This window comes from Lissotriton vulgaris, chromosome 8, assembly GCF_964263255.1.
Source record: "Lissotriton vulgaris chromosome 8, aLisVul1.2, whole genome shotgun sequence".
Classification (NCBI taxonomy): Eukaryota; Metazoa; Chordata; class Amphibia; order Caudata; family Salamandridae; genus Lissotriton; species Lissotriton vulgaris.
In genome coordinates this window covers 1,345,713,139-1,345,785,227 of record NC_141696.1, presented here as the reverse complement: position 1 = coordinate 1,345,785,227, position 72,089 = coordinate 1,345,713,139, and positions in this window count along the sequence as shown.

Genomic DNA, 72,089 nt, shown 5'->3' with positions numbered 1-72,089 from the left:
AGAGGCAAATGGAAATATTGAAAACATTGAATTCAAGACACCTGGAGAACTGTGTTCTTTGGATCCTGTGAATGTATGCAGGTACTTCAATCATAGATTTGAAGCTATGATGTCTTTCATCACAAATAAAAAGAATCCACCTCTTGGAGAGGTGTTGGATTTCTTCTGGAGAAAGGAGTACCAAGCAAGAGGTGCCCCTCATATACATATGTTGCTGTGGATCAAGGATGCACCTAAATTTGGAACAGATCCGGATGACTTAGTGATGAATTTCATCGAACAGTATTCTACGTGTGCTGTTCCAAACGCAACGGAGAAGAAAAGTCTAAGAGAACAAGTTCTACGTTTCCAAAGCCATCGTGGAAAGTACTGTCGTCGTAAATTCAGAAACAAGGACAAGTTTTACACCAAATGTCGTTTCAACTTTCCACGACCGGTGATTTCTAAAGGAAGAGTGAACAGTTTGATGTCTTCGCTGCGACATAATGTGACGAGGAAATCACCCAAGAATACATACAATTTGAAAAGGAACGAAGAGTCCAAGTACATCAATGACTACAACCCAGTGATTTTGTCCATGTGGAATGCCAACATGGATATACAGTTTGTGGCTGACAACTGTATGGCTGTGGCTCGGTATGTGACATCTTACATCACCAAAAAAGAAAAGACCGAACTGAAGGATATGTGGGAGGACATTTCCCATGAAAAGAGCCTCAGCAAGAAGTTGTACAGTTTCAGTCTGAAGATGTTGTCGCATCGAGAAATCGGAGCTTACGAATGTTCTGATCGATTGTCTTCAGCAAGTCTCTATGCCAAATCCAGGAGTCTCGTTTGGGCGAGTCTTGGTCTTGCTGCAACGCGAAATCGAGTTCTAAAACCTGTTCGGGAAATTGAGTATTTGGCAGAAAAGGAACCAAACAGTACCGACATTTTGAAGACCAACATGTTGGATACATATTATCCAAATCGAAGCAGTCACCTTGAGAATGTTTGTCTATATGAGGTTCTCCAAAATTATATATTCAAGAGGAACATCAAAGAAGATATTGAGAAAGGAGTGTATGCTGTAATTGGAAGTGAGGGATGCCTGGTCAAGCAAAGAAAATGCCAATTAGTAAACCATCGAAAATTGAGTGGCGAATCTCCAGAAAAAAAGGAGTTTTTCTATTTAGCACTTTTGCAACTTTTCAAGCCTTGGCGTGCAGAAGAGGAACTGCTTGGAGATTTCCTCTGTTACGAAGACTCTTTCAATGCAGCCAAGGAGTCCATAGAATGTCCTGCTTTTTCTAGATATCAAGAAATGCTAACTTTGGAAATTGAGCAGGAAGCAACGATTGCAGCCGAGATTGCCAGAGACAGTTCTCAGGACAGTCAGAGTTCTGTTTCATTGAGTCAAGATCCACTTGGAGGACCTATTATCGAAAATGAAGCTGCCACTGCTATGAATGAAGTAGAAAGAGCCATGGCACATGCTCAGGAGGATTCAGTTAACTTACAAGACTTGGAAAAACAACTCAACGTTGAGCAGAGGAAAATATATGATGAAGTTACCAAGGAAATTGAGCACGGATTAAGTCATGAGAAGAAAGAGTGCTCATGTACGTCGTTGAAGCCTGTCCGACTGTACGTGAGTGGAGAAGCGGGAACTGGAAAAAGTTTCCTCATTAAAGCAATCTCTTGTTATTTGCAGGAAAGGACTGAGTCATCGCTGTCTTGTGTTGTCACCGCTCCTACTGGACTGGCAGCACATAATATTAAAGGTATTACTTTGCATCGTCTACTGATGCTGCCGGTGGAGCATGACAACAAATTACAATACAACAAGTTATCTGGAGATGCTTGCTGTGAAGTTTCAAGAGTTTTGAGGAAAATGAAACTACTTATCATTGACGAAGTAAGCATGGTTTCCAATGTCATGCTTGCCTTTGTGCATTTGAGAATGCAAGAAGTACTTAAAACTGAATATGATGTCTTATTTGGTGGGAAACATCATTGTTTTCGGAGATCTTCTACAGCTGACACCAGTAAAAGGTCAACCTGTGTTCAAAATACTCACGCATGAAGATACCAGGAAGTGCCTAGGGAGCATTGGCAACGTCAATATATGGTTAAACTTCAATTATGCAGAACTGCATCAAAATATGCGTCAGGCAAAGGATGAAGATTACAAGAATATTCTACAAGATATTAGAATTGGAAAAGTGACCGAGCATGGGAAAGAAGCTTTAAATGCACGATTACTGTCAAATTTATATCCCAAACAAGAGATTGTGCCTGAGAATATTTTTCAGAAAATTACTGAGAAGAAATCCGGGATATGTCTCATGCCAACTCTTGCAGAATGTGCCATCTTCAACAACAAAATGTTGAATTTAGAAAAGCAAGAGATTGTGAAACTTGAAGCTATCGACAAATTAGAGCATATGGGATCAACTATTATTTTGTCAGAAAATTTGAAATCAAAATTGGATTCATTAGAGAAGACTATATCTAAGACAGCGGGTTTTGAAAAGACTCTGAATGTGTGTTTAAATTGCCGAATCATTTTGAGACGGAATTTACATGTAGAAAGAGGTCTGGTAAATGGATCAATGGGTAATGTTGTTGATTTTGAGAAATACAGAAATAGAGATGGAATAGAATTCTTAAGAATTAAATTTGATGGCATTGAGGAAGTACAGAGAATTGCTCGTTGTTCTGCTAGGTTTTTGCTTGTTAAAGACTTATATGTTCGCCGTAAACAGTTTCCTGTTTGCTTGGCATATGCGGTGACAATCCATAAATCGCAAGGTTTAAGTGTAGACTGTGCATTGGTGAATATTGGCAGTTCAGTGTTCAAGGAGGGTATGGCATATGTGGCATTGTCACGAGTTAGAACTTTATCGGGATTGTACTTGATTGACTGTGATGTCACAAACATTTGTGCGGATCTAGATTGTGTTAAGGAATACAATAGGTTAAGAAGAGAGTATGCGCCACATTTGCCTCAATATCCTTTGTTTGAGAAACGTGTGGTAGGCCGGAAACGTAGAAATAGCAGTAATAGTAGGGAGGTTGTTGCAAAAAGACTAAAAGTCAATGAACCGAAAGTTGTTAGCAGAAAGAAAGTGGATACTGTTGAAGAGATTGTTGGTTTTCAATTTGAAAACAGTTCTGGTGTCAACTGCTATGCAAATGTCGTTGTTAATGTTCTCTTTTCACTAGAGAGTTTAAAAGAACAGATTGTGTTCAATTCAGAACAAAGTTTATGCTGCTTGTTGAATTCTGTGTTAGAGAAATGTAGCACTGATCGAACAAAAGTAGAAAGTGTGTCTGAAGTTCGTTATCTGTTAGATAAATGTTCAGGTCAAACAGACTTCTCTGAAAATAATCAGCAAGATTGTCAGGAGTTTTTAATGTATATGCTTGATATATTGCAAGATGAGGGTGTAGATGTAGATCAACTGTTTGGGCTTTCTTATCAATGGCAGCATGACTGCGAGAACTGTATGGTATCAAGTACTACTAGTGTAGACTCAGAAAGATTTATATATTTAACTTTGCCAGACAGTAAATCAGTGTCCTTTAATAAGCTAGTAAATGCAGCGGATCACAACATGGAGTGTAGCCAATGTAAATGTGATATGATGTCAACATTATTTATACGTAGATATGGCCAGTATGTCATTTTAATGATGCAACGATGTAGGCCTGATGGATCAAAATTGTCAACTTTAATAAAAAAATTTGTGGCTTCTCAGCTGTCAATATCAGGGAGGACTTTTGTTACTGTAGCAATTATCTATCACGATGGTCCATCAACAACATCAGGACATTATACAGCTTACTTAAAGTCTGGAAACGGCTGGTCATTCTGTAATGATTCTGTTGTAACTTTCAAAAAAAAATTGCCGTTTGACCTTAAAAATTCTTACCTGGTGTTTTTAAAACCAAAATTTTAAGTAGAGGGAATGTAAGTCTGCAATGCTGTCTCGATTAAAAATCCAACTATATAAACCTGATGCAAGTAAGTCTGCTTCATAGTAAGCAGTATCAGTGTCATAGGAAAAGGAGAACATGAGTGACAAAGAAGAGTAAGATATTAGTAGTCCAGGATTGTGAAAATAATCTCAAATATTTTATTTTTGAAAGTTGCGAAAATAGAAAATGTCGGGATTTGATTGGAAGAATTACAAGACTTGCGAATCGCGGCAACATGATTTGGCCTAGTGGAAACATGTGATATAATGAGAGAAGTTTTTTTTCTATGTAACATATTTCACGTATCGATGGAGGTTTTCTTTCAGAAAGTGGCGGGCTGAAAATATTTAAAGCACAACAGAGTGGATGCTGTTCATAGGAGATCGTTCGACGTCATTGAAAGTAAGTTAATTTTAAGGAGTTTTGAAATCAGATTTCTTAGGTTGTAGGGGTTTTTTAAACACAGTCATTTTGATTGTGTTTTTTTTTCCCCGCTGTTGCATGATGAATACCTTCAAGTCACTGATTTAAGTGAAATTTGATACATTCGGAGAACAGCAAAAATAAACCATTTAACATGTATAATTAATGTTATGCTTTTTGTACTTATGATATACATTTAGAAATGTGTGGTACATATGGGTAAGCTGAGTTCTGTAAATATCAATTTTAATGCTTAGAGTGCTGTACTTCTGGGTAGTGTTTTTTTTTTAAAAAAAAAGAGGCCTCACCTCAAAGAAAGCTCTTGAAAGCACACATCTTATTTGCATCCTAAAACAATCATTTACAATGTTAGACACAATTTTATGATGGCTTTACATCTTTTTTGCGCTGCTATTGCATCACTATTGTGAGACATTAGCAGTGCAAGAAAAACATCATGTTCCAAAATAGGCTCCAGTTCAGCAACATCAAGATACAGTTTCTTTCGAATATATATCTTTAGGATTGTGTAGGGGACGTAGAGAAGCAGAGACTTCTGTAAATGTCAAAGTTGTTGAAAAACTGTTTGTTTTTGAACCTTTTCCCTTGTCTTTTCTAATTTTTAAATACATGTTTTAATATTTTTTGAAATGTTTGTTCTTTGTTTTACAGATTGAAAGTATGAAAAAATATTTAAAAAAGGTAACAAGAATTATAAGGTAAATGTTTTCCTCTCTTTTTACCCGCAATGCACTGCTGATGATGTCATTGACACTATCTCTCATTTACTCTCTCTAGCTGTCTTTCTTTTTACATTATTCTCTGTTTACTTCCCTTATACTAACTCTTCTTTTTTTTAAAAAAATATTTTTTTAGTTCGCTTAAAGTTCGCGAACCGGTCAGCGAACTTGAAGCGAACCAAAAGAAATAGAGCTTGCCAGAGTGATAAACATTCTAGCAATTTTGTTTGAAAGGGGAGGTAGTTCTGAAAAGAACTGTTTTTTTTTGTTTTTGTTGTTTTATATATTTTTTTTTTTTTGAACATTTTTTGATTTTTTTGTATTTTTAGAACTGTTTTATGTTTTTTTTGTGTTTTTTATGGAGGGGAGACAACAAAAAACAGGCTTTCAAAACGGCTCAACTGGAGCAAAAAAAAAAAATTACTTTTTGGGTGCATTAGGGCATTTATGGTTTTCAAATGCAATGTTCATCAGGTTGACACTCATGTTGCCATATGACAACATAGCACCACAGTAAATACAAGATAACTTCATATGCTGGAAGTTGGGTTGGATGTTTGGCACAGTCTCTTGTGCCTCTCTTCCCGTCAAAGACAATGTGGATGTAGATCTTGCCACAGGAGTTGCCGTCGGATTGTCTTCAAGATCCCTTAACTCAGCCCGACTGTAGTTCAAGGGATGCCACCTGCTCATGTGACGATGCATTGTATAGTTCCCCATACTGTACTTCTTTTCTGTGCCTCTCGACAATCTGTGATCACAGATGAGGCAGGTGGCATATTTTGCATTCACTTTCTTTGATCCAGGAGGGATGGTGAAAAACTGCCAGATGAAACTGGTTTTTCGTTTAGAAACCCGGGGCAACTCTTCGACAAATTGTTGTTCCTCTCTGTCCTCTTCTTCTTCTTGCTCATCTTCCTCCTCTCTGTTAGTCATAATTTGACTAGGTGGTCCTCTCTTCTTATGAGGAGGTGGAGGTGGTGGTGGGGGTGCACCAGCTGCAGCAAGAATGGAAGCCATTGTGGAACTTCAGATAAATGGTCTTTCTCTCACCAAGATGAAAGTCAGAGTGAGGAAATAAGGAGGGGTTTACATGATTTGGGGAAAACAAAAGTTCTGAGCCAATGAAAAGTGTTATTTTTAGGTCACATGACCTAGTCATACATCATTTGGAAACCAAAAGTGAAATGAACCAATGAGAAGTTTTATAAACAAGTCACATGACCTGTTCCGCTTACGTTACGCGGCGCGCGCCGCGTCCCAGATCGCTTCCGGTTCGCGGTCCAGAGCACTTTCGGGAGCGCTAACGCGACGCGTCATTAGACGCATTACGCGATAACGTGATACGTCGCGCTTCCGCGACGCGTCACTGTTCCGCTAACGTAACGTTGACCGGTTCGCGGACTAGATCGCGGCATCAAGATGAGCTAACGGAAAGCTTCCCGGTTCGCGAACTAGAAGCGAAGAAAAAAATATTAAAAAAAAAATTATCAATAAATATCTAAATATATTTTGGGATTTAAAGAATAATACATTTTACAGCTACAGATGTTAGCTTTTAAAAAACCAATGAAATTCACCGAAAAAACCATAGGTTATAGACCATATATAGTTAGAAATTTGCATTTAAAAAACCATTGAAATTCAATGAAAAAACCATAGGTTATAGACCATATATAGTTAGGGATTTGCATTTACAAAACCTTATTTTACTCACACAAAACCATTGAAATTCCATATATAGTTAGTTGCACTAACTATATATCGCGCACCCGCAATCCACTGCTGATGATGTCACATATTACATCATTCATGACATGGTCAGTGACATCACTGATGACATCTCAAATGACATCACTGATGACATCACTGATGACATCTCAAATGACATCACTGATGACATGTCAAATGACATCACTGATGACATCACTGATGACATCTCAAATGACATCACTGATGACATCATGACACACCAATACCAGTTACTACATACGCACTCACTGATTCCTACGTCTACACACACATTCACTCATTCACCCATACAATCACTCATACATACAGTTACTCATTATTACAACACTATCATATGCACTCATACACCTATGCAGACACTCACACACTGCCACTCATCCATGGAGTTACTCACACACCTAGTCAGTCCTGTAAAGAATCAATCACACTTCCATTTCCTCATCTATACAGTTAAACACAGAACACCATACTTCAGTGACATCACTGATGACATCACTGATGACATCACTGATGACATCTCAAATGACATCACTGATGACATCTCAAATGACATCACTGATGACATCATGACACACCAATACCAGTTAATACATACGCACTCACTGATTACTACGTCTACACACACATTCACTCATTCACCCATACAATCACTCATACATACAGTCAATCATTATTACAACACTATCATATGCACTCATACACCTAGTCAGTCCTGTGAAGAATCAATCACACTTCGATTTCCTCATCTATACAGTTAAACACAGAACACCATACTTTTCACACATATACTAACACATACTTACTCTCTTATACAATCACTGATATAAGTACACATTGATATGCACAGAGTCACACACCTCCCAGCCAGCCACACACACACTCAGTCTTCCATACATCCACTCATTCTTCAATATGTAAAACATATTTAAACTTTACAAAAACACACAGACACTAGATGATGTCATCAGTGATGTCATTTGAGATGTCATCAGTGATGTCATCAGTGATGTCACTGACCATGTCATGAATGATGTAATATGTGACATCATCAGCAGTGGATTGCGGGTGCGCGATATATAGTTAGTGCAACTAACTATATATGGAATTTCAATGGTTTTGTGTGAGTAAAATAAGGTTTTGTAAATGCAAATCCCTAACTATATATGGTCTATAACCTATGGTTTTTTCATTGAATATATATATATATATATATATATATATATATATATTACCTACTGGCGGTCGCCAGTAGGTATATATAGTTAGGATTTTTTTGAATAGGGATTTCTGAAAATTCTATGTTAAATAACTTTGGCGTTGATGCACGGAATTGGCAGAAATTTTCAGGAAAATGGCACAGTTTGTTTCTGAGCGTCCCCTGAAAGTTTGGGGGGTTTCGTCAAGCGGGGGCCGAGAAAAAAGGGGGGTCCCATAACGTGTTTTTAACATTGAGTTTTCCATAGGGCGGTTGGACTCACTTTTAGCTCGAACGGCTGAATGGATTATCACAAAACTTGGCAAAATTGTAGGGACTGGTAGCCCGATGTGCCTTTGCTATGTTTCAAGATATATTCTCCAGTGGTTTTTACGAAAATTAACTTTGAAAAATATATATTGGGCTACATTGTGCTATATATATATGTTAGAGCCCAAATGTAGCCCAATGTAGCCCAATGTAGCCCAATGTAGCCCAAAGATGGCCACCAGAGACAAAAAAACATGTAGCCCAAATATCAGCCAGATGTAACACAAACTATAGCCCAGTGACATAATGTCCCAGAGTGTTCTAAAGAACAACTAGAGCGCTAACAGTCTTACTTATGACAAAAGTATGGCACACCTGAAGTCATCTTGATTGGAATAAAGTGTTAACACTTAAAACATTTAATTTGCAAAGGGACAAAATGAGGGGTTTCATTTTGCCATAGAAATGTTATATATTACCTACTGGCGGTCGCCAGTAGGTATATATAGTTAGGATTTTTTTGAATAGGGATTTCTGAAAATTCTATGTTGAATAACTTTGGCGTTGATGGACGGAATTGGCTGAAATTTTCAGGAAAATGGCACATTTCGATTCTGAGCGTCCCCTGAAAGTTTGGGGGGGGGGGTTCATCAAGCGGAGGCCGAGAAAAAAGGGGGGTCCCAAAACGTGTTTTTAACATTGAGTTTTCCATAGGGTGGTTGGACTCACTTTTAGCTCGAACGGCTGAATGGATTTCCACAAAACTTGCCAAAATTGTAGGGACTGGTAGCCCGATGTGCCTTTGCTATGTCTCAAGATATATGCTCCAGTGGTTTTTACGAAAATTAACTTTGAAAAATATATATTGGGCTACATTGGGCTATATATATGTTAGAGCCCAAATGTAGCCCAATGTAGCCCAATGTAGCCCAAAGATGGCCACCAGAGACAAAAAAAAAAAAAATAGCCCAAATATCAGCCAGATGTAGCCCAACTATGGCCCAGTGACAGAATGTCCCAGAGTGTTCTAAAGAACAACTAGAGCGCTAACAGTCTTACTTATGACAAAAGTATGGCACACCTGAAGTCATCTTGATTGGAATAAAGTGTTAACACTTAAAACATTATATTTGCAAAGGAACAAAATGAGGGGTTTCATTTTGCCATAGAAATGTTATATATATATATATATATATATATATATTCACTGAAAAAAACATAGGTTATAGACCATATACAGTTAGGAATTAGCATTTACAAAACCTTATTTTACTCACACAAAACCATTGAAATTTGCATATATAGTTAGTTGCACTAACTATATATCGCGCACCCGCAATCCACTGCTGATCATGTCACATATTACATCATTCATGACATGGTCAGTGACATCACTGATGACATCACTGATGACATCTCAAATGACATCACTGATGATATGACTGATGACATCTCAAATGACATCACTGATGACATCTGAAATGACATCACTGATGACATCACTGATGGCATCACTGATGACATCTCAAATGACATCACTGATGACATCACTGATGACATCTCATTTGACATTACTGATCACATCACTGATGACATCATTCATGTGATAATACGATGAACCTCTTCAGACTCTAATATAACCTTAGATACACTCAGTGTAAACAGACACTCACAGACTGTCACTCATCCATGGAGTTACTCACACACCTAGTCAGTCATGCAAAGAATCAATCACACCTCCATTTCCTCAACTATACAGTTATACACACCTTACTTATTCAAACATATACTAACACATATTTACTCTCTTATACAATCCCTGATACAAGTTCACAATGATCCATACAGCCACTCACACATTCACTGGCTCTTATGCACAGTTATTTATATATGTCAACTCTCACATGTACTGTGTTTTACATATGTACTTACTTTGACATGTAGCACTGAGATATCATTCACTCACCAATACACTCATGCACACAGTCAACCGCCCATACAGCTGTTTCCACATGCACTTTTGAACCCATACATCTAGTGAATCAACTGCTCACACATCTATGCACAGTCATACACCTCCCAGCCACCCACACACACACTCAGTCTCCCATACAAATACTTGGGCAACCAATCAATAACCCATATAGTTACTCATATAGCTACTGATCAACACATGCAGCAGTTTACAGAACAACAGACATAATGATGCACAAATTAAGACAGTTTAGTCACTAACCCATGCACTCAGTGAGACACATTTAATCACTCACTCATACAGTCAGTCATACACCTACTAAATCCTTCATCCAGACACTTATACATCCACTCATTCTTCAATATGTAAGACATATTTTAACTTTACAGAAACATACAGTCACTGGATGTTGTCATCAGTGATGTCATTTGAGATGTCATCATTGATGTCATCAGTGATGTCACTGACCATGTCATGAATGATGTAATATGTGACATGATCAGCAGTGGATTGCGGGTGCGCGATATATATAGTTAGTGCAACTAACTACATATGCGAATTTCAATGGTTTTGTGTGAGTAAAATAAGGTTTTGTAAATGCTAATTCCTAACTATATAGGTCTATAACCTATGGTTTTTTCAGTGAATATATATATATATATGTATATATATATATATATACATATATATATATATATATATATATATATATATATATATATATATATATATATATATATATATATATACATATTCACTGAAAAAACCATAGGTTTCACACCAGTTATAGTTAGGAATTAGCATTTAAAAAACCTATTAAATTCACTGAAAAAACCATAGGTTTCACACCAGTTATAGTTACCTGGAAATTTTACTGACATAAAACCATTGAAATTCCCACGTTATAGTTAGTTGGACTCACTATAACTTTGCGTGTAATGCACTGCTGATGACATCACATATTACATCACTCATGACATGGTCAGTGACATCACTCATGACATCACTGATGACACCATCCAGTGAATGTGTGTCTTTCTGAAAAATAAATATGTTTTATATATGTATATGTAAAGGTCGATGGAAGAATAAATGTTTAAATAAGTGTCTAAAAGGATGTTTTTTTAAATAAAAAATTATTGGTTAACTGGCTTATTAAGTGTATCTTAGTGAATACATATATTAGTGAGTAATGTTTAAATATTTAAGTATATGTATCAGTGTTTCACTTTGTGTATAAGTGGCTGCATGGGTTGGTAAGTAGCTACATGTGTGTGTATATGGGTTATTAGATGTTTTTTTAGTAACAGTATGAGTGTCTGTATGGTTTGGTGGGGGTATTACTTAGCACATAGATGCATCAATGACTGACTCACTGTTTGTATGTGTTTTGAAGACAGCATATTTGCAGGACTGTATGGGTGGATGAGTGTGTATATGTGTGTGTTAGTGAGTGAATGACACTAGTGTATTTATCAGTAATGACATATGTTTTAATCTAGTATATCTGAGTATTGATGTATATAAGTGAGTTTATGTGAGAGTGAGAGATTGTAAGAGTTCCTGTTTAAATAAGTATGTGTTTCTATAAGTGATTGTTTAAGAGAGTAAGTATGTGTAAGTTTCCTTAGAAGTAAGGTGGTAGTGTGTGTATAGCTGTATATGCAAATAAATGGATGTTCAATAGTTTATTTGCATGTGTGAGTATATGTGTGAGCAACTTTTGGAAGATTTTTGGTGTGTTAACGGACGTATAGGTGTCTCACTACATATGATGAGTGAGTATATGTATGAGTGACTATATAGAAGTGTTGGTGAGTGAGTGGATGTGTATATAAATGGTGGAATTACTAAATTGGTTGTTGTAACTGGTATAGGTATGTCCACTTTTTTTAATGTTAGTTTTTATTTTTCAAAATGTGTTTCAAGGGTTACTTTACAGTGAAAGTAGGTCAGTTTCTCTGTCACAAGGATGGTGTCATCAGTGATGTTATGAGTGATGTCACTGACCATGTCATGAGTGATGTAATATGTGATGTCATCTGCAGTGCATTACACGCGCAAGTTATAGTGAGTCCAACTAACTATAACGTGGGAATTTCAATGGTTTTATGTCAGTAAAATTTCCAGGTAACTATAACTGGTGTGAAACCTATGGTTTTTTCAGTGAATTTAATAGGTTTTTTAAATGCTAATTCCTAACTATAACTGGTGTGAAACCTATGGTTTTTTCAGTGAATTTCAAAGGTTTTTTAACTGCTAATTCCTAACTATAACTGGTGTGAAACCTTTGGTTTTTTCTGTGAATTTCATAGGTTTTTAACTGCTAATTCTTAACTTTTTATAGGGCTTCATACTTATGTACTTTTTAGTGAATTTCTAAGGTTATTTTTTAGCAAATGTCTATAGCTGAGAAAGGTATGTTTTTATAAAAATGAACCCTATATTGTATATTAATATAATATTTTTTTTAAGTATATTCGTTTTTTTTTAAATTTCACTTTGGTGCGCTTCTGGTGCGCGTACCGGTGAGCGCCCTGGTTCGAGTACTGGGGCGCGTTCCGTCGGCGCACTTTTTAAAAAAAAAGAAAAAAAAATAATGAGAAAAGGAAAATAAATAAGGGAGCAAAAGAAGAGAAGAAAGAGGAAGAAGACTAAAGTTGAAGTTCTGGGAGAATGTGAATGGGTGATGAAAGTAAAAGGAAGGAGAGTAAAGGATGGGGAATGACAGGTAGTGACAGAACTAGAGAAAAGGAACAGCGGTGACAGAGGGAAACAAAATAGCAGTGAGTGTAAGTAAAGAGGAGTGAAAGAGGGTAGATAAACGTGAACAAGGGTAAGACATGGGGAGTGATAGAGAGAAAGAACAGAGAGAGTAAAGGAAGGAGTGTCAGAAAGGGACTAAGTGAATCAGAAAAAAAAGGTAAGTGAAGGAGTTCAAATGAGCAGGGACACTAACAGAAGTTGGATGTGGTAGGAAAGTAAGGAAAAGAGAAGTAAACATGGAGGATAAGAATAAGTGAGGGAAGCACAGTAAGGAATTAGGAGTGAAATTGGGTGAGAGAAAAGTAGTGAAGTTAAAGCAAAGGGTGATGATAAACTACTTTTTTTAATCACACTTACTATATAATTATTGAAAACTTTACTCCATGTTAAAACTACACTTTGTATCTGTGAAAGACAAAAGAAAAAAAAGTTATAATTAGTAAAAAATATATTTTAAAATAGAAGAAACAGGTCAAGAGGAAAAAAAACAAAAAAAGTATACTAAGAAATAAAGCAAGAGTGAAGGATACAGAAACAGAAATAAAGTAATGTAGAAAGACAAAAAAGAGGGAAAAAGAAATAGAAGGAGAACAAATTACTGAAGATAAGTAAAATACTAAAAGAATGTGAGATATCAAAACGAAATCAGGAAAGAGAAGTAAGTAAAAGGAAAATGAGGGAAAGGAAAAGGAGTCTAAATGATGATCCATTAATAAGAAACAGGAATGGAAGGTGACTGAGAGTGAGTGAAGGGGAGTCACAGAGTGAAGAGATGAAAGGATTGAGGTTAAAATAAAATGATAGAGGAAAAAGGAGTGAGGAAGTAAGTACACAAAAAGACAAAGAGAAGGACTGAGTGAACTGCAGTACAATGAGTGAAGATTGCAAAAAGAGTAAAGGAGCAAAAGAAGGAAATAGAGGGGAAGAGAACTAAAGCAGTGGTACTGAGAGAATGTGAGAAAGATGAAAAGTGGTGGAAGGGAGAGAGGAAATGCAGACAGTTGAAATTGGATTGAGGAGTTGTGAATGAAGTGGAGTAAAGGAACAGTGATGAAACAAAGTGAAAGAAAGGCAGTGTAAGTGAGTAAAGAGAGCTAAATAAGGGTGGAAAAAGGAAAATGAGTGTGAGACAATGGGAATACAATATAAATCACACAATGCAAACTATAGAATATCTTATGCAACATATTACATAGTTTTTTTTGCTGTTCTCAGAATATATTGAATTTGACTTAAATTAGTGAGTTCAAACTCTTCATCATATAACAGCGGGAAAAAAAACCACAATCTAAAAGATTGTGTTTAAAAAAAACATAAAAACTTATAACTCATATAAGTACACTAATCTTTAATTCACTTACTTTTCCGTGAGGCCAAATAGAAGATAGTGAAGGTCCTTTTGGTGGAAAAAAAGTCTGCTGTTCTCTATAACTTCCATTTCATCGACTTCCTATGAAAAAAAATCTAAGAGCATCACACCTTACACTTTCCTTACGGCCAAATTGTGTCTGATATATGAGTATTTTTTACTTTGAGATCCACTTACAGTACCTATATGAGATAAATAATTTAAAACATTAGATTAACTAACTAACTAACTTTTATTATCTATTCCCGTCTTCAAAGGCCAATTCCCTTTACTAAAACTTTGGTTTTAAAAACACTAGGTAAGAATTTTTAGAGTCATAAGGCAAACGTTATTTATAAGTCAAATGAGAATCATTGCAGTAACTCCATCCTTTTTCACATTTTAAGTAGCATGTATAATGTCCTGAAGTTGTCGAAGGACCGTCATGATAAATAATAGCTTCAGTTGTAAAGGTTCTTCCTGAAATTGATAACTGAGAAGCCACAACATTTTTGATAGAAGTTGTCAATTTAGTTCCATCAGGTCTCCATCGTTGGAAAAGTAAAATGATATACTGACCATAACTTTGTATAAATAATGTAGATAGCATTGGATAGTTACATTGGGTACACACCATATTATGATCTGCTGCTTAACTAGATTTTTAAATGACACTGATTTACAGTCTGGTAAAGTCAGATATATAAATCTTTCAGTGTCTATTCTAGTATTACTTGATGAACTACAATTGTGGCAGTCATGCTGCCATTGATAAGAAAGGCTGAATATATTATCTACATCTACACCTTCATCTTCCAAAACACCAAACATATACATTAAAAATTCCTGACAATCCTGCTGAATGTTCTGTGAAAATTTATCTTGACCAGAACACATATCTAAAATATTTCGAATTTCTGTTACACTTTCTATTTTTGCTCTATCACTGCTACATTTCTCAAACACAGAATTCAATAAACCACACAATCTTTGATCCCGATTTTCAACAATCTGTTCTTGTAAAGTTTGAAGAAAAAAAACAACATTAACCACTACATTAGCATAGCAGTTGACACCAGAACTATTTTCAAACTGAAATCCAACAACATTTTCATCACAATCCTTTTTCTTTCTGTTTTGAATTACAGTTTCATCTACTTTTTGTCTTTTTGCTACTACCTCACTGCAATTATCCTCATGTCTTCTTTTTTGGCCTACCACACGTTTTTCAAACAGAGGCTATTGAGGCAAATGTGGAGCATACTCTCTTCTTAACCTATTGTATTCTTTAACACAATCTAGATCTGCACACATTTTTGTCTCATCACACTCAATCAAGTACAATCCTGATAAAGTTCTGACTCGGGATAATGCCACATATGCCATACCCTCTTTAAACACAGATCTTCCAATGTTCACTAAAGCATTATCTACACTTAAACCTTGAGATTTATGAATTGTTACTGCATATGCCAAACAAACAGGAAACTGTTTTCGGCGAACATATAAGTCTTTTACAAGTACAAATCTAGCAGAACAACAACTGATTCAATTCCATCTCTATTTCTATAATTCACAAAATCAACAACATAACCCATTGCTCCATTTACCAGACCTCTTTCAACATTTAAATTCCTTCTCAAAATGATACGACAATTTAAACACACATTCAGAGTCTTTTCAAAACCAGCTGTTTTAGAAATACTTTTCTCTAATGAATCCAATTTGGTTTTCAAATTTTCGGACAAAACAATTGTTGCACCCATATGCTCTATTTTATCTATTGCTTCCAGTTTCACAATCTCTTCATTTTCTAACTCTAACATTTTGTTGTTGAAGATGGAACATTCTTGCAGAGTTGGCATCAAACATATCCCAGATTTCTTCTCAGTCATTTTTAAAAAAATATTCTCTGGAAGAATATTTTCATTTGGATACAAATTTGAAATTAATCGAGAATGTAAAGCTTCTTTCCCAAGCTCACTTACTTTTCCAATTCTTACATCTTGTAGAATATTTTTATATTGTTCATCCTTTGCCTGTCGCATATTTTGAAGCAGTTCAGCACATTTAAAATGTAACCATATATTAACGTTTCCAATGCTTCCAAGGAACTTCCTGGTATCTTCATGCATGAGCATTTTAAACACTGGTTGTCCTTTTACTGGAGTCAACTGCAATAGATCTCCAAAAACAATAATGTGTTTTCCTCCAAATAACACATCATACTCTGTTCTAAGAATTTCTTGCATTCTCAAATGCACAAAAGCAAGCATTAGATTTGAGACCATGCTTACTTCATCAATGATAAGAAGTTTCATTTTCTTCAAGACTCTTGAAACTTCAGAACACGCATCTCCAGATAACTTGTTGTAATGCAATTTATTATCATGCTCAACTGGCAGCATCAATAAACGATGTAGAGTAATCCCTTTAATGTTATGTGCTGCCAGACCAGTTGGAGCAGTTACAACACAAGACAGCGGTGAATCAGTTATTTTCTGCAGATAACTTGAAATGGCTTTAATCAGAAAACTTTTTCCTGTCCCCGCTTCTCCACTTACGTACAGTCGGACAGGCTCAAATGATGTACATGAGCACTCTTTTTTCTCATGTCTGAATCCATGTTCAATCTGTTCTGTGACTTCATCATATATCTTTTTCTGCTCAACGTTTAGTTGCTTTACCAAATCTTCTAAGTTAACTCCATCCTCTTGAGCTTGTTCCATAGCTCTTTCCACCTCATCCGTGGCAGTTGCAGCTTCATTTTGGATAATTACTTCTCAAAAATATAAAAGCCATTCTTTTACCCCAAAATCGTTTTTAAAATAACTTTTTACAAACACAGTACAAGTCCTATGTACAAGCAATCAATTTCACTACTGAAACTTCACTATCTGCTTCTAAATATTCTCCATAGAGCAAACAAGTCTCTATATAAATTAAATGAATCATTACTTACCTTTAAAAATGCTTTGGGAGATTGAGAACAGTGTCAGACACACACACCAATTTTTCTTTAGCAGAGCAAAAGGTGTGCACTCAATACACTGAAACCAAGACTGGCATAGAAAATCTCTAATTCTACACATATATGCCTTATTTCAACCAATCAAAAGTCTTCCCGCACTATTTTCAAACCAACACCCTTCCACCTCTCAGACCTTTTTATCTGTTACTATAGCAACTCCCTCCTAACTGAACTCTCTGGTTCAAAAGTTTATTCTACAATGTTGCAAATTAAGTCAGAAAGGATGTTTGACGTCTCAATACACCAGCTTATCCAGGGCATTATTGCATTTAGTGACTTTTTCTTAACCATTCAAATTGCTTCTTACACACATCACAACCATGCACCCTAACTTTCTGTTTTCAACTAACTGAATCCACCAATCATTGCTTGTGATTCAACAGCAGGGAAACTCCACAATTATTTTTTTGTAAACTCCTACTGTTCCAACTGCCATTTCATTCCCACACTTCATCTGACTGCACCAGAACCTTCTCACATCATGTATTCTGTATGGATTATTGGACATAGCTACATCCACTGGGCTCAAAGGTATGCAGCAAGCAGACATTATCACAACCTTGATTTATCAAATGTGGAAATTAAGTGGATTGGCCAGAGAGGATTGAGATGTCATCAATTGATAGAATTGGTGAAAACCTTTTAACATCTGCCAAACCCTGACCTCTTAATAGTTCACTGTGGTGGAAATGATTTCGGCACTATGACTGGGGTTGGTCTGGAAATGCTTTTAAAGGACACCTTTGATCAATTGATGACACTTTTTCCACAAACTGCCTTGGTATATTCCAATATATGCCAAAGACAGAAATGGAACTGGTCCAACCAATTTTGTCCACAATTTGAGAAAGCACGGAAACATGTGAATAAATCTGTTTCTGCTTACATGAGAGACTGTGGAATGGGTTCAATATACAATAATAACTTGCGTTACAACATGCAAGACATCTACAGAGGAGATGGTGTGCACTTCTCAGATGAGGGGAATAGAATATTCCTCCTGAATTTAAAACTGTGCATTGGAACCTACTTGTAGGTACCTAAATCAGCCACAGAACCCAAAAGCTCTTTTCAGAGCTACCCTTCCTCTGATCATTCAAAACGTTTATCTTTTTTCACTATTTTTCACCAAAGTACGCTCCCTGGTACGCTTACAGGTGCGCGTACCGGGCGCTCCCCCGCGAAATTTTTCAAATTTTATTTTGTATTTTTGCCTATATGAGCGTCCTAAGCCCCCCTCAGAAAACCTAGAGGGTCAAAAAGTGTCTATGGTGCCCCCTTCTACCCATTCCCAACATTGTTTGTCCTCCATCTTCTGTCTCGATTGTACCGAAACACAAAATGGAGGACTCCCGTAACGCTGCCGGTGCGCGTACTGGAGCGCGCACCGGTAAGCGCTTCATAAAACAAGGTGGGAAAGTAATTTACAGAAAAACCACTGGAGACACTTTCATCAAATATAGAATAGGCCCTACTACATAGCAGTCCCTACCATTTGCCCAAATTTGGGGAAATTCCATTGAGACATTTAGGCTGCAGACCTGTCTAAATATCCTGAGGTAAATTACATGACCAAAACACATATGAAGTGTTAGATTTGACAACCAATTAAAAAGTTTCTTACATTTTCTACGATTATTTCCTGACATTTGATTGGTTATGTACATGAATATATATATAAAAAGAGAAGGAAACACAGCCATCTTGACTACTACTTCCTGAAGTACAGTTGAAAAGAAATTACACTGACAACTTCAACTGCTTTCTTAAAGGTAAGTTGTTATTTGGAAAAGTGAAGTATGTTGTGAACTTTCAGTTAATTTGAGAAAAAATATTCTGTTACTTATATACTATTCCACTGTAATAGAAATAGATTGAGATAGACTTCTCTGTTATAGTTATGGATTGAGTTAGGCTTCCCTTATATTATTATACATTTACTTAGGCTTTATCACATACACTTTTATATATTTCTAATTCCAGCCTAATACCATACACTACCCAAAGATAGCTTCACTATTAAAAAATCCAAACTGCCTGTCTGAACTTAAACACAACAGTGCCCTAACTCTACTGACATATTTTTTTTAATGCAATTTACAGCAACCGGTTCTGCGAAGGAGGCACAACAGGTCCAAAGCCGGCGCTGGCCAGAAATCCTGGCAAACCCCTTGCCACTTCAATAACCTTGAAGAGAAAACAACTTAAAACTAGCGTGATCTTGAAAAGGGAATCCCCCCTCTCACACTTAGATACACTTTAGGGCGTGTAGACACATAGCCTGCACTACACACCCACTAGTTTTAATTGCACACACCTTTTTATCAGTCCTGAAGAAAGCCAGCATATTGATAAGGCACTGGCTGAAACATGTTGACACTCTAAAGGACGTGGGAGGTCGTAACTCGCCTCTAACGTCCCACAGCCTTATTTTTAACCGCTGACGGAGGCCCAGGTAATAAAGTGTCTTTACCCTCTGGGTACTGGGACCCCCGCCAAGCCGTTTTAAACTCACAAACTTATCACCCTTCACCGCACACACAGTGACATACCTGCTCCACTGTAACCAGGCGTCGTAGCACACCCGGGACACGCTAGGTGTCACTGGGTGGGCCCGATGATGAAGCATGCCACCAACTAGGTTGGTGGGTGAGGGCTTTTAAAGGACACCCAGCCGGTGCCACTACCCCTTGACAAAACAAAACTGAGTCACCATGATCCTTAAAATATAAATATCATGTCAACCCCATTCTTAGCTAGTCTCTTTTTGATTAATTGACATATAAACCGGGGATCTGGACTAGCTATCTGGTCCTCTCTCTCCCTCTTGATACACGTACATAGTAAGTTTGCTCATAGTTACTTCCTTTCTCCCACTATATTATCTCCAATGTGTATTTAAGATCTCTTTATCATCTCCTGCCTCCATGTTGTTTCTGCTTTCCTGACACACTATGCTATGTTTTCCATATACCACAATAACTTCTGTAACAACATGCAAGATATCTACAAAGGAAACGGTGTATATTAAATATAGACTCTGCATTGGTACCAACATGTTGGTACTTAAATAAAAAAAAACAATAAAAAGAACAATTAATAAACATACAATTTTTGAATGTCTGTCATTCTTTTTTCCCCATAGTATGCTTCCCGGACCGCTCCCCGGTGCGCGTACCGGGCGCTTCTCCCGCAAAAATCGATTTTTTTTTGGGGGGGCCCTTTTAAAGCCCCCACATCAAACCTAAAGGGTCAGGGAGGGTCTACTCTGCCCCCTTATGATAATTTCCCCCTTTGTTTTGGCCACCTCTCATGTCTCGATCCTACCGAGACACAAGATGGCGGCCGCTCCAGACTGTTTAGAATGTTTACAGACACCCGAGAGCCAATCAGCTTTCCGTGCGTAAGTCGCGTGGCGCTCCCGGTGCGCTCCCCGGTGCGCGTACCAGGGCGCGCTTATAGATATATATATTTTTTTTAACCTAAATTACTCAAAATCCACTGGAGCACATATCTTGAGACATAGCAAAGGCACATCGGGCAACCAGTCCCTACAATTTTGCCAAGTTTGGTGGAAATCCATTCAGCCGTTCGGGCTAAAAGTGAGGTTGACTGCCCTATGGAAATTAACATGGGGAAAACACGTTTTGAGACCCCCCTTTTATCTCGGCCCCCACTTGACAAATCCCCCCAAACTTTCAGGGAAGAACCGGAGCTCGAAGAGGCCATTTTGAGGAAATTTACAGGCAGATTCGTCAACCGGCGCCAAAGTTATTCCAAATAGAATTTTGAGATTTAACATTGAAAAAAATCCTAACTATAACTACCTACTGGCGACCGCCAGTAGGTAATATATATATACATATATATACATACATACATACATATATATATATATATATATATATATATATATATATATATATATATATATATATATATATATATATATATATATAGCACGAGTCTTAGGAAAACACTTGGACTATCAGTACCATAATGCTGTGTTTTCTGACGCCCACAAGGGCGGGACTTGTAATGCCAATAAATCAGGAGCCTCCAATGAAACTACGTGTTCCCTGTTGTTGGTATAGCCAGTGATCAAGAGCGACATTACGCTCGAAACGCGTTTGGCAGCACATACTAATGGAGGATAAGGAGAAACTCTGCCGGTTGCTGCCAGAGGTGATGCGCAGTAACCCTTCCTCGTGTGACATCTCTATAAGGGCAACCTTGGTGTGTTATAAAAAAGCGTCTTGTCCGGTCGCAGAGATATCCCGCCGCGTGTTCAGCGGTTCCTTAATGCATGCAACCGTGTGCATCTGATGGAGTGAAAGGGGCCTGACCTCCGGAGTAGACTGGTGAGCGGCGCGGTCTTCTCCATGTTCCTACCATCCACTTGGATTTTGTGATGAAATAACTTTATTGGGACAAATATTATTAAAGAGAACATGTGACCCACATGGGTGCTTAATGGAGCACGAGTCTTAGGAAAACACTTGGACTATCAGTACCATAATGCTGTGTTTTCTGACGCCCACAAGGGCGGGACTTGTAATGCCAATAAATCAGGAGCCTCCAATGAAACTACGTGTTCCCTGTTGTTGGTATAACCAGTGATCAAGAGCGACATTACGCTCGAAACTCGTTTGGCAGCACATACTAATGGAGGATAAGGAGAAACTCTGCCGGTTGCTGCCGGAGGTGATGCGCAGTAACCTTTCCTCGTGTGACATCTCTATAAGGGCAACCTTGGTGTGTTATAAAAAAGCGGCTCGTCCGGTCGCAGAGATATCCCGCCGCGTGTTCAGCGGTTCCTTAATGCATGCAACCGTGTGCATCTGATGGAGTGAAAGGGGCCTGACCTCCGGAGTAGACTGGTGAGTGGCGCGGTCTTCTCCATGTTCCTACCATCCACTTGGATTTTGTGATGAAATAACTTTATTGGGACAAATATTTTTAAAGAGAACATGTGACCCACATGGGTGCTTAATGGAGCATGAGTCTTAGGAAAACACTTGGACTATCAGTACCATAATGCTGTGTTTTCTGACGCCCACAAGGGCGGGACTTGTAATGCCAATAAATCAGGAGCCTCCAATGAAACTACGTGTTCCCTGTTGTTGGTATAGCCAGTGATCAAGAGCGACATTACGCTCGAAACGCGTTTGGCAGCACATACTAATGGAGGATAAGGAGAAACTCCGCCGGTTGCTGCCGGAGGTGATGCGCAGTAACCCTTCCTCGTGTGACATCTCTATAAGGGCAACCTTGGTGTGTTATAAAAAAGCGGCTCGTCCGGTCGCAGAGATATCCCGCCGCGTGTTCAGCGGTTCCTTAATGCATGCAACCGTGTGCATCTGATGGAGTGAAAGGGGCCTGACCTCCGGAGTAGACTGGTGAGCGGCGCGGTCTTCTCCATGCTCCTACCATCCACTTGGATTTTGTGATGAAATAACTTTATTGGGACAAATATTTTTAAAGAGAACATGTGACCCACATGGGTTCTTAATGGAGCACGAGTCTTAGGAAAACACTTGGACTATCAGTACCATAATGCTGTGTTTTCTGACGCCCACAAGGGCGGGACTTGTAATGCCAATAAATCAGGAGCCTCCAATGAAACTACGTGTTTCCTGTTGTTGGTATAGCCAGTGATCAAGAGCGACATTACGCTCGAAACGCGTTTGGCAGCACATACTAATGGAGGATAAGGAGAAACTCTGCCGGTTGCTGCCGGAGGTGATGCGCAGTAACCCTTCCTCGTGTGACATCTCTATAAGGGCAACCTTGGTGTGTTATAAAAAAGCGGCTCGTCCGGTCGCAGAGATATCCCGCCGCGTGTTCAGCGGTTCCTTAATGCATGCAACCATGTGCATCTGATGGAGTGAAAGGGGCCTGACCTCCGGAGTAGACTGGTGAGCGGCGCGGTCTTCTCCATGTTCCTACCATCCACTTGGATTTTGTGATGAAATAACTTTATTGGGACAAATATTTTTAAAGAGAACATGTGACCCACATGGGTGCTTAATGGAGCACGAGTCTTAGGAAAACACTTGGACTATCAGTACCATAATGCTGTGTTTTCTGACGCCCACAAGGGCGGGACTTGTAATGCCAATAAATCAGAAGCCTCCAATGAAACTACGTGTTCCCTGTTGTTGGTATAGCCAGTGATCAAGAGCGACATTACGCTCGAAACGCGTTTGGCAGCACATACTAATGGAGGATAGGGAGAAACTCTGCCGGTTGCTGCCGGAGGTGATGCGCAGTAACCCTTCCTCGTGTGACATCTCTATAAGGGCAACCTTGGTGTGTTATATATATATATGTATATATATATATATATATATTTATATATATATATCCTTAACTTCACGCTTTAACTCCAACTCATGCGGGACAAACGAGCGTGGACCTGGTGATTATCGTGCTTTTCTTTAGTCAGCCATTGCCGCCATAACGCGTTTCGGGAGATCCCTCCCTTGATCACATGACAACCCAAAGGCATCACCATTCGCTTTTTAAAGTGCATGTGCAGAGCAGCGATTAATAAACATGGTAGAAATACTACTACTTTGGTACCTTTTCCTGATTACATTCCATATTGGTTGCTTTATACAATCAAATGAACATTGTAAATTCTTCATGAATTAACATTACTCCATAAATGGGTCCTTTCTACTAATGCCATATATGCCTGTAGAATAAATCATTGCCTAAATGCCAATAGTACCGAAGCATGCCACGATGTATTATTCTATCAACTTATCCTAGTGCCTAATAAAAAATAATAATAGTGCTCAACCATATAGTGAATAATTATTAATAACAATTATCAGATAGTTTCAGTTAGTCAACAAGGCGACATATCTTATATAAACAGTGTTATATGAATATACAGTGCACAGTGCTATAAGGACAGTCGATCCAGCCTACATTTCATTGTTATGATTACCAGGGTCAATCCTTTTCTAAAGTCATCATAAATTTTCAAAGTAATACAATTATATGTACTTTCTATATAATGATTTTAAAATCATGTCCCTAATGTATAATAAATATGTAAACCATGACTGCTATCCCTAAATACATATACACCCTAAAATTCTTATATTTACAATTGGTGAACAATACAGATGTCATAATGCACTCCCCTAAAACCTTGTCCGTCCCTTTATGTTTCTCATTTCAATTTTTCATCACTTTATAATAGCAGCATACAGTTAACCTTACAAATTCAAATAATGTGTTTATAGGAAGGTGTGTAGGTCTTCACTGACATTGAGACCATTGAGGTGTTTTGAATCAAACCTGAGGATATAGGATGTTTCTAATCTTCTAAGTTTGCATTCCCTATCACCTCCCTTCCGCAGAGGCGTGATAGTGTCTATTGCATAATATTTAAGATGCTTGGGGTCGCTATTGTGCCTTTTTTGGAAATTCTGTGCCACCGGATAGCTGTCATCTTTGTTACATATGGCACGGATATGTTGTAGCACCCTCTTATGTACAGGCAATTTTGTGCTTCCTACATAACGTAGGTTGCAACTACAGGTAAGTACGTAGACTGCAAATTTAGATTTACAAGTATATGTTGCCTGATTTCACAGGCCGCACAGCCCAACGCCGGGGTGTAACTGGTCATATTGACTCCATGCTGGCACGCCTTACATACAGCGCATTTGAAAAAGCCTTATCTTGCCGCCAACCATGGTACCTTCCCTTTGGACTCAAAATTGCTTCTCACCAAAGAAGAGCCCATATTATTATTTTTTCTAAAGGTTATCAACGGTATTCTAGGCATGGAACCCCCTATTACTGGATCAATATGGTCTTATCAATTTTTAAGTCGCCCATGGGTAATACTAAGCAAAAAAAAGTCTATATCATGAAACCCTTTAATGCAATGAATATCTTTTAGCTACTATTTGTTGGTTTTTAATTGTATTATTATTGTTGTTAAGAGGGTACTACATTTATGTTTCCAAATATTAAAACGGTCACAATGTTTATGAGCTTTACCTCGGGCGAGGATTTCTTCCAGCTTTATTAATTTGCCGGTCACGTGAAACCACTAGCACTATAAAAGCACTCTGATGGTAGCAATCAATGTTGAGTGAACAAGGCTCGTGGAGCTGAAACACGTCTTTGACACATCAGGATTAAAGAAATTTAAAGCACTTACTTTGGGTCCATGTCCATTCTCGGCAATCAGCGTGATTGTCGCAGTTGTTTTGGAACTTTGTATATATATATATATATATATAAATATGTATATATATATATATATTACCTACTGGCGGTCGCCAGTAGGTAGTTATAGTTAGGATTGTTTTCCATAGGAAATCCTCAACATTCTATTTGGAATAACTTTGGCCCTGGTGGATGAGTCTTTGCGAATTTCTCAAAGAAGATGGCTAGGTCCGCTGCGCTCCTTCCCTGAAAGTTTGGGGGGGATTGGTCAAGTGGGGGCTGAGATATAAGGGGGGTCCCAAAACGTGTTTTCTCCATGTTATTTTCCATAGGACCTTTAGACTCGGCTACAGGTCGAACGGGTGAATGAATTTATAAGAAATTTGCCAAAACTGTAGAGTCTTGTTCGCAGATTACGCTTTTTTGGAATGGTGTAAATCCGTTCAGTAGTTGTTGAGAAAATTAAAGTTAAAGCCAATTATATATCTATAGGCGCGCACACGTGTGCGCACCCAAGCGGCTGCGCGTGAGCGGAATTTTTTTTGGCTGCGTGACATCTGTTAACGTTCGATTAGAAGGAAATCAGGAAGTTTTGTCCGCCATTTTGTCACTGCGAGTAAATATATTGTTCATTTCAAAGCGTTGAAACATTGAAAGGGGAGAAGGTAGAGATTGTTTTGCTGCGTAGCTTTTCTCGGGGTGTGCAGTAAGGCCCTTAAACGCAAAAAGATATCATTTTTCCCCGAAAAAAAATACGGGGTGCGCGCACCCGGTCGCGCACACCTATTTACAAGAGTGTGAAAATGGAGATAAATCAGAAGTTTGAGTGCTTAGATATAAGGTGGCTCTGAAAAGAGCCCTTGTGTTAATTGAGTGTTTTCTGCATTTATAAGTAAGTACCGATGCAGAGCCTGATGTTGCAGAGGAAGATTCTGTTTCCCTCATTCGTGAAATGAACACCGTCTCTCCTATAGACCTCTTGCATGTGGTATCGCAAGTTGTTGTGGTAAATAGAACCCATGCTATAATCTCTGAGGAACGCAGAAACAGATTTATTTACATGTCTCCTTGCTTTCTCAAATTGTGCACAATGGTGATTGGACCAATTCCATTTCTGTCTTTGGCATATATTGGAATATACCAAGGCAGATCGAGGAAAAAGTGTCATCAATTGTCGAAAGGTGTCTTTTAGAAGCATTTCCAGACCTACCCCAGTGATTGTGCCTAGATCGTTCCCACCACAGTGCACAATTATAAGGTCTGGTTCTGGGAGATGCATAAAAGTTTTCACCAATGGAATCAATTGGTGACATTTCAATCCTCTTTTGGAAATCCATGTTATGTGTACATTTGGTAAGCTGAGGTTGCAAATTCGTCTGCTTACTGCATATTTTTCACTCCAGTGAATATAACTGTGTCGTATTAGCCAGACCTTCATTTTCAAGGGATTTGTAGTCGTCCTCCGATCGGTTCTGGAAGTGGAATGGTAGTTAGAAGTTGAAATTCTAAATAAAGAAAAAGGAAGAGGCTGGGTGTGGTTTAAAAAATAAAAATGATTGGTTGATTGTAACAAGTGGAGATTGAACAGGTTAATGTTTATGTTAAACGAAAAGTACTATTGGGTGTGAAAAAACAAGATATGTAACAGAGCTGTGTATTGGTAGGAGTTTCTGGAGGGAAAATAGTCTTCTTAGTTTGTTGTAGAACGTTAAGACATGAACTTTTGACCTGTGCGTTCAGCAAGGTGCAGAATGAGGTGTAACCATGGAAACAGCCGGAGATGTCAGTTGGTGATGGGTTCACTCTTTGGTGCCTCTGCATCTGAGTCTGTTCTCTGGTGGCAGGCGGAGAACTGTTTGTTATTGTGGAGATGAAAGGGTGATAAGGAGAGAAATACGACATAGCGTTTGGCCTGTAGAAGCGTGGGAGCAGTGATTAACTCTGAGTGAAGCGGAACTGTGTCGGTGCTTAGTAACAGTAAAAAAAAAATGTTAATAGTGGTATAACTGTCTTTACGGTGCGCGACCTACTAAGAAAGAGTTCACGAGCCGTAATTGGCTTGCAGGTTCTAGTATCAGTAAGTGAGGTCGAGAAAAGAAAACATTCAGGACTTTATTTATGAAGGCCTTGCGCCACCGGTGCGTTACTTTTTCCCATTTTAAAAAATGAGGCACTGGCGGCGGAAGGTCTTCATAAATAAGGTCCACAGTGACTACAGTTAAGGTTATGTGGAACCCATGAATAGTTTTTCAATATGAAATCATTTCAGTTGAGATTATGGATTAAAAGAGAAACCGTGAATATTTGAAATGTTTATTTAGAAATGTACTGTTTTAAAGGCAAATCATTATGTAATATGAGTACAGAAATTGCAAAAAACACAGTAATTGGTACTGTCAGTAGTACATGGAATACAAACGCTATAGTTGAAGAAAAATGAATATAGTTGGAAAAAAACATTGTACAGTCTTATAAGGAAGTATATTATATTTTAATAAATGGAAGAAGGTTTCTGGCCTTTCAGTTTAGGAACGATATATGAAAATGCAAGTGGTTATACATCATTACTTTATGAATCAGCTGTCAAACAACACGAAATCATAATGTCCACTGTTAGTAAAGCAAATAGGTCTGTTCTTCAAAAGAAAATATGGAAAAGAACGTGAAGAATATAGAAAACCAAAAGGAAATGAGGACGTCAATGGCTTGTATGAGAGTTATTGAAGCATTGTTTAGGCAAAATAGGTAGCTTCTGCTTGTAACAGGAAATTAGTTTTATCATTTGAAATTATGTCAGCTATCCAATGGAAAAGAGTAAAGCAGTACTGATGATCTGTTATAATCGGAGCCTCTTTTACCATCAGAGGGCAGCTCGGTGGGTTTTCGATGTAGCTCGCTGTTAGGAAAGAGTTAACCGTCCATTGTGTAGGCAAAGTATGCAGCAAGTGCCTCTAACATGAAATCATTGCTATCATCTGAAAACATGTCAGCCATCCAATTGAGAAGATGAAAGGAGCATTTATGATCTGTCATTATTGGGGCGTCTTTTACCATCATAGGGCAGCTCGGTGGGTTTTCGATGTAGCTCTCTGTTAGGAAATCTTGCGCCGCTGCGAATATATTCCAATGACCCAGAACTCCTTGTATCGCTGCAAAGGCCATAAACCCTCCGGAAAGTATGTCAGCTATCCAATGGAAAAGAGTAAAGCAGTAGTGATGATCTGTTATAATCGGAGCCTCTTTTACCATCAGAGGGCAGCTCGGTGGGTTTTCGATGTAGCTCGCTGTTAGGAAAGAGTTAACCGTCCATTGTGTAGGCAAAGTATGCAGCAAGTGCCTCTAACATGAAATCATTGTTATCATCTGAAAACATGTCAGCCATCCAATTGAGAAGATGAAAGGAGCATTCATGATCTGTCATTATTGGGGCGTCTTTTACCATCATAGGGCAGCTCGGTGGGTTTTCGATGTAGCTCTCTGTTAGGAAATCTTGCGCCGCTGCGAATATATTCCAATGACCCAGAACTCCTTGTATCGCTGCAAAGGCCATAAACCCTCCGTTGTAACAAAGTTGTTCATGATCAAGTAACGGATTCATGAGGTGATTGTAATTCGGTTCAGGAGGTACCAAATTGCAGAGACATAAATCCAGGGCCCACGTGAAATCACAGCTCAGGCAATGAAATACAGGCTGCACACAGGTGAAATACGAATATCGAAATGATAATCGATATGAAGTATTCAAAGTTGAGAGTGGTAAGGTGCCGTAGTACAGAAGTATTCTCTGTCGAAATAGTTCTAAGTGGCCCGGCTCGTTTGCGAAGGCAGGAGGGACATCCATTTTGAATTTCCCAAGATGGTACAGGAAACGGCGCAGCACTGCCGGTTGTATAGCAACTCCACAGAATTAGCTCGCCGGCTATGCAGTGGAGAGGAGCAGAATGACTTGATACATTTTCTAGGAGTCTAGTCACTTATATATTGCTTAGTGGTTATTAGAAAAGTAGCTTTTTTTAAACTGGAGGATGCGTTAAAAAATAAGGGAGTGATTTGAGGGAGTTGTAAAGCAAGGTCAATTTTTTTTTACATCAATTCTGTTTTCTGTGAATGTTTAGCTTAGTGAAAGATATGTGTGTGAGCAGATGCAACGTTCAGTTTTAAATGTGACAATGGCGGTCTTGTTCATGTCTTCCGATTCAAGGTCGGTATTCGCTGCCAAATACAAAGATTAAGAAACGCATGCGTGGGGTACATAGTGTGCATTCTTAAAGGAAAGCAAATGAAGGGTTATTTTTACCGCGTTAGCATTGTCGTTTAAAAAGTTATAGTGATTTCTATTATATGTGAAGAAAGTGTCACTGATGACGACTGAAAATAAATCCTTACAAATGATAGGGACTGGTGTATTTTAGAAAAGGTGTGTAGCATTACATGAATTGTGGAAAAAAAATAATGTAATTGAAAGTGTATGGTTTGAAAATGAAAAGTAGAGGTTTATAGTTCATGTTTTGAAAGCAGTTCTACAGGGTCAGATGAAAGTGTATGGTTTGAAAATGAAAAGTAGAGGTTTATAGTTCACGTTTTGAAAGCAGTTCTAGAGGGTCAGATGCATGATAGATTTATAAAAAATAGAACATGTTTTTAAATAGTATTTTGGAAAAAATATGTGCCTTTATGTACTATTTACATTATCTGCCTGTTGCGTATTCTTTGAGTTTTAGTAATCCTGTGTCTTATAAGTTTTCTAGGGGCGGTTTGAGGTTCATGGTGGGTTTGGGCAGGGCGGGTAGGTTGGGGGTTTGTGGTGGAGTGCGGAGTTTAGTGAAAAGTGAGGGGGGCGGGGAGTTACGGTGTTTGGTAATGGAGCAGAGTCAGAGGACGCCACATTTGTGTTATGGGGTGCCACGGAAATATGTATTTATTCTCAGAGGTTTATTATATTAAGGATATATATCAGCATGGTGGCTCTTGTCGTTTTGTGGTTCTGTGTATGTTTATAATGCTGGCCCTGTAGTTTTTGTTTATGGACCTTATTATGACACACAGGGGAGCTACGTTGCACAGTTGGAGATCAGAGACTTAGGAAATAAAACTTTATAATTGTAAGGGCTGTAAGCGATAGAAATCGCCCGTTCTCGGTGTAAAAAATATCACCGCTATTGGTGGTATTTTCTACGGTCTACGGTGTTAGTACTCGAAGGAGAATAGTAACATATATGTGAAATAAAATTATGTAATAGGCTCAGCATTTCACATTATCGCTTGAAAACAAAAGTTGCTTTTACATAGCAATAAGTCTCTTATAATTAAGGGACGGAGTGTATATAGTGCTATTTAGTACTCTGCTATGTGATTGATGTCGAATATTTCATAAGAGGAGGCTTTAAAAGTTTTTCGATAAACTGGTTTTCTAGGGAAGTGGGTGGAGTGTTCCGTGTAAATTGCAGAATAGAAACTAGTTAGAACCAATTGGAAGTGTTGTTTTAAAGTCACATGACTGCACATGCGTGTCTCGACGCGATAGGTGGGCGCGCGCACCCGGTCGCGCACTATAAGAAAGCGGCGAGAAAATATCAGCTAATATGCTCTTGGAGCATGTTTTGGTGGAAAGAGTTAGTTCTGAAAAGAACTTTTTTTTTTTTTTTTTTGGAAACAAGTGTTTTGATGCTTTTGATTTCTTAAAGTTGCTACGATATTTTTCAGTATGTCATGCTATCCAAATAAAGTGAAGAAATTTAACTTTTCTTGGAGCATTTATGACTCTCAATTATTTGTTTAATTAGAGTAAAGCTTTGCTCTCCGTATACAAGAAGTTCTCCACAGTTCGTGCATTTCATGTGTACGTTCGCCAGATATGGTCTCAAGTCCATCTCCGCACTCGATGGAGATACAGGTCGTCCACCGGAAGATGTGCTGATTAGTTCTGATGGTAATAGCGTGGCCTCCGTTTTTCTTGTCAAAGGTGGTCGCTCATTTCCTTCAGATTCGGAAGATGAATGCGGAACGGTAGCCATTGTACCGAAGTCTTCGGGAAGATGTTCGACGTTGTTCTCTCTTGAGAGTAGAAAAGAAAGTGATGGAAGTGGGTGGAGTGCTGCGTGTAAATTCCAGAATAGAAACTACCAAGAACAAATTAGAAGTGTTGTTTAGAAGTCACATGACTTCACATGCAAGTGTCAGGTCCTGTACGCGATAGGAGGGTGCGCGCACCCGGTCTCGCACTAAAATAAAGCGGCGAAAAAATATCTCATAATATGCTCTTGGAGCACCTTTTGGTAGAAAGAGTTAGTTCTGAAAAGAACTTTTTTTTTTTTTTTTTGGGAAAGAAGTGTTATGATGCTTTCGATTTCTTAAAGTTGCTACTACATTTTTCAGTATGTAATAGTTTGAAAATGAAGTGAAGAAATGTATCTTTTCTTGGGGCATTTGTGACTTTCAATTTTGAGTTTAATAAGAACGAGGCTCTGCTCTCCATACAAAAGAATTTCTCCACACTCGTTGCATTTCATATGCACCTTCGCAAGATATGGTCTCAAGTCCATCTCAGCACTCGATGGAGATACAGGTCGTACACCAGAAGATGTGCTGGCCACCTCTGATGGTAATAGCGTGGCCAGGGCTCTTGTCGATGCTTTTGCATAATGCCAGGATGCCTTTGTTTAACATGCCGCTGCATGGTGTGTATAGAAAAGGAATATTTTTTATTTGGATTTCCCCTTGAGAGCTCCGAATTGCATATCGTGCAGGTTACTTTTGGCGCATTCACTTTCTTTTGATCTTCAGGATAAGTAAAAAATTGCCAAATGAAAGATTCCTTTTTTCTTCTTAACGGTGGTCGCTCATTTCCTTCAGATTCGGAAGATGAATGTGAAAGGGCAGCCATTTCAGCAAAGTCTTCCAGAAGATGCTCGACGTTGTTGTCTCTAGAGAGTAGAAAAGATTGTGAGGAAAGTGGGTGGAGTGCTTCGTGTAAATTCCAGAACAGAAACTACTAAGAACCAATTGGAAGTCTTGTTTTTAACTCACATGACTTTACATGCGCTTCTCAGGATGTGTGGGCGGTGACACTATCTAGTTACGAACGTGATTACATACTTAGGAACTAGCATTCAAAAAAACTATGAAATTCACTGAAAAAACCATAGGTTTTACACACGTTATAGTTAGGAAGTAGCATTTGAAAAACCTATGAAATTCACTGAAAAAACCATAGGTTTGACACCAGTTATAGTTAGCTGGAAATTTTACTGACATAAAACCAATGAAATTCCACGTTATAGTTAGTTGGACTCACTATAACTTGCGCGTGTAATGCACTGCTGATGACATTACATATTACATCACTCATGACATGGTCAGTGACATCACTTATGACATCCCTGATGACAGACCTCCTTTAAGTGTAATGTAACCCTTAAAACACATATTGGAAAATAGAAATTAACATTTTCAAAAAAATGGAGATACCCATACCAGTTACAACAACCAATTCAGTAATTCCACCATCTATATACACATTCTCTCATTCACCAACAGTTCTATATAGTCACTCATACATATACTCACTCATCATATGTAGTGATACACCTATACATCCTGTTACACACCGACAATCATCCAAAAGTTACTCACACACATACTCACACATGCAAATAAACTATTGAACATCCATTTATTTGCATATAAAACTATACACACTCAACCACCCATACAGTCCTGCACATATGGTGTCTTCTAAACACATACAAAGAGAGAGTTAGTCATTCATGCATCTATGTGATTAGTAATACCCCCACAAAACCATAGAAACACTCATACTGATACTAAAAAAACATCTAAGAACCCAAATACCTACACATGTAGGTACTCATCAACCCATGCAGCCAGTTATTCACAAAGTGAAACACTGATACATATATTTAAATATTTAAACATTACTCGCTAATATATGTATTCACTAAGGTACACTTAATAAGCCAGTTATCCAATCATTTCTTTTTGAAAAAAACATTAATTAAGACAATAATTTAAACATTTATTCTTCCCTCGACCTTTACATATACATATATAAAACTTATTTATTTTTTAGAAAGACACACATTCACTGGATGGTGTCATAAGTGATGTCACTGACCATGTCATGAGTGATGTAATATGTAATGTCATCAGCAGTGCATTACACGCGCAAGTTATAGTGAGTCCAACTAACTATAACGTGGAATTTCATTGGTTTTATGTCAGTAAAATTTCCAGCTAACTATAACTGGTGTCAAACCTATGGTTTTTTCAGTGAATTTCATAGGTTTTTCAAATGCTACTTCCTAACTATAACGTGTGTAAAACCTATGGTTTTTTCAGTGAATATATATATATATATATATATATATATTTTCCAAAAGTATCCAAGTTAAACGCGCACTCAGAAGTCAAGTGGTACACAGTGTTGCTTTATTGCTGTAAAAACAGCAATAAAGCAACACTGTGTACCACTTGACTTCTGAGTGCGCGTTTAACTTGGATACTTTTTGGAAAATTGATTGACTGGCGGGGCTCTGCCAGTGTGAAACGCGCCACCAGACTACGGGAGGTTCCGCCGGCAAATGAGCTGTGGAAAGCAAATATATATATATATATATATATATATATATATATATATATATATATATACTAACCCCTTTGCTGCTTCTGAAGGCCAACGGCCATTGAGCGCACTACCTTCGTAGTGCAGTGCACGTCCGTTGGCCGCTGCGGCCCCTCCCATGGCGCTAAACCATCTCACCATGGCGGAATTGCCGTGGCGGTTAAGCTGGTAACCTATTCCCACTTCTAAAAAACATATCCAGAACAAAGGGGATCATTACCATGGCGTAACGATCGCCACCACTGCGCAGGCAGTGTCCATCGTTATGCCATCATAATGAGAATTACCCACCACCATATTAGGATGGCGGTGGGAATAGCGCCGGACGCAAAGTTTTTCCGCCACTTTTCCGCCGATTGCCTGCCGGGTGGAGCTGGGCCACTAATATGGTGGAGGTGCCTAGCAGGCACAGTCGGTCACATTAGGATTAGCTTGATGTATAGGCCTTTCCATGGCGGCGATGCCATCATGGGAAGGGTGGCGGGGATTGGCTTTAGGGTCCCAGTGCGGGCCCCCTCGGGGGGTGCAAGGAAATGCTGTGCATGCTCTTTTACCATTGCAGATGGTGCTGCAGTCAAAAGGAAAAAGGCCAGGTTGTGCCCACCAGTAAGGTGGGCTGATCCTAATTGGGCTGGTGGGACCGCCACACGTCTGGCGTGCGGTCCCATTGCTGTTATGATGGCGGGCGAACCGATGTACGCCTTCAATATTTGTTATAATCTTTAAAAAAACAAATGTATCAATTATATTATATTTAAAAAATGTATTTGTTAAAATTGAATTTTAATAATTATGTTTAAATATTAAACATAGCAAATGAAATGTACTTTTCATTTTCATAGCATTGATAATTACAAACCAAAACATTCAACATCCTCAAAGTTTAGAATTTTTTTATTTATTGAAATGTTGAATTTTTTGTAACTATTATCACACATTAAAAAAAAAGAATAGCACACTAACCCCATCTCAACACAACACACCACTCCCTAAAATGTATATATTTTGTAAAAGTTTAATTTCAACTTTTTACTAAATTTCCATTTTTTTTACATTTTAAAAATTACTCCTCAAATGACCTGCAATACCCACAAAATCTCACTATTATTATAATTGTTGTACTGATATTTGTAACAAAAATGCATTTGAATTTGTTTTACATTAAAACAAAATTTAAAACACTCCCACTTCCCCCCTTTAAACTCAACACCCGCTCCTAAGAAAAATTGTTACATTTCTTTAATATTATTTACATTTAAAAAAATATGTTTTTATAGAGCACTCCCCAGCCTTAACCCCTTTAAACCCAACATCCCGCTCCTATAAAATATTTATGCCGTTAGGAGTCCTTCCTAACCGCATCATAATCAGGCCCTAGGTGGGAATGCTTTCCTAACCAGAACTAAATCAGGCCCAAAGTGTAAGAGTACATTTACATAGATAGATATACTTACTTGTAAATGTATGTTTGTGAATAGGCCCCTAGATGTATGCTATACTGTGAAGCATCAATGCAATGTGCAAAATCTAAGGCGAAACATTTCTCCTACCTTGCATATACCTCAAAAAGGTGTTAATTTTTTAAGCAAAGCCCAGTCTTACAATTTTAGTAGAAAAGGCTGAGCATCAAACACCATGGGGTCTCGCCCCGAGAAAAGGGACCACCAGCTATGTGTGCGGTGATTCCGCATGTGCTATTAGGATGCAGCCATCACGCTGGCCTGCGCATTCCACATTTTTTGCATTTGGATGAGCAGTGCTGTCAGCAGCACCCACCACAATACAACAATACAAAAAAAGAATTTGTGCAGTTGCATGCACAACGTGGCAGGCACCGCGCGGTGCCTACTACGTTGTTCATGCAAATTCAGGGGGGTACCATAGGTACCCCCGATGTGCCCCTGCTGCCCCCAACATCCTGGGTTACAAATCAGCATGCCTTTCTGCCGCCAAGGAAAAGCTTCTTCCCGCTCACATTGTAATATGGATGGCGGGGTCTAGCAGACAACGCCACCATATAAAACTCTTTTCCACCCAGTTGACTCGTCGACTGGGCGGAAAAGCGGAGTACGGTTTTCCTGTCTGCCGCGGTAACCCCACCATCATAATATGGCGGGGGAATGGGAGGCGGGCAGGGGATGATGTCAGGTGTATCGACACCGCCCCCCATGGCGGTGGCAATCCACCTGACATCATAATAGACCCCCATGTGTGGTTGACCTAGTATGACTAAGTACCAAATTTTGGCGTCTTCCCGTGCATAGCAGTTCACTTTGATAAAGAAGAACATATTGTAAAAAAGTCTGAACTTTTACCCTCCCACCCCCTTGCTGAGCATAGCATATATTAAAAGAAGTTAAAGAACATTGTCTATAGTAAGCATAAATCACAAAGTCCATATCAGAGTCCATGAGAAGTAAACCACAAGGCTCACAGTCAGAAGGTGTCCCATCACAGTTCTTGTGGATATGTTAACCACAGAGCGCCTGAAACCAGTGGACATCCTGAAGCCCTATAGATCGACCCAGGTGCAGATTGACCCAGACGACTCTGATTATATCCCTGTTGGAGCTATAGCCGATGTGACCTGCCTGGCTGCCAAATTAGAAAGTCAAACAGTGGGCAGCTGTGTGTTCCTATCCATGGCGTACAAACTACCAGACTCTCCTTTATCTTCCGGTAGCTGTCGAAGAAGATAGGACAATAGTTGCCCCCAAATATCCTTCGGTCTTGACAGCAGAGGCAGTAGCACTGCATATTCCTGCAACTGTTCTTGCCAAGTGGACATTGTGGTGATCCGGCATTTAAACTTGGGGGCGCGCCCCCGACCCCACCTGCATGCAACCAATCTTTTCACTAGCAGGAGACTTATTGCAGGGAACTTTTTATGAGCCGTGACTACCGGTTGTATCAAACCTAATAAGGCTATCATAGGGCAGGGGTTAATGTCTGCATTTAGCATATCAGATAGGCCCTTAAACACCTCTGTCCAGTACTCAGTAACTTGAGGGCAGGCCCAAGCTAAGTGAATGAAGTCTGCTCCTGCAGCCACACAACATGTGCAACAGTCAGTGTCTCTTAAGTGGAATTTATGTAGCTTAGCAGGCGTGTGATACACGCGATGTAGGTATTTGTAATGTATCAGGCGTAGTCTGTTATTATTGGTAATAGCGTTGGTATGTGTGCAGTGTGGCGGGAGGCAGGCTCTTCATTGCTCGTCTGTAAGAGGTATAGCTAGGTCTGTGTCCCATTTCAGACGGACCTTTGGTGGGGCAGCTATGGGGGTGTTCTGAACATGCTTATAAAGTAGTGATATAACATGGCGTGGGGTTTCTACCTGTAAGATGGTATGCAGAGGCACAAAAATTTCCGGTTCCTCTGGGAAAGAGGGGGTGATTGTTCGGACTCCCTGCCTAATGCAAGTATATAATAAGGTGTCCATCACTAAGGGTGATCGTTCCCCAAAGAACTGCTCAGCAGTGCGGAATCTGCTTTGCACAGATAAGTCGCCCCAGCAGTGAAGCTCTAAGTCTGTAAGTAGTTTTCGACAGATCGCTTCACAAGTGACCGTCAGGTGGGGGTCCTTTGCCAAGGGCGCTCTGGGGGATTAAAAGAATGAGGTGTCCATGGCTTGGGCTAGGCGGTGCCAGGCCATAGTTGTTTGCACCCCAGCAAGTCCGCCGAACTTAGCAATTTCACATAATACTGGATTTAAATTGTGGCAGTTTTTTTTTAATGTACAGCGTCATATTGTCCGCATAAAGACTAGCAGTTGTCTATTGGGATAAATGAGAGCACGATGGTTATGTCTCTGACGAAGTTTCGCGGCCAGGGGCTCAATGGCGATCGCGAAAAGAATCGGGGAAAGGGGGCATCCTTGACGTGTCCCTCTCTGAATATTAAAGGGGATGTACCTGGCTCCGTTGATCAGCACAGTTGCTGTAGGTCTTAATATAGCAACTTCACCCATTCTATGAAACTGAAGGGCATTCCCATGTACTGCAAAGTGCCAAATAGGTAGTCCCTTTCAAGCGAATCAAAAGCCTTGGTGGCATCTAAAAAAAACTCCACAGCCTCGCAATGTGGATCAATGTCTTGCAACACTGCATGGAGGGTGTGCAAATTATGGGAGGCGGAATGACTGGGTATAAACCCCGCCTGATCCGGTAGGACCAGGCGCTCCATGAGGAGTTTAGGTGCGTCGCCAGTACTTTAGCTAAGATCTTAGTGTCACAATTTAGTAAGGACAACAGGCGGTAGGAGTCGCAGTGGGTAGGAGATTTGTCGGGTTTGAGAAGGGAAGTTATGACTGCTTCCCGTATAGTGCGAGGGAGGCTGCCCTCTTCTAGCGCCGCATAAAATACCTGTTATAATATAGGGGCTAAAATGCGAGCAACGGTTTTATAAAAATCTATTGATAGGCCGTCAGACGCGGGGGCTTTACCAGAGCGCATAGCCATGATTGCCTCTGTAATTTTGTCTAATTCCAATTCCAAGTGCAGGAATTTTTGCTGGGTATCACCCAACCAGGCCAGTGCTACATCTTCAAAATTAGCGGACAAGTGGAGCTGTTCTACTCTATGAGAGGAGTAAAGGGTCCGATAACACTCCCGAAAAATTTGGAGTTGTTCAGGAAGATTCCGACACAGTGTACCTTGAGCATCTTGGATTTCAGTAATGTAATTGGCAAATTTAGGTGGCCGAACCGAGTTAGCCAGAGCATGCCCTGGTCTATCTCCCTCCCCGTAAATGTGTGCAGTAAAGGGCTTCCTCAAAAATGTACATTCCCTGTCTGCAACTGTTGTATAGTCAGTTAGTTTCGCTCGCATTTGGGCCTGAAGCATTTTGTCGCCCGGAGTTTGAGCAATGCTGCACTAGAGCGCACGTAATTCTTTCTCCATTTTATGTAAGTCATTCCGTAGTGATTTAAGAATTCCTCCTCCCTTGGCAATGCACCACCCGCGAACAGTGACGTTGAATGCCTCACATACCGTTGTGACACTGGAGACAGAAGACATGTTACCGTCAAAAGAATCACGAATATCCTGCTCCATTTCAGTTCTCAAAGCAGTTTCCCTAAGGTGAGCAGGATTTAGCCGTCAGCTCAGATAGGGGGAGCAGTCCAAAGGAACCTGGAGCTCCATCCGGACCGGGGAGTGTTCCGAGTAGGTGTGGGCTAGGTGGGATGCATTTTTTAATCCAGTGGGCCATTCCTGCATATATGAAAATATAGTCCAAGGGTGCCCAGGAGGAGTGTATGGCTGAGTGGTGTGTGCCTTCCCTTAAAGTAGGATGGGTGTACCGCCAGGCGTCTACAAATCCATTTTCGTCAATTATGTCACAGTGTGCTCTTTACATGGTTGTGTAGTGTGTAGGGAGGGGCTGTGACCTGTCCATGAGGGGTCGTAATGCAGTATTAATGTCTCCTCCCCATATAATGTATGTAATTCCTAGTGTCTGTATCTTCCCTCACAGTATAAGCAGAGCGTTTGGGTTGTCTACGTTGGGACCATAGTAGTTTACAAACAACACTTTGTGAGAATGCAATCTGCCACACACCATACAAAACCTACCATCAGCACCAGTATCTGTACCTTTAGGAGTGAAAGCCACTCCACGTTTGATTAAGATGGTAACACCTCTCGAATAATTGGAGTAGGAAGAAAACGTGCGGCAGGAGGCCCAGCGTGATGCAAATTGTGTGGTGTTACTGGGTGCAAGGCGTGTTTCCTGAAGGAGAGCAATGGTCAACCCCTGCCTATCCAGGTAACCTAGTATCTGCCTGCGTTTTCTCGGGTCGTTAAGGCCCTGAATGTTCCATGTGGTTAACTTAATCGACTGTAAAGCCATCTTCTCATATGGGGGCTCTACACTCATGTTTATTGCAGTTCACTTTGTCAGGAAGTGTGGGTCGCATATCAAATAAAGTTAGGAAAGACTCCGTGTTGAACTCCGTACATGGTGTGATTGTCATAACAACGACATCACATACTAATGCATTCTGCTCAGCAATATTAACACCCATCCACACTGGCATCCCCAACTTTCCGGGCATAAGGTACCCTCCCAAATAGGCAAACTTTCCCATGAAACAACACATCCCCCAGGAACCTCAAGAGGGGGGGAGAAGAAGGGGGGGTACGCCCTATAGAGGAGGGAAGATAAGCCACTGGGTCTCCAGACCTGCCCATACAGCAGGGAGCTAGGCAGTCAATTGTGGGACGGAGCAATATAAACATTTCATACTGTGACAAAAAGAAAAAACAGTATTGTACATCACCAATGCAGATTGTTACGTGTCTTAAGAACAGTCTGATGTGGAGGACCCTCAGAAGAGACAAGCCACAGCGTGAGTTAGTCCTGCTGGGAGAGAGGAGAGTTTGATCTGAACCTGCCGCCGGAGTCGTTGTCTCTGGAGGATGTCTGCCTGTGGCGTTTCAGATATTCCTCAGCCTGCTGCGGAGATGTAAAAAAAGTGTTGCTTCCCACGGTGGGTAATCTTGAGCCGGTAAAGCATTGCGTAGGGTGTTTCCAGGGACAGTAGTTTCTTCTTCACGCCAGAGAATTTGCATCTCGCCTCCTGCACCGTAGGGGTGAAATCCAGATAGAACGATAGCGTTGTGTTTTCATATGGTATTTGACGTTTTTCACGAGCTAGGCGGAGTACTGTGTCCCGGTCTCGATAATTAAGGAATCGAGAGAGGATGGGCCGGGGTGGTGTACCAGGAGGGGGACGGGCAACCAAAGAAAGGTGGGCCCTCTCAACAGTAAGGTGTGTTGAGAAGGAGTCTCTGCCAAATAGGTCGGTCACCAGTTTTTCAATGAAGTCCTCCATTCGCCCAGTGCTGGTCATCTCTGCAAGGCCTAAGATACGCACATTGTTCCTTCTGGAACGTGTCTCCAAATCCTCGTTCTTGTCGGCTATAATTTTAAGGAGCTTGTCCATCTGTGTGATTTGGCGGCCACTAGTTGTTGCAGTGTCTTCCAGGTCAGATATCCTGCATTCGGCTTCCTTCAAGCGGGTATCATGTTGGTCCAGTTGTGCCACGATGGTGTCCATTCTGGTATTTAGCGCGTCTATCTTAGAGTCAATAGATGTTAGGCTTTGTTTCATTCCTAGAAGGAGTAATTTCCAGTCTTCATCTGGTGTGGCCCCCGCTCTTGGAGGTGTATGGTCAGCAGCCTGGGACCCAGGTCAGTCCGCCCCATTTTGCGTCACTGGGTAGCGCCCTGTAGGTGAGGAGGAGGCAAGGTTGGCTTGTGTGAGAGCCTGGGAACCGTTGGTGGTGGGCAAGTATTAAATGTAGCTGACTGATGGAGGCTCCAGATAGGCCCGGCGTGGAAGCAGATGAGGCAGAGCACGATATTGGCGTTGCTGGGACAGAAAAGCAGACCTGAAGCTGTGCTGGGGGAAGGAGCTCACAAAATGGAGGGCAGGGCGTGAAAGCGTCCAAAAGGTATAACGCACCCACGCACATAGCAGGCCCAATGTGTTCCCGGCGGTCCCAGCTTTATTGCAGCCTTCAGTTGGGAATCTCGCTAATGCTGTGGCCTTTAGAGTATTGAAACGAGGAATACCATACCGGCGTAAGGTGAAGAGACCTGAGCAATCCTATGTGTTAATGAAAGCCATTTACACGGTAAAGTTCAAAGAAAAAGTTCAAAGTTTTATTCACTTTGTTTCACAAATGCGATTTGTCCTTTTTAAATTGGAACAAGGTTTATCCAATAAACAAAATGTCAAATGGACAATTGTTGCATGGTCGAATTCACAAGTTTGAAAAGTTCAAAATATTTGATTTATAAATCTGAACATCCCCGATGCATTTCGAGCTGAAGAGCTCTTTTTCAAGGGGTCAATGTGTTCTAGAGAAAGAAGAAGAGAATCTGAATGTTACTAATCAGGTCCCGAGTGCAAATTGAATGAAACAAATTAAAACACGAGATGATGGTTAAAAAAGGTTAATGCTGTGGTGAACATGCTTTCTTAAAAAAACGGGATGAAAACGATGTATTAGTGGATGGTGAATGTAAAAGCGAAATTGAGTGTTGAAGTAAATTCAGAATTCCCCTGAAGTGAAAACCGGAGGTAGTTGGAAATGGAAGCGGGTATACATGCGATGTAAAACTACGAACGTGAAACACCCATGTGAATGACTGTGCCGGGTGAATATGCCGGCGGCCAGCCTGTCGGAAAGGTGTAAGAGAATGTGCGTGGAACTGGGTTAAAAAAACCTATAACCAAGGGCATGGCGTGATATTAAATAAAAAAAGGTGCTGGTAAATCGAGTGGAGCTTCTGGGAGCTAGAAGCTTACCAAGTGTATAGCGCGAACAGAGATTGACGTGATCCGGCGCTGAGTACGCGGGAGTGATACCGCCCGGGTAATGCGGAAGCATTTAAGCAGTGTGCGCATGCGTGAAAGAAAAATAAACCAACAAGAGAAACAAAGGACCAAACCGTGTCAGAACGTAAACCGGTAGAGAAGAGTGAACACAAAAGGGCTGGTGAAAGGGTGAAAACCCAATATAAATTGCGAGAATGGTAACGATTAACATGTGTAAAACCCAACAAATATATTTGAAAGGAAAATAATGAATGTAAAAATCGAGCGTGAGTATGTGCTGGGAGAATGAATGGTGGGTGCCTGAGAAAGAAAAGTGTCTGTGAATGACAGAATGATAATATGTAAATTGTTAATATGATAGATAAAGTGAAGGTAAAGGAGAGAAAATCGAGGAAAATTAAGGGTGAATGAAAATGAAAGGTATACGAAGAGTGAAACTCAAGAGAAATAAGTGAAACAGAATGAGAAATGTAAAGGTAGAATGAAGAACATAGGAACTGGAAGGTACCATGGACAATTAAAGGTGAAGAATCACAATGTGAATGTGAAAAAAGTGTATTCTCAGGGTGCCGTAAATAACATGTAGAGGAGTAAAATACAGGTAGAAAAGGAGAAAGAAAATGTATTAAGGAAAAAAAGTTACATCAAAAACAAGAACAAAGATGGTAGTAAGATGCAGACAAAAGGGGAGACCAACATAATGATGAACGTGTGTATGAATGCTCAAAGGAAGCTGCTAAATTCCAGACATTCATTGAGTCCTTTAGGATGGGTGGAGTCCAATTTGAATATCCAATACAGTTCTCTCTGAAGAAGATGTTTTCTTGGATCTATGCCTTCAGGTTTCTTGGCTATCTCGAGAACGAGAAAGCGGATTTGACTGATGTTATGATTCTGTTGAGTAAAGTGAGAGGAAACACAGGATTTTAAGTTTTTGTTTCTGATATTGCTCCGATGTTCGTTAAGTCTGGTCTTGATTTTACGTTCAGTTTTTCCCACATAGGGTAATCCGCATGGGCACTTCAATAGATACACAACATTGGTGGTATCACATGTGGCGTTGACCTGTAAGGGAATTTGTGTGCCTTTGCTCGGATGTGTGATACTGTTTCCCGGTATGATGTTATGACAGTTCAAACAATTGTGACAAGGAATGGTGCCTTTGTAAATTAAGGATGTGATGATACGAGGTTTTATCATGGTTTGCACATTTTTAGAGCGTTGGTATGCAAAAATGGGCATTTCATTGAAGATGGTATTGAAATCTGGTTCCAATTGCAGTAACAGCCAATGGTTCTTAATGCATTTTTTTATCAAGTGACTTTTGGTGGAAAATTTTGAGACAAAAACGTTGCGTTGTTCATTGGATGTAGGTTTGGGTTTAGGCTTGAGTAGAGTGGATCAATCAATATTGCTTACTCTGTCATATGCAGTTTGAACGATTTGATTGGGGTATTCTCTTTTGAGGAACTTGTTCATGATGATGGTACTGTCATGTTTGTAAATTTCATCTGTGGAAAGCGATGCGTTTGGCTCGTATGAGTTGGCTCGTATGAGTTGTGAATACGGGAGATGTTTTTTGAGGCTGGGTTGGTGAAAGCTTGAAAAATGAATATAATTATTGCGATCGGTGTGTTTGATATATGTGGAAGTTTCCAATTTGGTGTCTTTGATGGTGATGTCAACATCTAGAAATGAAATTCTGGTCCGGTTTTTGTTGTGAGTGAATTGAATCCTGTCATTTATGGTGTTTAGATGACTGATAGCGAAAATGAGTTGCTCTTCTGTGCCAGTCCATATTAAAAAAATATTGTCAATGTAACGATAGTACGTTTTGAGGTAGTTTTGCCAATGACCGCCCAGACATGATTCTCGTCAACCTCCTCGTTCAGTACAAGCACAACAAAGTGGAACTTCCACCAGCCAACCACCACAGCTCCACTTGATTTACCAGTGCCTTTTTTTATTTAATATCACGCCATGCCCTTGGTTATACGTTTTTTTAACCCAGTTCCACGCACATTCTCTTTCACCTTTCCGACAGGCTGGCCGCCGGCATATTCACCCGGCACAGTCATTCACATGGGTGTTTCACGTTCGTAGTTTTACATCGCATGTATACCCGCTTCCACTTCCAATTACCTCCGGTTTTCACTTCAGGGGAATTCTGAATCTACTTCAACACTCAATTTCGCTTTTACATTCACCAAACACTAATACATCGTTTTCATCCAGTTTTTTTAAGAAAGCATGTTCACCACAGCATTAACCTTTTTTAACCATCATCTCGTTTTGTTTTGATTTGTTTCATTCAATTTGCACTCGGGACCTGATTAGTAACATTCAGATTCTCTTCTTCTTTCTCTAGAACACATTGACCCCTTGAAAAAGAGCCTTTCAGCTCGAAATGCATCGGGGATGTTCAGATTTATAAATCAAATATTTTGAACTTTTCAACTTATGAATTCGATCATGCAACAATTGTCCACATAACATTTTGTTTATTGGATAAACCTTGTTCCAATTTAAAAAGGACAAATCGCATTTGTAAAACAAAGTGAACTTTACTGTGTAAATGGCTTTTATTAGCACATAGGAGTGCTCAGGTCTCTTCACCTTACGCCGGTAAGGTATTCCTCGTTTCATTGACCTGCCCCTCCCGGACAGATAGGGGTTCACCCTGAGCACCCTAAAAGATTCAACTAACTGTATCCATTGCTTAAACAGTATCCTTTTACCCAGGAGTGCAGCGGACTTCATCCCTTTTCGCCTTTAGAGTATTGACATGTAGCCAGAGGCCCCCCAGCAGAGCGGAAGCCGGGGCAAGGTGGGAGTGCGGTAAGGGAGCTGGTTTTTGCAGAAGGGGATGCAATCTTCACCGGGGGCCGGCTCAACAATCCAGGCAGTTCGCAATGCCAAGGGGGTCTGCACATACCTGGAGCACAGCCCCAATCTGCAAGGGAGGTGTAGCAGTGTGGCGGGAGGCAGGCTCTTCACTTCCTCAGCAGCAAATGTGGAGTGCCCCAGGTAGTCAGGAATTATAAAGAACAGTGGTCCCTATAACAAGAGTTATTGTGAGCAATGATCATACACTAAATAGATTGTATGTCTTCTGTCCATCCGGACAGGATTTTATTTTGAGTCAGAAGAATAATTTTGGTTGTTAAAAATGTCAAGCGGGCACAGCCGTGACCTTCAACATTTACAGGACAACAACAAAAAGGACAGAAATGGAAAAAGCACAAAAAATATGTCTGTACATTAGCTTTTCAATGAGACAGACGTCAAATTTTAGACCGCACCATTGCAATTATCCATGTTACATACACTTTTTGCATATGGGGCTTATGTGTCGACGTTTCGATGCCTTTCTTAGATTGTGGGCATCATCATCAGGACATTGGATGACATTATTGTTGTCTTAATTATTAAAACCATATCAATTGGCCTTTCCATCACATTTACATCATAAACATTATTTACAATGGGAGGAAAAAGGAGGGAAAAAATAAAGAAAAATAACATAAATAACAGGCATATAGTTTAGATCTTCATTGGTTCTTCTGGTCAATTGCATTGGGTGAATGGTGGCATGCATAAAAAATTGTGACCATTTGTTTGTGCGTGAGAAGGCAAAAGCTTGATTTTGATCAGCTTTTCTAATAGGGACTGTGAGCTGGTGGTCTAAGTGCCGCAGTGGCGCCGAGAGCGAATGGGCGTCGATCTGAAGTTGTTTGCCAGTGATTTATGTGCAACAAGCACGCCGAGCATGAAAAGGTAATGTGCGAACGGCGAGTGAGCGGGGATTGTAAGTGGTGATCGCGATGTTAAATTGTGGCTAAGCGTTTATCATGCTTTCAAAATGAGATACAGCAGAATTGCCACCTACAGAATTAAGACGGCCGGTAAACCTGAATTCTCGTGGTTAGCCTGGCGTTGTGCGCAGAGTGATCTGTAAAGAGAATAACTACCGGTTAAAGAAACGGAGTCAGGTGTTGACTGTGAGCAGTGGCCCGTGGTGGTTAAACTGTTTACCTGCAGCTTCGCGGTTCTTTATATAAAACGCGCGTTGGTTTAGTCACAGCATTTATTAAGGGATCCGCCGAAATGCACAATGGCTCTCTGTAGTTGAACGAAAAGATGCCACAGAGATTATAGACTGTACGCTGGAGTCAGGCATTACCAGGGGTGTAGGGGACTTGTACTTACTTCGGGATAACTTGGAGGCAGCCACGGGTCTGGCGATCTGGTGCTCGACAAAAGTGCGCGTGAATGTGATTTTTAAGGAAGGGGAAGAGTGATAGTGAACAGCGTAGAAGGACTATCGCGAGTGAAGCTAGAAGGCATTTTTTTGGCGGCCATTTTACAGTGGTGAATAGTGCTCAAGTGTCATGCATATAAGCATGTTTAAACAGTACATGAACACAGTTAATTCAAGATGGAATCATTTCAGCAGGTGTTTTAAAGGATCAGAGGAGGGATGTCCAATCTTCTAGTCGATTTAACCCATTCCGAATGCTGTTAGTGCGTAGGATCCAATGTAACTCTTCCTTGTTTAGCAGCTGAGACATGTCTGCTCCTCTTGGTGGTGGTTTGATGATTGTAATCACTGTCCAAAGAAAATCCTTCTCGGTATGCCCTTTTGCAATAAAATGTTCCACCAATGGGGCATTAGCTGTTTGACATTTTATCCTGCTTTTATGTTGTCCAATCCTTAGCTTTATTTTCTGGCTTGTTTGTCCTATGTAAATGAGCTTACAGGGACACAGGATAGCATACACCAAGTTCGCAGAATTACAATTAGAAAAATAATTCCTGTCAAATTTTATGTTGCCAAATTCAAACGTTTTACCCTCTATGGTGGTATCACAACATATACAACCCCCACATTTAACATGGCCCAGAAGCGGTGGTAGGCCCCAGGCATCAGTTATGGTTGTTTTTTGTGTTTTGGAAGGGAGGGCTGCTCTAACAAGATGATCTTTAACATTTTTGGATCGTTTGAAAGCAAACATTGGTTTCTCTAGTGTCAGAAGGCCTGTATTGATAACTGGCCAGTGTTTGAGTATGCTTTTTCTGATGGCATTGGATGCCGGTGAGAATGTAGTCACACAAATGAGTTTATCTTGTGCATTTTTGTCTTTTGGTTCTAGAAGGTTCTCTCTTGGGCAGTACCACGCTCTTTTTAGGGAATTACGTACCAATTTTCGTGGGTAACCTCTATTTCTCAATTTTCTGCTGAGTATTTTCGCCTCAGCAAAATAGTCGTCCTTGAAGTAGCAATTGCGCCTGACGCGAAGGAATTGGGAAAAAGGTAGAGAGTCGCGTAGGGCCCTAGGGTGATGGCTGTTATATTCGAGCAAGGTGTTACGTTCAGTTGGCTTACGATGTAATGTGGTTGTAAGCCGGCCTTCTGTATGTCTTATTTGAAGGTCAAGGAAAGGAATGGAATCCTTGCTTGTGGACAGGGTATAGCTGAGTCCACCGCTGTTGTTATTAAGCCAGTGTTGGAAGCCTGTAAGGTTTTCAAGGGAGTCATTCCATAGTAAGAAGATATCATCGATATATCTTTTCCACAAGGCAATGCCATTGTGGAAAGGATTCGATGTATGAAGGATGTTGTTGGTCTCCAGATGGTCCATGTACAGAATGGCCAGGTTGGGAGCAAAAATTGCTCCCATGGATGTCCCTTTCACCTGGCCATAAAATTGTCCCTCAAAAAGAAAGAAGTTTTTTGTGAGACAAATTTCTAATAGTTCCAGAATGAACAGGGAGGGTACATTATGAGGTCGTTCTCTTGACTCAAGGACCTTCTCTATTACACGTAGAGATTCAAATTGTGGGATATTCGTGTACAAAGATTCCACATCCAGCGTACACATAGTGCTGGATGTGGGATCAAAGGGATAGTCCTCTATGAAATTAATCATAGCCATACTATCCCTGATGTAACAAGTGGTTCCAGGGACAAAAGGTTTAATGAAGAAATCTATGTAGTGCCCTAGTGGCTCAAGAATCGAACCACAGCCTGAAACTATTGGACGGCCGGGGGGTGATTGGGGATTTTTGTGAATCTTGGGGAGGCAGTAAATTACAGGGGTCCGAGGGGATTTTGTGTTCAAGAAATCATACTCTTTTTTGGATAAAAAGCCTGAGTCCAAAGCCCTGTTTGTGACAGTTGTAATCATTTCTTGGATTTCAAAGGTAGGGTTGCGTGGGAGTTTGCAATAGTGTTCGTGGTTATTAAGTTGGCGGAACACTTCATTTTTGTAGGCTTCGGTGTCCTGAATCACTATACCGCCTCCCTTATCTGCTGGTTTGATTATAAGGGATTGGTTGTTTTTAAGGGAGGAGATTGCATTTTTTTCTTCCAGAGTGATATTATAGGGAATGAAGGACCTTTTTTCTGCAAGATCCGATAAGTCCTTTAAAACCATTTTTTCGAATGTGGGGATCTCAACTGGGATCATAGCTGCTGTAGGGGAAAATTTTGAGGGTGGTCTGAAAGGGGTATTGCAATTTTTGGGGATGGAGGGATTAAGAGAGAAGAAGCCTTTTAACCGTACTTTTCTGAAGAATCTCAGAAGTTCAATTTGAGCTTCCTGAAAGTTGGGCCGTGTTGTAGGGACAAAGGATAAGCCCTTACTTAGGAGGGATATTTCACTGCTAGACAGCATATGGTCTGTGAGGTTGAAAATTGGAAGGAGACCTGTTTCTAGAATATTCTCAGAGGAGTTACAGGTATTGTTATCTGGTACAACTACCACCGGTAGTGCTGGCGGCGTGTTGATCGTTCGCCGGGGAGGTTTGGAGGTTTGAGCCATGTTTTTGCTTTGCCTCGGCCCCGGCCTCCCTCTAAAAAATCTTTGTTGGAGGGGCCTGGGCTTTCGTTTTGGTCTGAGTTGCCAGATGAGTCAGCTGAGCTATCAGTGAAGCCCACGTATTGTTGACGTCTATTGAACCTGCCCCAAGGTCTCTGTTGTTGTGGGCCGTTATAGGGGCGGTTAGTATAATAGTCCTTGTTAAGATACGGGTATGTACGTTCTTGGCTATAGTTTTTGATGACCTAGAAAAACTAAAGAAAAAGGAAGTTCGCCTATTACTTATGATCAGATTACTAACTGATTATTTAAAATCTAACATTATTCCATTAGGCCTACAAGTACGTAACGTACCAGGGGTATTTACTACTAACCCAAAATACCTTAACGGATTCAGCTATATTAGCACTACGTGTTCCCGGCACTGGATGGTGCTTGGGATTGATATTGCCACAGAAGAACTGCAAAAATTAAGCACTGAAATAACTGAGCTAGAGAAGCAAATTTCTGATAACAATACTAACACAGAAACGAGTAAACTCCTTGAGAAAATAAATAAAACAGTAGAGGAGTTCCATAAGTTTGAACTTAACAAGAAACAGATCAAAGTAAAAAAGGATATCAAAAACTATAGCCAAGAACGTACATACCCGTATCTTAACAAGGACTATTATACTAACCGCCCCTATAACGGCCCACAACAACAGAGACCTTGGGGCAGGTTCAATAGACGTCAACAATACGTGGGCTTCACTGATAGCTCAGCTGACTCATCTGGCAACTCAGACCAAAACGAAAGCCCAGGCCCCTCCAACAAAGATTTTTTAGAGGGAGGCCGGGGCCGAGGCAAAGCAAAAACATGGCCCAAACCTCCAAACCTCCCCGGCGAACGATCAACACGCCGCCAGCACTACCGGTGGTAGTTGTACCAGATAACAATACCTGTAACTCCTCTGAGAATATTCTAGAAACAGGTCTCCTTCCAATTTTCAACCTCACAGACCATATCCTGTCTAGCAGTGAAATATCCCTCCTAAGTAAGGGCTTATCCTTTGTCCCTACAACACGGCCCAACTTTCAGGAAGCTCAAATTGAACTTCTGAGATTCTTCAGAAAAGTACGGTTAAAAGGCTTCTTCTCTCTTAATCCCTCCATCCCCAAAAATTGCAATACCCCTTTCAGACCACCCTCAAAATTTTCCCCTACAGCAGCTATGATCCCAGTTGAGATCCCCACATTCGAAAAAATGGTTTTAAAGGACTTATCGGATCTTGCAGAAAAAAGGTCCTTCATTCCCTATAATATCACTCTGGAAGAAAAAAATGCAATCTCCTCCCTTAAAAACAACCAATCCCTTATAATCAAACCAGCAGATAAGGGAGGCGGTATAGTGATTCAGGACACCGAAGCCTACAAAAATGAAGTGTTCCGCCAACTTAATAACCACGAACACTATTGCAAACTCCCACGCAACCCTACCTTTGAAATCCAAGAAATGATTACAACTGTCACAAACAGGGCTTTGGACTCAGGCTTTTTATCCAAAAAAGAGTATGATTTCTTGAACACAAAATCCCCTCGGACCCCTGTAATTTACTGCCTCCCCAAGATTCACAAAAATCCCCAATCACCCCCCGGCCGTCCAATAGTTTCAGGCTGTGGTTCGATTCTTGAGCCACTAGGGCACTACATAGATTTCTTCATTAAACCTTTTGTCCCTGGAACCACTTGTTACATCAGGGACAGTATGGCTATGATTAATTTCATAGAGGACTATCCCTTTGATCCCACATCCAGCACTATGTGTACGCTGGATGTGGAATCTTTGTACACGAATATCCCACAATTTGAATCTCTACGTGTAATAGAGAAGGTCCTTGAGTCAAGAGAACGACCTCATAATGTACCCTCCCTGTTCATTCTGGAACTATTAGAAATTTGTCTCACAAAAAACTTCTTTCTTTTTGAGGGACAATTTTATGGCCAGGTGAAAGGGACATCCATGGGAGCAATTTTTGCTCCCAACCTGGCCATTCTGTACATGGACCATCTGGAGACCAACAACATCCTTCATACATCGAATCCTTTCCACAATGGCATTGCCTTGTGGAAAAGATATATCGATGATATCTTCTTACTATGGAATGACTCCCTTGAAAACCTTACAGGCTTCCAACACTGGCTTAATAACAACAGCGGTGGACTCAGCTATACCCTGTCCACAAGCAAGGATTCCATTCCTTTCCTTGACCTTCAAATAAGACATACAGAAGGCCGGCTTACAACCACATTACATCGTAAGCCAACTGAACGTAACACCTTGCTCGAATATAACAGCCATCACCCTAGGGCCCTACGCGACTCTCTACCTTTTTCCCAATTCCTTCGCATCAGGCGCAATTGCTACTTCAAGGACGACTATTTTGCTGAGGCGAAAATACTCAGCAGAAAATTGAGAAATAGAGGTTACCCACGAAAATTGGTACGTAATTCCCTAAAAAGAGCGTGGTACTGCCCAAGAGAGAACTTTCTAGAACCAAAAGACAAAAATGCACAAGATAAACTTATTTGTGTGACTACATTCTCACCGGCATCCAATGCCATCAGAAAAAGCATACTCAAACACTGGCCAGTTATCAATACAGGCCTTCTGACACTAGAGAAACCAATGTTTGCTTTCAAACGATCCAAAAATGTTAAAGATCATCTTGTTAGAGCAGCCCTCCCTTCCAAAACACAAAAAACAACCATAACTGATGCCTGGGGCCTACCACCGCTTCTGGGCCATGTTAAATGTGGGGGTTGTATATGTTGTGATACCACCATAGAGGGTAAAACGTTTGAATTTGGCAACATAAAATTTGACAGGAATTATTTTTCTAATTGTAATTCTGCGAACTTGGTGTATGCTATCCTGTGTCCCTGTAAGCTCATTTACATAGGACAAACAAGCCAGAAAATAAAGCTAAGGATTGGACAACATAAAAGCAGGATAAAATGTCAAACAGCTAATGCCCCATTGGTGGAACATTTTATTGCAAAAGGGCATACCGAGAAGGATTTTCTTTGGACAGTGATTACAATCATCAAACCACCACCAAGAGGAGCAGACATGTCTCAGCTGCTAAACAAGGAAGAGTTACATTGGATCCTACGCACTAACAGCATTCGGAATGGGTTAAATCGACTAGAAGATTGGACATCCCTCCTCTGATCCTTTAAAACACCTGCTGAAATGATTCCATCTTGAATTAACTGTGTTCATGTACTGTTTAAACATGCTTATATGCATGACACTTGAGCACTATTCACCACTGTAAAATGGCCGCCAAAAAAATGCCTTCTAGCTTCACTCGCGATAGTCCTTCTACGCTGTTCACTATCACTCTTCCCCTTCCTTAAAAATCACATTCACGCGCACTTTTGTCGAGCACCAGATCGCCAGACCCGTGGCTGCCTCCAAGTTATCCCGAAGTAAGTACAAGTCCCCTACACCCCTGGTAATGCCTGACTCCAGCGTACAGTCTATAATCTCTGTGGCATCTTTTCGTTCAACTACAGAGAGCCATTGTGCATTTCGGCGGATCCCTTAATAAATGCTGTGACTAAACCAACGCGCGTTTTATATAAAGAACCGCGAAGCTGCAGGTAAACAGTTTAACCACCACGGGCCACTGCTCACAGTCAACACCTGACTCCGTTTCTTTAACCGGTAGTTATTCTCTTTACAGATCACTCTGCGCACAACGCCAGGCTAACCACGAGAATTCAGGTTTACCGGCCGTCTTAATTCTGTAGGTGGCAATTCTGCTGTATCTCATTTTGAAAGCATGATAAACGCTTAGCCACAATTTAACATCGCGATCACCACTTACAATCCCCGCTCACTCGCCGTTCGCACATTACCTTTTCATGCTCGGCGTGCTTGTTGCACATAAATCACTGGCAAACAACTTCAGATCGACGCCCATTCGCTCTCGGCGCCTCTGCGGCACTTAGACCACCAGCTCACAGTCCCTATTAGAAAAGCTGATCAAAATCAAGCTTTTGCCTTCTCACGCACAAACAAATGGTCACAATTTTTTATGCATGCCACCATTCACCCAATGCAATTGACCAGAAGAACCAATGAAGATCTAAACTATATGCCTGTTATTTATGTTATTTTTCTTTATTTTTTCCCTCCTTTTTCCTCCCATTGTAAATAATGTTTATGATGTAAATGTGATGGAAAGGCCAATTGATATGGTTTTAATAATTAAGACAACAATAATGTCATCCAATGTCCTGATGATGATGCCCACAATCTAAGAAAGGCATCGAAACGTCGACACATAAGCCCCATATGCAAAAAGTGTATGTAACATGGATAATTGCAATGGTGCGGTCTAAAATTTGACGTCTGTCTCATTGAAAAGCTAATGTACAGACATATTTTTTGTGCTTTTTCCATTTCTGTCCTTTTTGTTGTTGTCCTGTAAATGTTGAAGGTCACGGCTGTGCCCGCTTGACATTTTTAACAACCAAAATTATTCTTCTGACTCAAAATAAAATCCTGTCCGGATGGACAGAAGACATACAATCTATTTAGTGTATGATCATTGCTCACAATAACTCTTGTTATAGGGACCACTGTTCTTTATAATACTTAATGCCCAAGGTCCCTATGTGATACCTTATGGGTTCCCTTGTTTGTTTGACACCCAGGTAGTCAGGAGGCAGGTCTGTATGGTCGTCCGGTATGTGCCCCGGAATTATGCTGTTGGCGGCTCCGAGGGGCCTAGGGCAATGCAGGACACAACTCCTGATCCCGGCGCCCGCGCCCCCGCAGACAGTGGGCGGGTAGAGTCAAGGCCCAAGACCACGGCCCCAGGTGGTGATCTCAGCAGATCGTGGTGATTTGGTCATCCCTCCACAGTCCGGGGGAGGAGAGCACAGTCTCGCCGTCTATTCGGGTCCTCAGGAAGTCACAGGGCTCGCGGCGGCGGTATTGCAGGCGATGAGGGTGATTGTGCGTATGCAGCGCGTCACTCACCGACAGGCCTCAGACCGTGTCCTAGCGTAGAGTCGGTAGCCAGGTCGCAGGCTGACATGGAACAGGCTGCAGCCCGCATGCAAGTTAAGGCGGTGTTATCTCAGTCCCAGCAGGAGATAGAGCGGCATACGCGGTATCGGAGGACTCCTCTCAGTCTCAGGAGTCATGGCATGAAGGATGTGGAAGTGCTCAGACGGGCCGGAGTCTCACTAAAGTTCGGCCATCTTGGTCTGGCGCCACCTAGCGCCCCCATGTGTAGAGATTGTTTGTGAAGAAAATTAAGGGACTGATTTAGATGCTGGTGGTAAAGATACTTTATGGGAACATTGATGGTGCATCCTTACCATTAACATATTGGTCTTAATTGGGGAAGAGCCTTAGGTGTTACCATGGTGGAGTGTGAGGCCATTAAGAGGGTACCTCTATGTCCCACCTAATTTAGATGGACAGACATAAAGTTCAGTTTTTGCTCCCCATCAGCACCAGGAAATCCCTGGCTGTAATGTGCAGTGAAAACTGTCTAATGCCATCCTCGCCATGAGTGATTTCTCCTATGGCAATTTTTTATTTGAAAAAAAAATGCTTGCTTCAGGTTTTTCTTTTTGAAAATCAGAAAAAATAAGTTTGACAAAAGGCTCCGTTATGTTGCCAGAGCTGTTCGTCAATCTGTGAAGGTGGTTCCTGCTAGTGCTTCAGAAATTACCAATGGTTTGCGTTTTCTTGAGTGACTCTTCCCAGAGTCCACTATGCCTCATTTTGTGTGGCAAATTATAGCACTGCGGTCATATTAATCACTTTTTCATGCAGTGCAGTGCAGCAGCTGTAAATTCTGTGCTGTGCTGCGTGAAAAGGGGAGAGAAGGAGTGCGCCAAATTCCACTCTTTTCCCTAGCTCCAGCACAGAAAGCAGCTGTTGTGCGATATGGAGACAACTTTCTGCCATGGTGCAAGGGTGTCTCCGTGAGCCTAGCATAGGTTTTGTACAGGAAAGGTACCCTTTCAGTCCAAAATACCATCGTTAGACTAACTTTAGCCTTTGACCCTCTTTTATATGTGTGCTTTAAAAGGGCAGCACACGTACAAAGTCGAAAAATGAAGGAGTAATTAAAGCATTTCTCCTTCCTTGTGCCTACTTCAAAAGGGCACAGTTATCTGACAATAAGCCATCTGTACTTTATTTAGTAAATTGGGTTAACATCAGAAACCTTTGGAGGTTGCATGGGAACGCCCTTGGTGCTAAGTAATGCAAAGTATCGATCTCTGTTGCTTTGTGTTACTTTCACGTTATTTTTAGCACTTAATAGGTTTAGTGTTGGAAAGTAAACGATTTTGCGCCAATTTACAACTTTTGTGACGCAAACACGGCATAACATTTTAGTATATCTCCCCCTGCGTCTCGATTGCCAAGTTTTACGTTTTCACCTAAATATATATAATGTTGTTTTTCTATTGAATATTCTGGAACTATTTAATAATTCTGATCCTTCTCTGTGTAATAAAGTGGGATCTTAATAAAACATGCTTCCCCAAGCTGTACGAAATGAATAACATAACACAGTAATTACATTTTCAACTTTCTAGTGCATTAAGATCTGGAATTAAGTTATAAAAAGAATAAATACACATTACACCAGAGAGAAACCTCCCATATTAAGCTGTGATTGCTTAAATTGATCTTTCTTCGCATATTGCCTTCCAAGGCACATTCATGAATTAGTTGTCCCTTTCAGGGGAGAAAACAGGCAGCACCACAACTAATGCATTATATAAAATATTCGAGGACGTAATTGCTGTCTCTGAAGAGCAAGAGGAGTATTTCACACAGAAACAAATATAAATCCCTGAATCTAGATAAAAAAGATCTCCTTGAGCATGCTTTGTGCTTTGAATTAGGACACAATTACAATATTAAGTGACCTTTGTCTGCTCATTAGTAAGGCCATAATTAGAGTGAGGGGCAAACAATTAGAACGTGGCAGTTTCTGCTAATCCCAAGCAAACATAGCAGTGCTCATAAAGTCTGAAGAGATTGTTTGCAAATTGAGTCTTGCTTCAAAAACGGAGTAGCACATTTGATAGCACTTGCAGCACAAAAGAACCTTTGGACTACCCCCACCAGTTTCCTTTAACAAATTGCAACAAAATGACAGAAAATTGGGTAAATACACCTATAAAATAAGCCATATTAAAATAGGAAAAAACTGTAAACCAGCCTTAATGAAAAACGCAACTTTACCTCCCAGATAATTAGAAATGACAAAGAAAGAGGAGTTCTCGTAAATGAAAAGTAACAATTTTAGAAATCATAGAAATGTCTGGTAGGGGGTGTCAGATTTCGTGGAGGACAACTAGCTCTGTACGATTATGCACTGGCTAACCAGTGAAAATCGCTAACAAGGCAGTGCGGATTAAATGCTATGTTGCTTTTGGGCTGCTGATTCAAATGTTGTTTTATACCTGGATGGTCGGAGCAAATGTACATGGTCTGCAATGGCTGTAAGTGGTCACCTCTAGTTAGTCACCAAGTGAAAGGCGCAGGTGGTGAATGAAATGAGATGGGAGATGGATTCTGGTCAAACAGAACAACCAGTTATTTTCTGCAAATTTGTTGAGCGCATTATCACCGGCAGGGAATTCTGGCTCTGACCACTGATGAGATCTGTCTTCCTCTGACATAATGAGTCCATACATGGTACCTTTTTACGGTCTTACTCTCCCTTCATCAAAAAGCAAACAGAAGGCCACCAGCTACAGGTAAAAGATGTCACTGGAGGCTAGAGAGCTGAGAAAACTCCAATGCTTAACCACTCTTATTGTTATTTCAACCTCATGATCAGCATTCCTAAGATGTGCACTGCTGAGCAGAATAGAAAACACAGAGGTAAGTGCGACTGGGATAGGAAGGGTGACGAGGGTGGCTTGGCAAAAGGAGAACAATCCAGTTGCTGCCTCTTCACCGTGTGTGAGAAAGCAGCTTCTGACCCTTAAATGCCCCCAATTCTTTGTTTTAGACCTCCTGGGCTTTGGATCTGTAGGTGTAGTCTCACCCATTGTGAGGTTCTGTTTAATATGGACTTGTTAGGGGTGGGCGGAATTTCGTAATCGCGCTACACAAAGCTCAGAGAACCCGTAAAAATTCTCTGCGAATACGCAAAAGTTACGCGAACAAGCAAAATTGCGTGTTCCACCAGTTCGCAATGTTTTTTTTCCTGTTCGTGAAGGCTGTTTGCACGAAAATTACACAAAGCCGTGGATTGCAGAATTTTTGGCTATTCCGCGTTCTCCACAGAACGCAAAATTACCCAAAATTCCACGAGCAGAATAAAATTTACCACCCATTAATAGTTTAGAGGAATAGACTGTCTCATCACAAAATTCCTCTGGAGCGGCCGACAACTGCTCTTAGCGCTCTCGTGCTGCAATATCCCTCCCTATGACGGCAGAATGGAACTCACCAACCTCCACCTCTACTATCTTGCAACCCGCCTTATAGTCCTGCATGATTAGTTTAATGGGGGGGTGGTCTAATCCACATACAGAACCGAACTGAAAGACTTGAATTTCTCACAAATTTAAGCCATGATGTACGGATCACCCATTCCCCAGGATCTCCGCACTGTGACTTGCGCAATCCTGTCAGCATGTAATACTTCCCTACGACACACCCAATGGAAAGGCAAATTGACCAAGAAAACGCCCTCATGGCATGGCACATAGTTGCGGGAGGTGAGCAGCCTACAAGGTTTCAGGAGTTGGGACCTCATTTGTATCACCCTGCTTGGAGATGTGTGGGTCATGATCATATCCGCTCACTTGCAGATCTGCAACTCAGACACTCGCTTGATTCATCCCGGTTTTATAGGCCAACAACGGTCTAACATCCCTTAACTTGTTGAGAGCCAGATGGGAGGTTTGGCTGGGCACTCTGGTGGAGGAGGACTGGAGGGATGCTCTGATGGCCACCAGAAGAATTACAACCTCAGACAAGCTTCGCCTGGTTCAGCTTTACTATCTCCATGCCTCCTACCTCACATCCAATCGCCTATACAAGGCAGGCCTAACCTAGAGCCCCTCATGTACAAGGTGTGGGACCGAAAGTGCAGACTTCTTCCACATGGTATGGTCCTGCCCAATTATACCTTTTTACTGGAACACCCTGGAAAATGAGCTCACAGAGTTACTAGGATAGGAAGTCCCACATAAACTACTAAATATGTTACTGGGTGTCACAGATGGATTAGATGGGTCGAGATCTGATAAGACATTCCTGGGCACCGCCTTGGTAGTAGCCAAGTGCAATATAGCAATGGCTTGGAAAAATCCCTCTCCACCCAAGGTCCCTCAATGGCGCAGGGGGGTTGACTGGTGTGCTATGCAGAAACTCCCTCTATACGAAGCCAGGGTCTGTCTGGCCAAGCATCGCAGGGTGTGGGGTAAATGGCTTGACATACCAAATTGATTATCACCCTTGTTTCCCCAAGACCATTCTGCTGGTATACAAATTAAAATGTATAATGTCACAAATGTGTTTGCTTACAAGATTTCACATGTTGTGGTGCTAAAACTCTTGCTGTGCTGTTTGTACCATGTATTCACCTTGTCACAAAACTAATAAAATTGATTAACAAAAATAAAAAGTACCCAGCGGTATGGTTGTTGACGGGGCTTGATAGGATGCCAACTCTTCTACTGATTTAGAGGCTTCTACATCGGACCAGCCACAGATGATGGTAGACACTATAATATATGCAGAACTTACCACCTCAACCACTGCTACCAGATCGATCAACTCCCTCCCTCCAGCTACCCCCGGTGTATTCCAACACCCAGCATCCAGCACCCAAAAAGGCTATTTCTGTGGATCTCACACAAAAGAACTGCCTCCCACCTACTATCACCTGCCCATCCATTGCTGAATCCTTCCTTTTCCAACACCCATTCTCCGAAAACAATCCCCACCAACATCCGTTCCCCTAACAACTACAACCCCCCAAAACAGCACAGTAGCCAAATAAACATCAAAACAGTAATGCAAACACAAACACTCACCTACAGTATCACCCATCCACAAATCTAAACATACCCTAAAGCACCACAACCACTAACACAGGGATCTGCACCACACACAGACTCACCCACATCTCAGCACCTGCCATAAATCACCACTATGCCCACAGACTCACCAGCACTGTGGCACCCACCACAAATACCACCACCATAACCACCACGCAGACACCAACACCATTCTCCCAGGCACCTATCACAAAGCACCATCACCACAACTACCACCACAGATACAGGCATTACATGCATGCACTCACCCACACCCCAGCACCCACCTAACATGACAGTTTCACCTTCAACTAACTATCCAGCCAATACCACTTCCTCAACCAAACAACCACTGAAAACCACACCCTCACCCAAACACCTACCAAAAAACACCCACTTCAAAAAACAACTCTAACCACTACCTCACCCACAAACAAGCACCCAGGTAAAATAACTCCCTCACTCAAACAGCACCCAAAACACACCCTCACCCAAGCACCAATAAAAAAACACCCTAACCCACACCCAAATACCCACCCAAAATCACAACCTAAAACACACACTTGCAAAAAACCCAAACCCCTCTATCACCCAAACAACTACAATAACCAACACCCTCACCCAAACACCCAACCAATAAACACCCCAACCCCACACCCAAACAACTACACAACACCATAACTTAAAACACATTGAAGCAACCTGCCAAAACCACTACCTCACCCAAAACCACCTCCTCACCCAAGCACCCACCATATAACCACAACTGCAACCACATCCAAACACCCACCCCAAAGCACTGCTACCCCGGAATCAGCATTATGCACACACATACTCCCCTCGCCCCAACACCAACAACCAGCCCAAAGTACCAGACCCTTCTTAACACCCAGTTCCTCCCAAATAACCACTTCACCCACAATATCTGTTCTTACAACTTCCTCACACACACATCCACTCCTACCAACAAACCCTTCCAAAAAATACTACTCCATCCCTATAATTCTTTGAAGTGTTTGAGCTACAACAGCTTGAGGAGTAAGAAAAGCCCCTTAACGAATAGGAGCCTGAGAACAGAGATTCCTTGGAGGCATGATGAACTGGAAAACGGAATCTGTATATACTTTATTAAAGTTAAGAGTTGTGTTTCTTTTTCAAAATATTTTCTAGAGAGAAATAATGCTTTTTGTGAAAAATAAATGTAGTTGATTATACCCACATGGTTTGATTTATTCTTTTCACATACACCATGAAACAGTTACAGTTATGCAAATTAACGAACATTGTACATTGATGCATGTCCATTGAACAAACATGAAATACCAAAGGATGTTAAAAAACAAAGAGTGAAAGATAAAAAGAAAGGAATGTTTACAGGTAAGATTAAGAGACTAGATGTGCATAGACATTTCCACTCCACTGGCTGAGTTCATGGGGCCTCATTTATGAGCACTTGCGTCACTTTTACGCCGCCGGTGCGTCACTTTTTGTGACGCACCAGTGGTGTAAAAAATGCGCCTTGTTGCGCCATATTTACAAAGTGACGCATCTAGGTAGATGCGTCACTTTGTAAACCCCTGCGCCACATTATACCTGCGCCAGGTATAATGTATGCAAGGGGGGCGTATTGACGCAAGGAAGGGTCGTAGAAGTGACGCAGTGAAATCTATGAAATTTCACTGCGTCACTTTTAGGACGCCGTTGCATCAAAATCTTGCACCTGCCTCACAGCAGGAGTAAGACTGACGCAGGCCCTTTCACATGGGGCTTGCCCCATGTGAAAGGACGCATTGCTGGAGTTGCGTCACATTTGTGACACACTCCAGCAATGCGCCACTTTTGCGCTTACAGATACGTCAGAAATACTGACGTATCTGTAACTCCTTGCGACATGATGCGTCATACATTAAATATGACGCATCAGGAATGTCGCAAGGAGTGCGCAATGAGAAGTGGCGCATCTCTGCTTTCACGCAGCGATGCGTCATTTCTCATAAATGAGGCCCATGGAGTTCAGCCAACTCCACGCTCCAAGTGTTGCGGAGTTTGGCAAAACTCCGCCAAGGGCTGTGTGGTGGAGTTTTTTCTCACACATGACTCACCAATCCTAATTTGGCGAGTGCAAGTGGCGAGTGCCAAAATGCTTCTCAGCAAGATTTTCTCAAGGGGAGTTTCACTGCGAATCGTGACCGTTTAGATTGAGAAAGCTGCCACTCGAGTAGAAAATGTACGAGGGCGGCAGAAAAGAACAGTGCCCTCTCGTGCACTGAGTGGTGCTGTTTGTGCTGATTTTACAGCACAGAACAATCTCACAGCTCTAAAAATCAGTAGCAGCAGCGCAATGTGCTGAATTCTGCCCGCTTGTAGAACTCCGTGGAATTTGCTTGACTTTTTACGTAACTCTGCGGAATTCTGTAGAGTAAAACTCCTTGTGCTCTGACCACCCCTAATGGGGAAAACCTTGAAGGGGGGAAGTATTTTGGTATAATAATTTGCTGTTTGCTGAATTTCAACATAGATTATTTTATGGTATTGAGAGATCAGGAAACCTATATGACTGCACTTTTCTATTCAAATATTTAATGACAATCAACAACACATGTAAGCTAAGGTGTCATACTAGTTTTTAAAGTATGATGTGTGCTTCCATCATATTGATGAAGCCATACTTAAAAAAGACAATGGATTTTAAGTACTGAAATAAAGCATATTGAGGCATGTTAAAAAATTATTTTTGACCCAAAGGCTAGTGGTAATCAATTTAAGAAAACATGGCCAACAATAATATTAAATCGAAAATATTTTTTTAAAACACAATAAAGAGTGAACTATTATGAGAAGGAACCATAATTACAATTGGAGTTGTGTGACTATTTTATTCAGAGTAAAAAACACCCGGGGCCTCATTTATGGGGCTGCGTGTCAGTTTTACGCCGCAGGTGAGTCCATTTTTGTGACACTCCAGTGCGTGAAAAATGCACCTACTTGCGTCATATTTACAAAGTGACGCATCTAGGTAAATGCGTCACTTTGTAAACCCCTGTGCCACATTATACCTGCACCAGGTATAATGTATGCAAGGGGGGCGTTTTGATGCAAGAAAGGGTCATGGAAGTGACGCAGTGAAATCTATAAGATGTCAGTGCGCCAATTCTTGGCCGCTAATGCGTCAAAATCTTACGCCTGCTTCATGGCAGGGTAAGACTGAGGCAGGAACTAACAACATGGGACTTGCTCATGTGAAAGTACACATTGCTGGAGTTGCCTCACTTTTGTGACACACTCCAGCAATGAGTCACTTTTGCGCCCACAGATAGGTCAGAAATACTGACGTATCACATTATAAATATGACGCATCAATCATGGCGCAAGGAGTGCGCACTGAGAAGTGACGCATCGCTGCTTTCACGCTGCGATGCGTCATTTCTCATAAATGAGGCCCACTGACCTTTCAAAGCGGGGAACTAAGGGGCTGATCACGATGGCAGGCAGACAAAGTCCGTCCGCCATCGCAGATGCAAATGGGACCGCCCGACATAGGTGCGGTGGTCCTGCTATACGAATTGGGATGCTCCTGCCACACCTGCGGACGCATCCTGTATTTTTACATTGCAGCAGGTGTCAGCACCCGCCACAATGTAAAAATACATGTTGTGCATATGTATGTACAAAATGACAGGCACCATGCGGTGCCTGCCACCTTGTACATGCATATGTAGTGGGGTACCATAGGTACCCACCATGTGCAGTACGCCACCCTCCCACCCCCAGGGGCCCGCAACGGGCCCCCAAAGGCATTCACCATCTGTCTTTTTGCGGCAGAACCTCCACCCAAAAAGATATGCATCCAAATGCACACGGCGGTGCCTGCACAGCACCGCCGTCATTGCCCCATAGTACCTTGTCCTGCACAGCAGGCGGAAAAGGACTGACTTGCGGGACCACGGTGGACAGTCTTTCCATCCGCCGCGGTACCTTTCCCATTCCCACCGCCATCCTAATTTGGCGATGGGAATATTCAGGGTGATGGCGGGAAGCCCGCGCGACTTCCCGCCATCGTAATTGGCCCCTCTGAGTCATGTTCGGAAAAAAAATACATGTGATTCTGTCGCTAACATCGTGGCTGACAGGGCCAGCTTTAGGGCAGTGCACTGGGTGCTAACATGGAAGGGGGGACTGTGTTAAGCATTAGCATGATTTAGAAGCACCTGCAGCAGAGTTCCTTTGCATCCAACTTTTCAGACAGCAATAAAATGTCAAGAGAAATCTTTTGATTAATGTTCCTGATGCAGAGAGAGATCAGAGTTGTGTCTAGTTGCAGTTTTGACTTGCCATAAAGAGGCACAGAGGGTTAACAGACCTGCTGCAAAGAACATGTACCATGCAGATCACAGATCTGTATTTTATGTGGCTAACTGAGTGGATTAGTAAAATTAGACATTACAATGAAGTGTTTGTGAGAGAGGGTCCATTGAGGGATGAGGGAAACTTTGGTAGTGAGGGAATCTGAGGAGGAGGTCATAGGAGGCACTAAAAATGTTGTCGCACCAGATCGCACAAGTGCTAAAGCTGGCCCTGGGGGCTTGTCATCCACATCAAGCAACAGGTAAAGAAAGCCTTGCAGCATCAGATTCATTGTAAGCAATTGATTTGGTGAAGTAGGGGGCTATGTTATCCCCTTTCATTGGTTGAAAATCGCCAGGTCAGGTGTGGAGGGTTAGTAGCCATGGATATGCCAATGGAAAGCAATGTCATAATTGGGCAGGCAGAGTTATGGCTAAAATGCCTCATGCGTCCTCTTTTAACCCAAAATTCTGAGAGTGACAGAGCTAGAGGAGACTTTGACCTATCATACTGCTGACATCTGAATTGGGCGAGTGGATAGTCATGATGGCAGACAAGTAGACAGATGATTTTTGACAGTTGGTATGCATCCAGCAAGATCTAATAAGCCCCTTCATTTTAAAAAAGATGGGGTGGCACAACAAGGCATTGAACAGAACCCCCATGCCAAAGTGACCCTTTTGTCTTTCTAGAAGCCTGGTGGTTGAATTGTGGGATTTATTATCAATCTGCCCTCTAGGGGGGCAGAAGCCTCCCTAGACACCTGGGAGAATATTTTTTTTAAAGAAAGGACAGCCCACTCAGTGTTCTGCGCTGAACCCAGAATGGCACAACGGTCTTTCTGCCCCTCCTGGGAGTGAAATAGGAGGGTTCAGCTTCAATCAGCGCTCCTTGAGATCAGAAAGTCAACTAGAAAAAACAAGGGAAGGCCTGCCAAAGCATCAGGCTGTGCCCCTAGACTATGTAACTGCATTCCCTCCTCCTTGAGGTGCAAAATGGGGTTGGGATTACCCTAAATCCCCACCGGGGGGCACTAAGGTCAATTGCACACTAGGGAATTGATTTTTTTTTCAAAGAGAGAAGTGGTGGCTAGCCCAGTCATGAGTCTAGTCTCCCTCTCCAAAGGAGGCTCAACACTCTGTATACCCTCCTGGAGGTATATGTCGGTGTTAACTCGACCCTCCCCCTTATTGTGCAGAGAGTCCACTAGACATCAAGCAATTGATATATTTATTTCTGTAAACAGAAGGGGTGGGGCAGTGCATCAGGGATCATGCTGAGTCCTCACCACAAAATGTGCGTTATAGTCTTTCTAACCGTCTCCAGGGTGGATTTGCAGATGCCTTCAATCTGAGGGTGATAAATGTCCATTAGACACCAGGGAAAAAGGGCCAGAATGAAATGAAACTAAGCAGTGGGGTCGGCCACCCAATCATTGAGCATGGGTGATGCAACAGACTTTCATCATCCCATGGGTAATTTTGGGGGCTTACCTCAATCAGTCACTCCCCATGGTGCGTAAAACCCACTAGACACCAGATTAATACTTTATTTTTAAGAAAAAGGTATGGACTCATGGATCATACCGAGACCGCAATCTAAAGTAGGCGAAACAGCCTTTCAGCCCACACCCCAGGGTGGTAGATTGGAGGTTTTTTATCCTAATCTGTCCTCACTAGGCACTAGGATAAGTTTTTTTTTTTAAATAGGCTGTGGCCGTCCATACAGAACTCCAAAATGGTGCAACTGTCTATCCACCCTTATGGGTTGGATTGAAGGTATTCCTAATCTGCCCTCTTCAGGAAGGCAGAAAGCCTCTAGAGAACAAGGAATATATTTCTGCTAATAAAAAGAAATGGTAGGAGTGATTGCCAGGGTATTGGGCCATCCTGCACCCCAACACAGGTCCAACAAACCTTCTGCCTGTACAGATGGGTAAATGGCAGTGGTGTTTATCCTCAATGTGCTTTCCACATGGAGCTTAGAAACCCACTAGACACCAGAGAATTGCATTTTGTCATTTAAAAAGAATGTGCAGTGTGTCTCTTAAGCACTAGGATGGGACACCCACCCTAAAAAGGATGCAACTGTCTTTCTGCCCTCCTGGGAGGTTTGAAATCCTGCTAGACACCAGGGAATTATTTTTCATTTAAAAAGTAGAGGTGCTGGTGGCAGTCGTAGGCATTGCTCCAAGCCCCCACCCCAAATGAGTAAAACAGTCTTTCTGCAGCCCTTCAGGACAAAAACACCATGTAAAAACGGGAACATTAAAGAAGGGTTGTAGGAAGTCCACCCAACCTTTGGGATATGTAGGCACCCACCCCAGAATTGGGACTCCAGGCTGTGGTCACTCCCTTGGGGGAGTAGAAAGACCATTAGACACCAGAGAATTCAATTTTTTAAAGAAGGAATAGGGCTCCAGCCCGTAAAGGATAACACAATGTATTTGCGTGACCTGGGGGTTGGATGGAGGGTGTTTACTCTCAATCTGCCTCCAGGGGGCTAGGGGGACACAAAACCCACTGAATGGGTGGGTCTGTCTGCCCAGGCATCAGTCCGAGCACCACTCCAAAACAAACTCAACTGTCTTTCTGCCCCCATTACAGGGTGGATGGGATGTTTACCCCCAATAGGCTCGCTGTTGTATAGGAAGTCCTCTAACCTCCAGAGATTTTGTTTTAGAGAAAAGGAGCAGAAAGTCCACTAGATACAAGCAAAGTAATTTATTCTAAAAGAAATAGAGATGGGGCCGTCAACTCAGGCATTGGGCCATGCACCAACCCCAGAAAGGCACTGCAGTCTTTCTGTCCCACCCTTGGATGAATTTTAGGTTAGGTTAAAAAGGACTTTTTGAGGGGAAATATAGAAATTAAGTGTTGCGCAAGATATCATGCTTAATTTAAAAAAAAAAATTGCAGGAAGCTATTTAGGCTGAAGTGTGAATTTCCCCAAACATTAAAAAAGGCTGGGCATCGGGGGTGAAAAATCCTCAGAAGTTAATGTGTTGAAGCTTCCGTGTGCACTTCTGCATCACAAGGCAACAGTATACAATGCTTATTGCAACTTTTGCATGGAGAATGATTTAGTAGTACATGTTGATGTGAGTGCAGCGTAATGTAATGTAAGATGGGTTTGTAGAGCGCAGCTTGTCACCCCTGAGGGTATCCAGGTGCTGCCTTGCATTGTGTACCTTGAGACTCCCGATAATAGTGGGTGTAATAGCAGCCCAGACACCTGCAGGATGTGTACACATTCATATCTATTAAAATCATGCAAAGTAGGGGAAACTAGAATTGACTAATAATCAAATGTAACTTTGTTGGTAGCTGTAAGATCAAAAGTCACACATGCTACCATTCTTTATCTGCTCTTTTACATGTGCGCTGTCATGCAACTCTAAATTCTCTTTAGTGTCACACAAGTATGCCGTTATTTGCGTATGTCTTGATGATCACTTAATCAGTCTGCAACACTTATAGCACTCATTGCTGCTGTTTTAGGCACAGTGAGGCCATGTTTGTAAATCTGGGCCCCCTTGCACAAAGACCTTAGCAACGAGTTCTGTCCCTCATGTTTTAGCTATTAGAATCAGAACTGCCATTCAGCTGGGTAGTGTAGTGTGCCCTACATGAGGTTCCGTGAGAATCGTAATGGCATTTTTGACTTGTTCGAATATGGACGAGTTTGGTATCTATGAACCGCAAATGACGAGTTTAGTGGGTGTACGCATTTTCGCTACACTACTCTGAACCGTTCGTCTTATTCGTGGGTTTCTTCATCTGAACCAACGGGTTCCATTTTAGATACGGCATCCATTTTGTCTCTTGCCCTCAAGTAGCCAGCGAACGGACACTGTCCGCTTCGTGACCCTGGGATTCCCAAGCTCTTGGGGAAGACACGTGTTCCTTTGAAGGTGTCTTTATGACGAGGGGGATGACACAGCAAAGGCAGATGGCTCCACTCGGGGCCCATCTTGCCGTGCCGGACTATTGTTTCAGTCGTGCATGCATTAGGCACGAATCCTTTGATCCTGCAATCATGCTTCCGATATTGCCCCCTACACTCTTTCTCAATCTGTTGACTGTTTTCTGTCTTCCTTGCACCTGTTTCTGTCTCTTTCCTTAACTCGTTTACAGCCAGAATGGAATGTGCTTAATGATGAGATAGCGTACTTTTACAGTTGGGAACTGGCGAGGCTACTGTAATTATGTTCCGGGTTTCTGAATACATGAAAGCGACCCTTTTGAAGTTTACTGTGGGAACTGAGTTGTAACCTTTTGTTCATCATGTTGTGCTATGACTAAAATCTTTATAAAAGGAGCGACCCACTGTTGCAATTCGAAGCAGTCTCTCAGAACCTACACGTGGTTGTACTTCTTGCGATTTCTGTATCCCTGCAGTAAATAAACGCTGATATTTGACGCCGAAGGAAGTGTCCTGTGTCTCTGTAATTTGTACGCTGGAACAGGTAACCCACGAAGGTTTCAGGTGTTGTCCCCTGGCACCGCTGGGCCTTAGAATAGCCCAGTCCTTCATACCTCCACACAAAAATCATACAAAACAGTGATGGATGGATACTTGAATTATTCTTTGCCACTGGTGATCGCTTAGAGTCACATCCCAATGCATTGTTATTCTGCACAACATGCCACCTCATTTTGGGCTTGACTGTACAAACTGGATCAGGGTCAAGATTGACTTGCATAGGGCTGAGTCCAAACTGAGGTGGCATGATGGTCAAAATGTGATGGATTGGGATGTGGTCCAAGTGAGTGTCACTGGCTGAGAATAATTCAAGCATTCCATCCTTCACCGTGTTGTTGTTGCCTTAAGTTCTAAGGGTGTGCCCATACGTGGGTGTTGTTCTCACTGTGATGCTGGAATCAGGCTACTGAAGGACTGGGTTTTTCTAAGACCCAGCGGTGCCAGGGATAACACCTAAAACCTTCGTGGGTAACCTGTTCCGGCGTACAAGTGACAGAGACACGGGACACTTCCTTCGGCGTCAAAGATTCGAGGTTTATTACTGCAGGGAACACAGAAGTCACAAGAAGTACAACACGTGTAGGTTCTAGGAGACTGCTTAAATTGTATCTGTGGATCGCTCTTTTTATACAGTTCTCCGTCATAGGATAACATGACAGACAAAAGGTTACATAGGGGGTCGCTTTCATGTATTCAGGGCCCGGAACATAATTACAGTAGCATTTGGCAGTTCCCAACTGTAAAAGTACATCTTCCCACCATTAGTGCATTCCGTTCGGCTGTAAACGAATCAAGGAAGAGTCAGAAACAGGTGCAGAGGAAGACGAAGGATAGCGAACAGATCGAAGAAAGTGCAAAAGGGGTGGTGTCAAGAAACACGATTGCAGGGATCAAAAGGACGTGCCTAATGAATGCACAACTGAGACAATAGACCGGCACGGCAAGATGAGCCTCGAGAGGGGCCATCTGCCCTACAGTGTCATCCCCCTCATCATAAAGACACCCTCAAAGGAACACGTGTCTTCCGCCAGAGTTTGGGAAACCCAGGGTCGCGAAGCGGACAGCGTCCGTTCGCTGGCTACTTGAGGGCAAGAAACAAAATGGATGCCATATCTAAAATGGAACCCGTGGGTTCAGATGAAGAAACCCATGAAACAAACGAACGGTTCAGGCTAGTACAGCGAAAATGCGTACACCCACTAAACTCGTCATTTGCGGTTCATAGATACCAGACTCGACCATATTCGTGCGAGTCGAAAACACCACTTACAATTGTCACGGAACCTCAGACGCTCCTTTTGCCCTCATGTAGGCAAGCACTAGTCGGAATCAGAATCGATTTCGATATTCATCTGACCATCCAGATGTTGCTGCAACATTATTCTATCCATCAGTGCTTCCTTGGTAGCAGGTGGCCGTCTTATACACGTCGTAGCACAGAGGCCACATAAGGCAGGACCACACTGCACACAAAGACAACACGTGAACAGAAATGCTACAACAACCCCAATGATCATCAGAATCTTCCAACCCCACGTCGACATCAGGCCCCAAAACCATCCGAGTAGCGTCCAATCCCCTACGTCCACGTGTATGGACTCAGAGATCTTATGCAACTTCGAGATGGCTTGATAGACAGTTGGAGCGTTGTCAGGAATGAAAATGCAGCAACTCGAATGGATCACCTTACATACTCCACCTCTGTCTGCTAAGACAACGTCTAAAACCATACAATTTTGTAACGTCATAAGCCTGTCCGCCTGAAGCTCTGCTGTGATGTTGCCAAGGGCGCTCGCAGTGATATTAGCGGTCGATTCCACCACTCGAGTCAACTGTCTCAGGTTCCTACTATTGATCATAGGTACCCAAAACTGCAAGAAACCCTTAAAGAAGTCTCCTGCCTCTTGACCGGCAGTGTCCTCTTCGCAAATCACGCCTCTCACAACTCTGGTCTTGTGATAATCCGACCCAACAGTAAAGATCGGCGGCAACAAATTCGCAATATAACATGTGCCTGAGAAGTCACGAGGCAACCATGTATATGCGCGGTCGTAACAAACAAAGTAAGTACCCTTGGCAGTCAGAAGAACAGGGGAAGAGGTAGTCGGCAAAACATAAGTTTCGGTACAGGCACTCCTCCCGAGCTGAGCTCGCGGGCTTCGGCCTAGGCCTTTCAGACAGAAATTTCCGAGATGGGGTACGATCCAGATCGGAGACGAGCTTTTAAGCTGCCGATCACCCACTGACGTGCTATACTCAGCCTCACTCAGATCTCGGTATGCTCGCACCTCCTCCTCTGGGATAAGCGATGCGTCAAAGATATCCCTGTCTAAATCGGCAATCGCTCTTGCCAAAGGCTTGTGGTACGGGCCAGGACCATGATCTGCAGTGCGTGGCTCTCGATGGGGGTAAGAATGTAGTGCGCTACGAAACATTGTTTGGAATGCTCGAGCTGAACCCTGGGGACTGTAAAGAAGGACCAAGTACGGAATTCCCATATCAGTGGTATGTGCCATTAACCCACACACCCAACAATTCGTAGTGTTCATTACCAACTGATGCTGGTGAAGGAGCTGAACAAAGGAATTGTTCATGAATTCCGCACGTCTAACCTGCTCGTGTTGTGGTAAGATGTGGAAGGAATGAGGGGAAACAGTGGAAGTAGGTTTAGGTTCAGAAGAAGGGGTAGGTGAAGCAGAAGGCAACAATGACTGTATCATGTAATACACCCCACCCACCAATAACGAAGAAACAGTTAGGAATAGAAGGAACACCGGAAACATGAAGCATTTATTACGTGCAATTCTATGCAGTTTGAATCTTTGAGATTGAGTCTTTTCTAATTCCGACAGCTTCGAGAAAGCCATCCTCTAAAACCGTCCGCAACGTTCTTGACGCACTTCGTTCTGTGTAGCAATAGTCAATCCCCAGGAATTCCTAGGAAAAAAACTCAGAATTCACGAAAATTGCAGTTATTCAAAAATGTTCAAAGTGAAGAGTGATAATGGGGTAACGTGAATGTCAGGGGAGAAAGCCAAAATATCTTTTTTATTTGTCTCTAGTGTTGGAACGGAGAAAATATCTGCTTCTCCCAGGACGAGTCTGATCTTCAAACAGTTGGTCAGGTGATGAAACAAAATCCTGTCGACCAGACAATTGTTCAGATCTTGAGTCCTCCGATGACAAATGTTCAACAGTATCGTCCGGCTGCACTGAGGTATCTCCGACAGGCTGAGCGTCGCTGAATGGGACAAAGTTCGGTACAGCCTCAGCTTCAGACGAAGCGATGCCCTTCCTCACCCACGAGTCCGCTGGCAAAGGTATAGGTACCTTCTTGGTGTGGGTGGCGTGCACCCAGTGCTTGCGACCCTCCAAACGAACAGCAGTTCTCGTGGCAAGGAGCACCTGGTAGGGTCCGATGAATCTTGGCTCAAGATTTCGTTTTCGGCCAAAATTCCTCGTAACCACCCAGTCTCCGGGCTGGAGCTGGTGGCCTGGACCCTCCGTCTGCGTCCGTAGTGCTTCAAAGACCTGTTGGTGAATTAACCTCAGTTTAGCAGTCAGATCATGAAGATAATCGATCAACATTGGGTACTCAAGATCAGAAAACACACTGGGTCTAGGGACCCCCAAACATTGGCAGGACGGCCGAACACAATCTCATATGGGCTGAGCCCTACTCGAGAGTGTACAGTCGCCCTAGTTG